This window comes from Nicotiana tabacum, chromosome 12 (assembly GCF_000715075.1).
Source record: "Nicotiana tabacum cultivar K326 chromosome 12, ASM71507v2, whole genome shotgun sequence".
NCBI lineage: Eukaryota > Viridiplantae > Streptophyta > Magnoliopsida > Solanales > Solanaceae > Nicotiana > Nicotiana tabacum.
The window spans coordinates 45,169,475-45,241,563 of NC_134091.1; the positions used below are offsets into that span (position 1 = coordinate 45,169,475).

At 38.1% G+C, this 72,089-nt stretch overlaps 2 protein-coding genes across 2 annotated transcripts; both read left to right on the top strand.

The window, feature by feature from the left end:
* The first annotated feature begins 7,724 nt into the window (after positions 1-7,724).
* Positions 7,725-13,749, top strand: LOC107806890 (G-box-binding factor 4). Its single transcript, XM_016631163.2, has 4 exons — positions 7,725-8,700; positions 8,786-8,857; positions 10,553-10,582; positions 13,315-13,749. The coding sequence occupies exons 1-4, from the start codon at positions 7,993-7,995 to the stop codon at positions 13,393-13,395; spliced, it is 891 nt and encodes a 296-aa protein (XP_016486649.1). The 5' UTR covers positions 7,725-7,992; the 3' UTR covers positions 13,396-13,749.
* Positions 13,750-18,995: 5,246 nt separating this feature from the next.
* Positions 18,996-21,749, top strand: LOC107806889 (uncharacterized). The gene is made up of 4 exons (XM_016631162.2): positions 18,996-19,393; positions 19,496-19,611; positions 19,807-20,193; positions 21,465-21,749. The coding sequence occupies exons 1-4, from the start codon at positions 19,255-19,257 to the stop codon at positions 21,525-21,527; spliced, it is 705 nt and encodes a 234-aa protein (XP_016486648.1). The 5' UTR covers positions 18,996-19,254; the 3' UTR covers positions 21,528-21,749.
* The last annotated feature ends 50,340 nt before the right edge of the window (positions 21,750-72,089 follow it).

The following is a 72,089-nucleotide window of genomic DNA, read 5'->3' on the forward strand; positions in this document are numbered from 1 at the left end:
GTTTTCTCAACCTTAAAATCGGCTCTGGTTGGACATCCCGCAGGGACGAACATCTTTAGAGGGGGTTCTGGTGTCGGTTCTTCAGTGACAGCAGGTGAAACATTCTCAGATGGTCTCGAGGAAGATGGGTTTGCTTTATGAGGAACGGATTTTGAAGTCTTTGCCATTGCTTCTAAATAGAGGAGAAAAGAAGGTACTGATAAAATAGGAGGTGTAATTAGCAGATAACTTATGAAATCTTTCAGAAAACCAGAAGGGAAGAAGTTTTAAACTTAAGTTTTCAGAAAACCAGAAGATGAGAGTGATGAAGTTTTCTTAAGACACAAGAGCAAATGTTTGAATGTAAAAGTTCTAATGAATGGATGAAAGAGGTATTTATAGTTTTCTCAAAATGGCAGTTCGCATCCTGTAGCGGCCGACCACTAACTGACACATATTTAATGCCTTAAAGACTGGACCGACGAGACATTTCAACTATTCTTATCACTTACGTCATGAATTCGCCGTCATGATTTATCGGAGTGAGAATCGGAAGCTCGTATCATTTCTCATTGTTTACTCTCTGAAAAACAAGAGGATTTGACGTCATATTTTTGTCACTTACGTCATGATATATCGAAGTAAGAATTTGAGGCTCATATCGTTTCTCGTCATCTACTCTCCGAAAAATAAGGGGACTATCTGTATACGGGTAAAATCGAGCTCGATATTCGATCGAGCTTCCGAACTCCCTCATTAGGCCAGGGTCCAAATATCCGTGATCGGGTGAAGTTGAGCTCAAAGATCAATCTAATGTCTAACACCATCAGCCAAGATCGGCACATGGTGATTATGATCGAACCCAAAGCATTGCCAAAGTTAGCCATCGAAACCATCAGATTTGCCCTCGAATTTACCGAAGGCGTAACCGGTCCTGTTTCTAACGGTCTCGAAGAAAGCTTTGCTAACTCATCCGACAGGGGTCCGTAATTCTAGCCATTAACCAGTCATTATGGAAAAAATCAAGGAACGAGTCAAAAAGGGACCAACGGTCAGCAAATCATGGACTTTTGCCTTTTATAGAACAATGAGATAATATCTTAAAAGGTAGGTCTCCCCTAATATATAAAGGGGACTTAACAATTCATGAGACACATTGTAACATACACTGATAAGTAATATATTCTCTAAGTTCTTACTCTCTGATATCTTTGTGTCAAGAAAAGTACATTCAACTTAAGGGTAGCTAGCTTTCTTAAGCTAAAATCATCCAATTAGTGTGGTTTGCAGTTAATTTATCGCTATTTATTTCAATTGCAATCTAATTTATTGTTTTTGTATCAAGTTAATCTGCATATCCTTTAAACCACTAACAAATTCAATTGTTATCCGATTTCGAGGGTAAACAGAAACTTAGCTCAAAGTAATAATATAAAACATGAAATGTAGAGAGAAAGAGAGAACTATCTTATTTCATCAAGTGTTTTCCAAGTGTGTACAATGTGATGCCCAAACCCTCTATTTATAGGATGACATTGAGGTAATATAAATAGATGTCATGAATATAGTATTAACTATTGAGAACATGGGGGAAGATCATGAAGAGGTTATGGAGGTGTGAGAGTTACAACTATAATTGTGAGAAGTAGTGGGGATTATCTATATAATGGAGAAGTGGAGTTATAGTTGATTATTGGACATCCATATAATATGTATTTCATAACAAATTTGATTTTACTTTGCTATTGTAAACAACTTGAGGCGGACATTTTTTTCATAGAAAACTAAAATAGTCTTTTTGTTCTAAAATATAACTCAAAGTAACAATATGGAACAAGGAAAAACAAGCTAAGAGATATATAGAGAAAGAGAGAAGAGATTCTTATTTCTTCTTCAATTGTGTATATTTTCCTATCTATTACAAGGCCTTTATATAGGCATGAAAAGTGAAGAAAAAATATGTCATTGAATATATCATTAAACATATATAGAAAATATGTCATTAAGCATTTGAGATGAAGATCATGGAGGAAGAGTAGACATCTACCATAATTTGATATTTCTTATAACACTCCCCCTTGGATGTCCATAGATAATGTGCCTCGTTAAAACCTTATTAGGAAAAAAAATCCTAGTAAAGGAAAAAGAGTATAAATGTTTAGAAATACGCTTGTTGGTTGCCTCATTAAAAACCTTGAAAGCAAAACCCAGTGGGACAAAACCTTGTGAGAGAAAAAGAGTACACCGCGTATTAACTCCCCCTGATGAGAGCATCAATTCACATCCTTGAGCATTCGCATCCTAATCTTGTACACTAGTTTCTTGAAGGTTGAGGTCGGTAGAGATTTGGTGAACAAATCAGCCATATTATCACTTGAACGGATCTGTTGCACAGTGATATCACCGTTCTTTTGAAGATCATGTGTAAAAAATAACTTTGATGAAATATGCTTTGTTCTATCTCCTTTTATGAATCCTCCATTCAATTGCGCTATGCATACTGCATTGTCTTCATATAAAATTGTGGGTAGTTTGTCACACTTCAAATCATATTTGTCTCGAATAAAGTGTATTACAGACCTTAACCATACACATTCTCGACTTGCTTCATGAATAGCAATTATTTCAGTATGATTAGATGAAGTAGCCACGATTGATTGCTTAGTCGATCGCCAAAATATTACAGTGCATCCACATGTAAACACATAACCTGTTTGAGATCGAACCTTGTGTGGGTTAGATAAATACCCAACATCGGCATAACCAACAAGATCGGGACTGCAATTATTGCCATAAAATAAGCCCATATCAGTAGTCCCTTTTAGATGCCACAATATGTGTTTGATTCCATTTCAATGTCTTCTTGTAGGACTAGAGCTATATCTTGCTAAGATATTAACTGAAAAAGTTATGTCAGGCATTGTAGTATTAGCAAGATATATTAGTGTACCAATTGTACTAAGATATAGTACTTCAGGACCAAGAAGCTCTTCATTCTTTTTCTGAGGTCGGAAAGGGTCCTTATTCACATCAAGTGATAGAACAATCATCGGAGTACTTAATGGATGTGCTCCATCCATGTAAAACCATTTTAATACCTTTTCTATGTAGGCAGATTGATGAACAAAAATCCCGTTTGCCAAATGTTCAATTTGCAAACCAAGACATAATTTTGTCTTTTCGGGATCTTTCATCTCGAATTCCTTCTTTAAATAATCAATTGCCTTTTGGAGTTCTGTAGGAGTTCCAATAAGGTTTATGTCATCAACATATACAACAAGTACAACAAACTCCGATGTTATTTTCTTTATAAAAATATATGGACAAATGGGATCATTTATATAACCTTCCTTTAATAAATATTCACTAAGGCGGTTATACCACATTCTTCCTGATTGCTTTAGACCATACAAAGATCTTTGCAATTTGATTCCAAACATTTCCCTGGATTTTGAATTATGTGTGTCAGGCATTTTAAATCCCTCGGAAATTTTCATGTATATCTCATTATCAAGTGAGCCGTAAAGATAGGCTGTAACCACATCCATTAAATGCATGTCAAGCTTTTCATGAATAGCAAGACTAATGAGATAACGGAACGTTATAGCATCCATAACAGGAGAATACGTCTCTTCATAATCGACACCAGGCCTTTGTGAAAATCCTTGTGCAACAAGGCATGCCTTATATCTTTGTACCTCATTTTTATTATTTCTTTTACGTACAAAGACCCATTTATAGCCAATAGGTTTAACACCATTAGGTGTTTGGACTACATACCCAAAAACTTCACGTTTCGCAAGTGAATCCAACTCAGATTGGATTGCTTCTTGCCATTTTGGCCAATCAAGTCTTTGTCGATATTCTCCAACAGATTGAGGTTCAATATCCTCATTATCTTGCATAATTCTAGATGCAATATTGTATGCAAAGAGAAAGTCCACCACTATATTCAATCGATTCAAATTTGTCTTAATATCGATTGAATTTATTGATAGTTCCTTATTTTTTTGAGTCTCAGGCTCATCGATATCCTCATGAATCTCAGGATTGGTTAAATCATGGGGTTCTTTATGAGACTCTTCCGTAATGTCATCTTGATCATTTATTTTCCTTTTTTTAGGATTTCGTTCCTTAGAACCCAATGGTCCGCCACGCTTTAGGCGTGCTTTTAACTCATTAGCTATGACACTAGAAGATTGTCCAACAGGGGCATCAATACGAATTGGAACATTCTCTGCAGGGATATGTGATTTCGTTCAGATCCGTAAATGCATCTGGTATTTGATTTGCTATTTTTTGCAAATGGATAATCTTTTGCGCCTCTTTTTCACAAATAGAGGCACGTGGATCTAGATGAGACAATGATGGATTTTTTCACGAAATTTTCCGTTTGATTTCACCAATTTGTCCCCCTAATTTTGGGAGAAATGCCTCATCGAATCGACAATCTGCAAATCGAGCAGTGAACAAATCTCCCGTTAATGTTTCGAGGTAGCGAATAATGGAGGGCGATTCAAACCCAACATATATTCTTAACGTTCTTTGGGGACCCATCTTGGTACGATATGGCGGTGCTACAGGCATATATACAGCACATCCAAAAATTCTTAGATGGGATATATTAGGTTCATGACTCAAAACTAATTGTAACGGGGAATATTTATGATAATTTGTCAGTCTGAGACGAATTAACATTGCTGCATGCAAAATGGCATGACCCCAAACTGAAGTGGGTAACTTGGTTTTCATGAGTAATGGTCTTGCTATCAATTGCAGACGTTTAATCAAAGATTCTGCAAGGCCATTTTGAGTGTGAACATGAGTTACAGAATGTTTCACTTTTATCTCAATTGATAAGCAATAATCATTAAATGCTTGGGATGAAAACTCAGTGGCATTATCAAGTCTAATAGACTTAATTGGATTATCGGGAAATTATGCCCGTAATCGGATTATTTATGCCATTAATTTTGCAAATACCAGGTTGCGAGATGACAATAGGCACACATGAGACCATCTAGAAGATGCATCTATTAAGACCATAAAATATCTAAACGACCCACTAGGTGGGTAAATAGGTCCATAAATATCCCCTTGCATACGTTCCAAGAACGCATGGGACTCAATCCCAACCTTTGTTGGTGATGGTCTAATAATTAACTTGCCTTGATAACAAGAAGTGCAAGAAAATTCATTATTTAAAAGAATCTTTAAATTCTTTAATGGATGCCTATTTGCGTTTTCTATAATTCGTCTCATCATAATTGATGCATGATGTCCCAATCGATCATGCCAAAGTACAAAAGTATTGAAATCAGTAACCTTTTGGTTTACGATAAAATGTGCCTCAATTGCACTAATTCTTGTCCAATACAGGCCACAAGATAAAGATGGGAACTTCTCAATAACCTTTTTCTGGCCAGAGACATTCTTGGTAATGATGAAATATTCGAGATTATTCTCATCTATTGTCTCAATATGAAATTCATTTCGACGGATATCTTTAAAACTCAACAAGTTCCTCTTGGACTTGGAGGAGAACATTGCATTCTCTATGATAAGTATTGCTCCCTTAGGCAGAGTTATATTAGCTCTTCCAGAGCCTTCGATTAGATTACTACTATCAAAAATTGTAGTAATATCTGCCTTACACATACTTAAATGAGAGAAATATTTCTTCTCTTTGAATATTGTATGTGTCACACATGAATCAATTAAGCAAATATTTTTACAATTGAACTTTGATCCAAGTTTGCTTTGAGAGATATCCATATTTTCTTCCCATGGTTTGACATACAAAAAGAAGTATATGAATAAATATTAGTATTTTCAAAGAAAAAGAAAAAAAATAAAGTTAAACCAATGATTCAATAGTGACTTTTAATACAATTTCGAGCAAACTCTGATTATGATACGAATAATTCCATAGCTATAAATATTACAATTATTTTTAGGTTGTCATATGATTTTAAAAGACGAAAAACGTAAGTCATATTAATGCACATGAAACAATGAGTGTGCAAATAAAGGCAACTAAACACAAACGTAGACAATAAACTGTATAAACGTTAAAAACATGACCAACGTTCATAAGGTATATAATAAACAAAATGACAAAATATTGTAGTCATATTAACGAGTTACCATAAATAATATATTATACAATAGTTAAGTAACAAAAAGATTTCCTAAAATATGCTAAATAAAAAATGGTCAAAGTTATACATATAACCTCTTAATTGACATCCTTCTTGAAGAAAAGGTTAATGATGCTTTATTAGAACTCAGATTACTAGGTTTACAAACCAACTGCTTGAACAACGTGCGGCATTGATATTGTTGCTACTTTAAATAATTAAGTCATATTGACATAAAAAAAAATAACGTTTGTTTGGTACTAATTTTCTATGTTAAGTGGAATAATATAATATAAACACATAATAAAAGAAGAATATTGCTTGGCCACGGCCACAAATAGCATAATGGGAATACACCCCATTCATGTCGGGTAATGGTGTAGACCCAATGGGTCGATTATCGTGATTTCTCATGGGCAAGTCATTGTTTCGTTCAGCTACAAGGAGAAGAGAAATCAACTCAGAGTACTTCTTGAAACATTTCTCTCGATATTGTTGTTGCAGGACCATATTGGAGGCATGAAACGTTGTGAACATTTTTTCAAGCATATCATAGTCTGTGATACTATCTCCACAAAGTTTTAATTTAGAAGTAATTCTGAACATCGCAGAATTATATTCTGAAACAGACTTAAAGTCTTGGAGCCTTAGATGAGCCCAATCGTATCATGCTTGTGGAAGAGTGACCAACTTTAAGTTGTCATATCTTTCCTTTAAGCCATTTCACAAAACATGTGGATCTTTGACTGTGAGATATTTATTTTCAACCCTTCATCAAGGTGATGGCGCAAGAAAATCAAGGCCTTGGCACAGTCTTGGGTAGATACTTTATTTCTATCTTTAATGACGTCTCCAAGACCCATTGCATTTAAATGGATTTCAGCATCCAACACCCATGTTATATAGTTCTTGCCCGAAATTTAAAGGGCAACAAACTTTCTTTTCATAATATCAGTCATAATTAAAAGAGGAGAAAAATTATACCTTAGTCTTCTCAAAGAGCTTCTTGAGACGGTAGAGTCACGTGCTGATAACGTGTTATAAAATATAACTCAAAGTAACAATATGGAACAAGAAAAAACAAGCTAAGAGATATATAGAGAAAGAGAGAAGAGATTCTTATTTCTTCTTCAATTGTGTGTATTTTCCTATCTATTACAAGGCCTTTATATAAGCATGGAAAGTGAAGAAAATATGTCATTAAATATATATAGAAAATGTCATTAAATATTTGAGATGAAGATCATAGAAAATGTCATTTATAATATTTGAGTTAACAATCATTAGAGCTGGACCATTAAATTTGTAAAAGGACAATTTTTATAATTAGACATGCTTTACTTACACCCATCATATATCAGATTTTAATCTTGAAAAGCCCATGCTGTGTTAGTTATTTATACCTACCAAAAACTAAATGTTGTATTAACTGGACAAAGATTAAAGTAAATACTACTAAGTTTCATATGCAGATGAAAAAGTACTATATTAGCTATGTTTTTTATATTAAAATTACTTTACTTATTGCGCCAATAAAACGACACCAATATACCCTCAAACGACGTTTGAGATTGAAGAAGTAGCTTGCCTCGAGTCTTTCTAATTTGGGCAACGACCCAAGAACCCTCCTCTTCTCGACTCTCTCTCTCTCTCCTTCCAATTCTGGAATTGTATCTCCTACTCACGCGCTTCCATCCGTTGAATATTCCAAAGGAAACCCTTTTTACACTTCGAAACCCTAGGCATTTCTCTTCTCCCATCACAAATTGCAATTCACACTACACAATCATCACATACACAACGCAAACCTATATATACACATTTGAAGTTTGATCGAAGCGAAAGAATTTTACGGTTTTACCCTAGCCTGAAAATGGCGTCAATGAAGCTGATGGCTTCATCGGCGTCGCGCAATTCTGATCGAAGGAAATCGTCCGCGTCGTCATCGTCTTCGTCGTCGACGATGCCGCACGATTTGCAGTATTCAAACAACGGGAGTAATAATAGTAGTAGTAATTTGGAAGCGACTTCGGTGACGCCTGATTTAATTTTCCGGAATGTGTACGGAGAGAGTCATAGTAATACTTTACTGAACACGGAGATTACGTTACTCGATGCTGCCGGAGCAATAACGCCGATTAGTGATTCCGAGACGCCGCCGGCCACGGCGGTGACGGCTAGTGAGGTGCCACCGGTTAGGAGGACGGTGGATGATGTGTGGAGGGAAATTGTGGAAGGGAAGAGGGAAAAGCAAAGGGCGGCAGTAGTTGCGGGCTGTAAAGAGGAGATGATGACGCTGGAGGATTTTCTGGTGAAAGCGGGAGCAGTTGAGGAGGAGGCCGTGGCGCCTGTGCAGGGGCCTGAGGTGAAGGTTGAACTAGGGACTGAAAGGTTGAGTGGTGGAATTTTTGCATTTGATCATAGTACTCCATACATGGCCACGCCGCAGCAGAGCGTGCCAGGATTTGGAAGAGGGAAGAGGAAGGCGGTTTTGGAACCCTTAGATAAGGCGGCGATGCAGAGGCAACGGAGGATGATTAAGAACAGAGAGTCAGCTGCCCGGTCTAGAGAGCGGAAACAGGTAAATGTAGTACTATGTGTTGCTTGCTTGTAGTAACCACCATTAGTCTTTTAGCTGAATTGGGATTTTTGGTTATGGGTTACAGGCTTATCAAGTGGAACTTGAGTCAATGGCAGTTAAATTAGAAGAGGAAAACGAACTTCTGTTGAAAGAGAAGGTAATGTACTTTTAAATTGTCTGGCAGCTAGACCTATGTTGTTGTTTCAATTTAAGATGGCACTTGGATTATTTGCATTAAAGTTGTATGGGAAAATACCTGTTTGCATTTGTTTATACTGGGACTTTGAATTGATTGAGAAAATGAAGGTTCAATGCTAATTCAATTGGTTAGGTATATGATATATCAGCTTCTTAGCATAGCAAAGAAGAGATTGTCTTGTGTCTACCCCCACATCTGTCGCTATTTCAAAGACAACACTTCAATAGTCTAATTCCATAGCTGCAGCCTGCAAGTTTCCATCTTTTTTTCTTTCTAAAAAAAAAAAGTTCCTAGCTTTTCTATAAACTTTCAGTGAATTTGTGTTTTGGCTCCATAAGCTCACTGGATACCTTTCTTTTTTAATCTACTAAATGCGCATTAACAATGAAATTGGGGAACAGGGAGAATAGCTGAAGAGGGGAAAGTCTTCCTTATGTGAACTTGATGAAAATCAATCTTCATGACTTTTGGTAATTAAGGATGACCACTTTATTGTAAACACTTTTCTGAGTGAAAAGAAATAATTACGGGTAAGAGTCTCCAGTATTGCTGCAGGCGCAGGATGCTACTTCTAAGAGGTAGATTATACTAATATTAGTTTCACTTAGTCCAAAGATTTTAGGTCAAACTATTGATTTTCTGATGGAATACATTCTAACATCTAGATTATCATGCTTACCAGCAACAACAACAGAAAAAAAAAAAAAAAAATGTAATACCACATAGTAGGGTCTGGGGAGGGTTTACGCAGAACTTACCCCTACCTTGTGAAGATTGAGAGGCTGTTTCTGATAGATCCCCGGCTCAAAGAAAAAATAAAAAGAAGCTTGTTAATCATTTACAAGTGCTTATTGTTGGCAAATTGTTGGTTCCAGTTTTCCAAGGGAATTGTGTATTATTAAGTAATGCAAAGTCTTATGTTTCAAATGAAACATTATATGAATAATGTGGAACTTTATAGTGGAATTATTTTTTCTTTTGCAGCCCACTAAACGACCCCTTACGTGATTAAGAGTGCTTCCAAAGATACAGGAAGGACCAGTGTTTGCAAATGGAATATTAGTTTGACTATAGAAATACTTTGGGGAATATTGATGTATTGGTGATCTTGAAGTGGAAGTTCAATACTACTCTTCTATTCTACTTAGTTCTTTGACTGCCTAAAAAGCTACGTTTATCTATTAACTTTTTAGGGAAACATCCACTAGGCATCTCGTTCTCTGTGGTTAGTTGGATAGTAGCTGAAAGCATACAATCTAGTACTGTTTTGTTTCATATTATGGCCTGTCTGATATGAAATTAAAAGTGTGTTCTTTGGATTTTCTTTTTGGGTTGTTTGAGTATAGTCTAGAGAAGTAATGAGCAATTTCCTTACAAAGGCTAATTGTTTACTGATGCATTAAGTAACCATTGCTTCTTCATGGTCCTGGACTCGGCATTTTGATTAGTAGTAAACAGGGTATGTGTTTGAGGCGAGAACTTATCTTTAGCTAGAGAAAGTTGCCTGTTTGATAATCAATTTTTTGCAGTGCTGTACCATTCTGTAAGCACTTAATAGGTCCAATATATGTTCCTCTGCTTTTCTGTATGTAATTGTTTTGTTGATTTGATTCTCTGAGTAACACAAGTACTTCTCTTAATGATAATTTTCAGGAAGAGCTAACCAGAGCACACTATAAGCAGGTAATTTCTGTTGCTATTCTATTCCCTATTTGTTGTGGTTAAATGGTTCATAGTGTTTCGTCATATCAAGTACTTTGATTAGAGAGTTGTCGCTAAGGTGCATCCACCTTCTCTGTCATTGCTCAGATCAACTACCCCTTTCTTACTGTTGGAGACATTCTTTGCTTCTAACCACATGCTTAGTTACTACTGCCAGCTTAAATGTGTAGAAGAAACCTGGAAATTTCTTGGTTCCTTTATTGCAAAATGATGAGTATAATCAAGGCCATCATTAGATTTCTTAGCTATTATAGACACTGTGCAGCAAAGTATAAGTCAGAAATATGGACTTCTAGCTCTAATGAATTCCATTTAGTTGATGGGATAAGTCTTGGATAGTGTGAGGAAAGTTAACGCTCTGTGTTTTCATGTATTTAATAGGCAGAAAAGTTGCTGGATCCACTCTTTGAGGCTTTTGTTGTTTTTCTGTTTCTCTTGCTCATCAAATCCTATAAAAATTGCAGGAATTTAGGAGCCTTCTCCTTCAATCATTTCCCATTTAACTTTCTTTTTTCTCCCGATCAACAAGTTCATGCAAGAAAATTGCTTTCCTTGTCCTTGAAATCCCTTTTCTTGAGAGACCTACCTTTTGAATTCTATGACAGTTAAATTCTCCAACCCTAGCAGGATATAAGATCATCTAAAGAGAGTCACTGGTTTAAGAGGTAGGTCTGGAAGAAAGGGAAGGGCATCTGGCAAAACTAATAGCACAGTTTGTGGACAAGAGTTTTGTTTCAGTTCCCTGTAGTTGAGGATCACTTATCAAGAAAACAAAGTGGATTCTGGATAGACAAGTCTTTTTCAGCCTTTTTGAGAAAAATTACTCATGAAATTCTCACTTCATTTTAGAAACATTCGTGGGCTGTCACTCTTCTTGTAGTAAGAAAACTCTTTTTCACCCGTTGTAGTTTCTGCTATCAATGTAGGGTCTAAACGTTGGATCAAAATTTGGCATTTGAACTGCTACGGATTTTATGAGCCTATGTGTGTATCTAATCGGAACTAAGTCCTAATACCTCAGAAAATGGATGGTTCGACTTGTTTGAAATTAATTTAGGAGCCCATGTGAAAAAGCTGAGGATGGCCCTTTAGTTTCACTGGCCAAGCTATTGTGAATGTCAACTTCAAAAGATTCATTCAACACAAAAAACTATCAGATGATTTCTTCCTATCCGTCTAAGCCTTGGTGATGGAGTTTCGCCGTACCTATAGGGATGCCAATGGGGCGGTGCGGGTTTAGCAATATGAAAAAAGTTGCGGGGCGGGTGGACGCGGGTTAAAATTTTGTGGGTTAAGATAAAACCCGCCCCGCACCGTTTGCCATCCCTACGTACCGATGCTGGTGAGAGGTAGCATATACCCAGTGGAATAGCTGGGGTCCACACAAGTTGGCCTAGACACCATCGTCTTAAAAAGTAGTATAATCTATTAAGAAAAAAGAGAATGACCTGATGTATTGTTTTCTAATATTGTTAGATGAATCTTTTGAAAATGAAAGATAGCTTTATATATAAAAGGTACCACATCCATTTCCCTGCTACGAGTGAAACTCCTACATTTTACATATCTGTATGGTTGGGTTGTTAGGTTTTTGAAGTAGTGTAAAGGAAGTATCGGATAGATCAATGCTGAATGACTCCAAGCTATTCGGGAAGCCTTTCAATAATGAAACATGAGTAAAGATATTTAGATTTCTTGATACTAACAAAAATAGGAAACCTTTAAGATTTTTTTGAATAAATCCACTAAAAATCATAACACAAAAACAAAGTTCCAGACTTCTTATAAATTGTTTTCCAAATAATCCTATATATTACTTTTTTGTGAAATTCACAAGCTCTTTTTGGATTCTTTTACATTTCCCGAAATGTGTAATTATTTTCCTAAAGAGGAAAAAGATAATCTCTTTATGAGAAAATGTTTAGTGACATGTGATAATAGAGTCTTTCCACTTTTTATGTGTGTAATATTCTGGCCTTGCTTTCTCATAGTATTCAAAGCCCTGTAGTAGAAAAAAGTTGTAATGTATGTCTTTGAGTTATTCATAGGTTCCGTGAGTTTGAGCTCCCTTGTGAACACATTATTCCATCTTCCATTCGGCTTGAGGGATAATAATATGAGCCATAATTTCTTTCCTTTTCATTTTCTGGCTTTAAAAGTATATTTCGACGTTTGCTAATTATTTCAAATACAACAAATAGTTGAACTAGCAGAACTAGAGACTGGATAGAGAATGGCCATGCAAGATGATAGTTCCATCTTGGAATGGATCTTTTTGGTTTTCACATCCGAAGGTGGTACTATGTGCTTTTGGACCTCATCCATCTTTCCCCTAGTTATATATTGGGTTGCGATGTGGTGGGGAACAGTGCATGAAATGATAGAGCAATTGTTACCTCTATTATGGTGGTTTTCTTTCTTTAGCAATGGATTCATTGTGTAGTCGTTCACTTGTAACTAAAGGTAAAGTTCAGTTTATATTGTGTGTGTTACTGCTTCCCTGTTTGAATGCATGAGAATTATGGCTTGTTTGAGCAGCTAACTATGCCATTGTCATTAAGCATATTGATGCCTGGAAGAATAACATTAGCAACATGGCTAACAGAAAGGCAATTTCCTTGTGCTCTTGACCTACTAGCAGCGTAAAGGTAGCACATTTAATATTCTTGACTTCTCTGTTGTTTTTCCTGCAGTTAATAGAGAAAGTGATTCCAGTTGTGGATAAGCGAAAACCACCTCGTGTCCTGCGAAGAGTTTGTTCCATGCAGTGGTAATGTAACATAGTGCATCAGGCATGAGTTCAAAATGAATGCCTTCTGATATAAGTTCAGAATAAAGGAGCCTAATCGTGCTGGGGTAAGTGATATAACATCAAGTCGGTTAATTTAGCAGATGGTTATTCTTTCCGAGTGGTAACACTTCCTTTGTGAAGGGCAGTATTGTATAGTATCATGTCCTGGAAAATCTATAACGGGATCTTCTATTTATTTAGCGGAGGGAGTTCACTTAAGTTAGCACAAGTATTTTTGTTGGGTTTGTAGTTATAGGGGTTTTAGAATGCAAATGCCTGATTTGTTAGATTTGATACCAGTAAAGCATGGGAATGAAATCCGGACTAACATTTTGTACTTGTTTGTCAATGGCTCGTTATAGCTTGCACTCGCAAGACTGATCAGTGATGTCGTCTCATGCTTTCCTTTGCTCAACATACAGGATGATTACACAAGCATTCTTAACAAGGGCGGCTCAACCCCTAGGCCAATAAAGGGTTAATGCATGGAAAAAAATAGTATAAGAAAAATTACGGAAACGTGATTGGTTCGGTGTTTGCACTAATCTTTTTAAAACTAGTACTGGTTATAATAATCCCACTTCCAACAAATACAAGGGGGTTATGACCCCCACAAAGTTTTACTATTATTCTAGAATAATAATCGAACGAGTTCAAGGATTGAAATATGTATTGTCCCAATATAAACTTCATATTATTGACATAGGAATGCCTTGTGGTGGGATGTAAGTGACACTCAACTCTTACTACCCGTTGAGCGAACCATACACTAGCTAGTTGGAGGTTTAAACTACTCTTAATAATTAAAATTATATCAACAAAGTCTTTATTAAATTTTGGCAGGCAAACTAAATAAGGAGTTTGGTTTCGAAGTGTCTATAAACTAACCTATTGTCAAGTCATGAGCCTCTATATGAAATCTGAGTATATAAAACTTTGGGGCATTGCTCGTGAATAAACAAAAATGTCTACAAATAAATAAAGCACGGGAAAAGATTTGCTATCACTAGGAAAAATATTAGTGTTAGACTAAGTTTTCTTTAGGTTCAGTTAATATACCACTTTTCTTGCCGCACTACTTTGACGCATAACATTTCACATACTTTCTAGTTTAGTAGCTTGAATCAGTGATGTAATTTCTAAAATGAAATTAAATGTAAAGATAGCAACAAGCTTTGGCTTATGCCATACATGGTAAATACAATTTTGACTGTCACACCTATGCTATAATTTATAGCCCAACATTTTACCCAACTCTTCTTTTCTTAAAAGCCACATTCCTTATGTGATTTTTATTTGTCACGTTCCTAGAATATGAAAATAAAGGCTAAAAGGCTGCGAGAGATCAAATTATCCATGAGGTCAAAATTGGAGTCACTTTACTTGGATGTGAACTTCACTCGGAAAGAATTAAAGTTTATGAATGTTGAAAATTTGTGGGGGGAAAAAAACTAATATTTCACCTGAAATGCACCTTTTAGTTGAAATCAAAATATTTGCAAATACTCGCGGTCAAACTAATAATTGCAACTACTGAGATAGTGATTCACGGACCGGCGACCATTTTTGATGCAAAAATTTACTCATATAGGATATTTATATCAAATCTATCAATGCAAGGCACATGTTTTTCATACACAAAATTAAATGATGTGTATTCTCACTTTAATTTCTAGTTGCTAATATTAAATTGATTGATTTTGTGTAAATATGTATTTACCCATTTTTGCCAGCTTTTATAAGTAAAAGTCAAAACCAAGTGCAACAATACATTATACACCAAGCAATAGAGGACAACCCATGTGTGCTATCTTAAATTGCATGCGTAGTATCTTGTACTTCCCCATTCATGTCTTCCTTTCTTTGTTCCCTAAAAACAGTAACTAAAGAGTTGGCAAAACATAGACTCAATTAGAGATGAGTTTCCAAAAAGAAGCACATATATATATATATATATATATATATATATATATATATATATATATATATATACTCCATCTCCATCAACCAGACAAAGCACTTCTGCTTCTGTTCCTGGCAAAAGAATTGGACATTTCAAAGGTCCTCGGAGCAGTACTTGTTTTTTGTCTTCTAGTTCGTTGTCTTGGTATATACTTATTGACTTTTTATTCTTTTAATGTTTTAGGCCACCAAAATTATAACCTTTGTTTCTTAATTAAATCCAAAAGTTCATCTCGTTAAACTAATTAGTTTTAAAAGAAATGATTCATTAATTAATGAGCATAACTAGAAACTGGTGTTGGTCAGCCATTTGGTAGATGTTATAGCTAGTGAAGAAGCATAGTGTCTCATGCTTGCGGCAGATAGAGGGTTGGATTTCTTTTCTTGGCTCTTCTAAGTTCTAATCCAGTCATGTTATTTATTCTACATTTCTTACTTTTTCACTGTGCTCTAGATTTAAGTTGACCTATTGTTTGACCTATTATTACTTTCGGATAACCGAGTTTTTCTTTTTCTTCCTTTTCCATTTATTTTATACTTGAAGGTAGTGTTCGTTAATTTCTCTCTTTTTTCTTTTTCTTTCTTTCTTTAAGCAATTGAATTTGAAAACATATGCATGGACATTATTTTGGATAAAGTAGAGGTTTAAACTTGTACGTTTGTGAAAAATATAGGTATATATCCAAATGCTTTCAATAGTAAAGTATGAGGTTACATTAATTACGTAGAGTCTCATTAAACTTATATAAGTCTAATTATAGGGAAATCTTTAAACTAATAGTTCAAACCAAAAAAATCACTCAACTTTCACACTAGATATTCTTGAATATCAATTTGGGCAAAAACCGGTCAAGGTTAGCCGGAACTTGTGCAAACACAAAATAAAATCATTTTTCCATTAAGAAATCATTTTAAACCTAAAAATGCTCTCTGAATTTAGAGTAAAGCAGATAATTATAACTTAAAAGGGCAGATTTATAACTTAAAAAATGGCAGATTATGGGTGTGTTTGGGTATGGGAAAAATATTAATTTTCTGTAAAATATTTTTCAATTTTCTCATGTTTGGTTGACTTAAATATTTTGGAAAATATTTTTCTCATGAACTCATTTTTCTCCAATTAGACAAAAATAACTCTCTTATCAAAAGGAGTGAAAATATTTTTCAAAACCTTTTCTCAACTTTTCCACCATATTCCCCACTCCCACCGCTATCCCGCTATCCCCCCCCCTCTTACCGCCAACCCGATCCCTAGACCTCGACCTACCGTCCTCCCCCGCCTTTATCTATTTCGCCTCATATACTATTTGCCTAAATTATAAATTTTCTAAAAGTATTTTCTGTTACCTAACCAAACATCAGAAAATAAGTAAAAAAAATCCACTTATTTTCCAAAAAAATATATATATTCCAAGACCAAACACACCCTATCTATACTATATTAAAAGCACGAAGCTCCTGAGCGAAATGTCGTTCGTCTTTTTTATCCTCTATAGGTGTATTTTATATTGGATAAAATTATAAATACAAATAAAGTATTTATTTTTTTGAAAAAAAGGTTGCCAGTAAAATAAAAAGGAAACTCTTTCTTAATTAATAACATAAAAAACAGTCCTTCCATCCCATAGCTTGCGGGAAAAGTAAAACTTATCAAGGTAAAAAGTTAAAAAGAATAAGACATAAGAAGAAACTCATTATTTAATATTCCTACTAATATGGTCGAAATTTTCGTATGTTATAAAGGAAAAAAGAATTAGACATTAAGTGGAAACTCATTGTTTAATATACATATTAAAGAGGTAAATTTTCATAGGTTAAAATGGACAAGAAAAGATAGTAAGTAGGAAACGCATTCTTTAATATTCCTTTCAAAGTGTGTAAAAAGAAGTCGATTAATACCCAATTTTTATTCTCCATAAACACTCTCTTTTAGTTTTCGGGTTGGACAATGCTTTCATCAACCTATATTGCTTAGAATTTTGAAACCAAAGTCATTTAGATAAAGGAGGAGTTGGACACTTCTGTAAAAGAAGCCAATATTTCATATTCCTTTTCAAAAATTCTTGATAGCGTCGAGGTTTGCGAAGGTAAATTTGCTTTTATTTTGAGTTTAATTTTCTGACTTTTAGTTTATTCTTGAAGTTTAATAATAGACATTCTTCAGTTTTGTAGTAACAAAAGTTCTTATAATTTTCTTCATAGCTATCAATTCAAGTATGTAATTTAAAAGTTAAAATATTTATTTTTCGTGAACATATAATTTGCTATTTTATGAGAAAATTATATAAAAAAAGTAACTACATAAAATTAGAAACCACTGAGCCTTAAATATTTAAGCATAGAACAATCAAACTTCATACAGAAAGATATAACAAATTAGCATGTTTGTTTTCGGTGGACATGTAATTTGCTATTTTATAAAAAATAGAAAGCAATTACATGAAATAGAAATAATGAGCCTTAAACATTTAAAAATAGAACAATTAAACTTCTTAGAGAAAGATATACTAAATTTAGTACATATAGTGTGCGTGGCTGAAGAATACGAAAGAGATATAATTAGCCTCATTACTGAATGCTAGGAATATGAATACCACAATTTATTTACAATCGTGGAATATAAATTCAGTAATAATTGATACGAATCTAAAATATATCTGCACCTTAATGAAGTCGTTGAGCTATTTATATTTTTGAGTTATTTTACAATTCATATAGTATTTCAATCAATTAAAGAAATAGCCGAATTTATATTTTTTCCTTGGGCAAGAAAAAGATTTTTGTTAGTTAGCTACCCATGCGTGATTGTGTTTATAGAATAAACTTAAGAATATATACCTTTGGAAAAAAATTTAAAAAACTCTTAAATCTACAAAAGTTTATGTGTTCTTACTAATTTTTTTAAAGCTTGAAGATTTGTAAAATAATAATAACTTATAAAGATGGAATAAGTTTATAGTTAAATATATATACCAAGATGATTGAGGAGCATTTCTTTCTTTATTAAGTTAGCTAATAGAATCAACAATAATCATTTTTAGGAACTTACTGATATTAGTAGGATAATAGTTCACTCATGACATGGACACAGTAATTTCTGATCGACACCTTTGGACCTCAATATTGTGAATGCTTCTGCCTAAAAAACGATAGTAGTAGTACCAATTAGCAACTTTTTCTAAGCATTAACATGTGACAACCCACAACCTAGTAAAAAGTAATATAAACCTAGAAAATCCACAAGCAACGGCTCAAGTAATTTTAAAAAATGGTACTCAAAAGTTTTAAACAAATAAAATTTGGGTTCCCCAAGACCCCTAAGAAAAGGGAAATAATAATAATAGAGTAATAAATTCATAATCACAAAACTAATCATTTTGAAATAATAATCCCCATCATCACTCATAACTCATAACTCATCACCATCTACCCAAAATCATCATAATTCCATGTTCCACTTTTCCTAAAAAGAAAGCATCTTTTTGTTTGTTAAATATTTATTTTGCGCAGACAAAATCATTCCAACTTTTACTGTAAAAACTTAAAAATAAAAAAAAATAATTACTCCTCTATAATAGTACTAGTACTAGTACTAGTGCTAATATACACATTCCCCAAAATTTCAATATCTGTACACCATTCAAAACTCTCTTCCCGTGAAAAGCCCAATACATCTGACAACTCTCTTTAACACCTCTGTTGCTCTCCATTTTTCTCTTTCTCTGTGTATTTATACTTTTCTGTATCACTCTCTTTTTCCTCCATTAAATTGGATTCTCAACCTCAAAAAGATAGTATTAAAGCTTACACTAACTGTTACTCTCTTTAATACCCTTTCTTTCTTTCCTCACTTAGGACTAAGAATTTAGCACCAATTTTCATGGGACTTGTCTCAATGTTTTGGGTGTTTTTCTTCATTCTTGAAAGTGTAATTTTTCAGCTTTCTCATAGTGCAACTGTAGTAGTTGATGGAGTTTCAGAATGGAAAAACCCAACAGTCCAAATTGGAGATTCCATTAGTAAGTTGTACTAGCAGTCATTCAATTATGAGCCATTTTGCTGTTATTGGTAGTTTTTGAGTTGACCAAAATTTTTTACTCTAAGTTTTTTTTTCTCTTCAGTATTCAAGAACAAGTATCAGTACAATCTCTACATTTTCCAGAACCAAAATGCCTTCAATGTCTGCAATTTCACTCAAGCTACACTTCTTACTAAATCTGATTCCAAGTCTTACACTGTAAGTTCCTCTTTCAGTTCCTGTTCATGTGTGTGTGTGTGTGTGTTAAGTCTCAACTTTCTTGTATATACCTTCAATTTCTTCAGAAATTTTTAAGATTCACGGCTAGAATTCAAAAGGGTGTTAAAAATCAGCTAAAGGATTTGATCCTTTTTATTGTTTATGATGAATTTAATTCTGTTAAAATGAATGCAGTGGCACCCATCAAGACCAGGTTACTTTTACTTCTCATTCAACAATGGATCCAATGCAGCATGTTTACAAGGCCAAAAGCTAGCAATTAAGGTCTCTCTTTCAACTCCGGCGCCGGAGCAGCCACCGGCGGGATCTCCACCGGTGGTATCTGGTGGCGTTGTGTCATCTTCTCCGGCATACCCATGGCCGTTTCAGCCGCGAGAAACCACATCCCCTAGCCCTGCACCTAGTGCATTATTTCCTGCTAATGGACCAATGTTGCCGGAAAAAGGTGGTGATATTCCGTTTATTAATAGCAATCCGGCGGTTCCTTTGCCCACTGGTGAAGTAGACTCTGCTACTATTCGTCCTTTGCCTACTTCTGGTTCTGCTCACCATGTAATGCAGGTAAATTACTGTTACACAATATAGTTTGACTTGCATGCTAAATTAATAAGTTTAACTTTGGCGTAAAATTTATGTAAATAATTAAGAGAAATAGTTACCACTAACCTGGTATTACGGGTTAAAATTAGCTACTAATAGTTTTAAACAAAATTACACTGTCGATTTTATATAAATTAAAAAAAGAAAATGGTAAGGTAATAGTTGAAACACAAAATATTAATAAAAATCAACAGTTAAAAGATCTCAAGAATATATTGGAAGTCTTAAAAACTTGTAAAAGTTGTGTACTATAGGCTGTGTACATAACGTGCCCTCTAACTTCGCAAGGCAGGGCAAGGTAAGGGTAAAACTGTGTACATCACATCCTCCCATGTGAAATTACACACTGGATTTTTAGTTATTGTTGTTGTCTCAAATGAGATACTGTTGTCTAAATTGGAATAGAGAGAGTAATTCAGTTATGTTTCAGAAGAAAATGGAGCAAATTAGTTGAGTTCATTTGGATAGTGAATAAGATTGGTTTAGAACTTGCTGCTTAGAAAATAGATTTTGGTAAAGGCGTATGCTAAATAGTTGGTCATAAATTTGGAAGTAATGACATTAATTCTTGTTAAGGGGTAGTGTATTTCAAAGTAGTGAGCCATGTCAAAAAAAGTAAAAGGTAAAAGAAAGCAAAAGGAAGAGGTTGTAAAGTTGGTTAAGATTAGGGAAGAAAGTGCTTGCTTTATTTAATTTTGCAATCCAGAAATTATTTTTATTGCTTTTAAAGGCGGAAATTTTGGACTTTCTTCAGTCTGACTGCCTCGCTTTTTTATTTTCTTCCTTACCTATTTTTATTAGAAACCTTGTTTAGCAAAAAAAAAAAACCTATAAACCATAGTAATCAATGATTAATTTTGTGATCTAAAATCCTAAATCTACTTAAGAATATTAGTTGAATTTGGTCTTGTTTTTTCCTAGTCCCAAAAAATTGTGATTAAAATGTATATTATAAAATATCTCTACGGGGTCGAAAATTTATTAACCATTTCGGGAAAACAATGGAAAAAAACATTTTAGGAGAAATATTCAGTTTAAAAAACAGAAGTAGAGATTGATAGTACTAGATTACAAGAAAAGTGAGAACTGTTACTTTTATTCGTGGCTAAGTACAATAAAGAGGCTGATGATGATGGTGTTGATTGGATTCATTATTTCTCATCTATTGTTAATTATTTTTGTACATTCATTTAATTGTTTTTTGTTTTGGGGTTTGGAATTTGGAAATGCAGGTGGTGGGGTTTTCAGCAATTCAAAGAGCTTTGTGCTGTGCAATATTCTTAATGCTGCTTTAGACAGTGCAAAAGAAGAAAGAAAGAAATCTTTGCAATTCAGTATTATTATGTACAATGAGAGAGTCCACTTTGGGGATGTAGGTTTGAATCTAAAGTTGCGTTAAAGGGGGTGATGATCATCGTGATTAGGTCCATGTAGTATTAGTATTTAGCAGAGTAATATTTCTATCCTTTGACCATACTTTGGAATCATTTATTAGCTTTTTCTTCTTCTCTTTTTAATTTTGGCACGTAATCATTTTACTCCTTTCTGTTTTTTTTTCACTCCCTCTTATCCACTTTAATTAATTTTTTGACTTTTGTTTTGTCAATAATATTTGATTTTTCAGATATCAAAAAAGAATTAACTTTTTTTTATAAAGTTTCTCTTGAAGTAAAGAGCCTTATTGTTATACTTTCAATGAACAAATTAAGGTTAATATAATCATTTTTATTGTTAGCTAATGCTAATAGGTAAATTTTTTAATATGTGTGAAAATAATCCAAAATTAATTAAAGTGGACTGGAGGGAGTATCAATTAAGTAGTGAGAAATTCAAAAATAGCTAATGCTAATAGGTAAATTTTTTAATATGTGTGAAAATAATCCAAAATTAATTAAAGTGGACTGGAGGGAGTATCAATTAAGTAGTGAGAAATTCAAAAATAGCCAGATTTACAAGAGGTAATTGAAAAATAGCCACAGTTTCAAAAATAATTAAAATTTAGCCACTTTTCATGTAAAGATAAATCTGAACGAAAACACTGTTCAAAATTCATAAAATATTTCAGCATAATATACTAGATTTTTAGTATAATATACCGGTTAAGCATAATATGCTAGTAGTTCATACACAAGTGCTCCAATATGCTGAAAGTTAATATACATGTGCACCAATCTCCAGTATATTATGCTGGACCGGTCCGTGTTGCAGTAAAATAGTGGCTATTTTTTAATAACTTTGCAAACGTTGACTATTTTTGAATTATCAGTCCAAAAACTGGCTATGTTAAAAATGAAGTACTTGGGCCTGAGAATGAGTTACGCACGGGTCAGAATGTGAAACATCCCAATAAGAGGTTATTGGACTACAATTGGGATCCAGGTTGAGGTACATGTGTCAAGAAATTACTGGACAAGAGGAATTATAGTTACTATAACTATCAGCTCATGGAAGTGTAGGGGTATACGAATAGAAGTCTTTTCTTTATTTTGGCTTAGCTCTTGTTGGAGCACTCTGGAACCTCTCTCCATTCTTCTTTTTCATTTTCCTCTTTTAAGTTTTCATTTGGTTGTTGCTACTTTGAGAGTTTGGTTTAGATTTGTAATTCTATTTTCTGGTCAATACAATATGGATCCACTATATGCTAGCCCGTGCTATTTTTACAATAAGGTACTATTCAAGCCCTCCTTACTCCTTAATATGGACTTCAAGTAACCAAGCCCAATTTAGAAGTTACTGGAGGCCAAGAACGTAATATGTGTAAAATCTATAACTCATATGTTCGAGGCATAAAAGAACTTCCTAGCAGAAATATAAAGAGAAAGTTGTGTACAATACACACTTATTCTTTTATATTGATCTTTTACTTTTAGTTTTCTTGTTGTATTGTACTATTTAGCTTCTTCCATCATCATCGCCAGGTAGTAATAAGGCCTTAATTTCCCTAGCATCCTTTAGGAAGTTGCTTTGTGGACAGAAAAAGGTGGCTTTCCAAACAGGTCCTAAAGGATATACCATTATGTATTTGATTACAAGGAATAAAATCGATGATTTTTTTATCACATAATAAACTAATAATTAATTAATGGAAAAACTACATTTTTTAGATGCTCTAAAAAATAATAGCAGGCAAAATATATATATATTTTATATATTAATATATAATATACATATATTTAACTAGCAGATATACTTATTTTTTGTCGACCGGCCAAACTTAGCTTGCCCTTAATTTGCCGTGTCCGATCCTTCTGTTTCAGGCAATAAAAGCACAAAATTTTAACTGTTTAGCGTTTGCATAAAGCACAAACCATCAAGTAGTGGATGATTCTTCTTCTATTAAGTCCATTGTGGTGAGCTGCTGATAAAGATCTTTGCGATTTAAAGAGGATTGCGACTTGTAAGGCAGGCTCAAAATTTTAAGGTTTTAATTGGAGAAATTTTCAGAAATCACTATGTTTTAGTGATTATTAGTTTGCTATAGCTACCATTTACTAAATTACTTCCTATAGCTATCTTTTCAGTTGTTATAGACTGTATTCGATGTATTTTTGCTACTGTATTCATGAATACAGTAGCAAAACTCGGCAGAAAACATGGGAGTCCAGCTAAGCAGAGAATGTATTCGACTGTATCCGTGAGCTGTATTCGTGAATACAGTTACGAAATTTGCAAAAAAAAAAAGGTCTTCAACTGTTTAAAAATGGTAAGTGAATCAATTAACGCGATAGACTCCTAATATAACTCAACAAACTCAATTATAACACACAAAATTTGTAATTCCAGTTATAGAAAAGATTCTCAATCGAAAAATGCCCCAAAAACAGAGCAATCTTCAGAGATTCAATCCATCATTTCTTTTTTTAGTGGTATCTTTACTAAAATATATTTTTAGTGGTATCTTTACAAATAGATTTATATATTGAAATTATATAATTACATTAAATACAGTTAAATACATAAAAATACATTGAATACATGAAGTATAGCAGGTCATCTATAGTGCAAAAACATATGAATACATACTGCAGATACATTTGAATACATATATACATCTGAATACATAAATTATATTAATTAAAAAAAACATATGAATACATTCATGGAATACAGCGAGACAGTGAATACAATGAAATACATAAAATATAACGAGATACATTGAAATACAATTGAAAAAAAGATAGTGAATACAAGGAATACAGTGAGATACATTGGAATACAATGAAAAAAAGGTAACAGACTCTCCAAGTTCCTCAGTCCCAAACTCCGTCCCCAATCAACCGATATCCAGGCCGCCGCCGGTACCGGCACCCTCTGAGTCATCCAGGTAGTGAATCTCTCATTTATGCTTTGAAAATTTTGAGATATGCACTTTTGGGACTTTTATCATCCTTGGAAGGATCAATAGCTTCCCTTATAGCAAATCCTGCATTTGGACTTCCTGAGGGAATAAATGGCTTCGGTGGTATAAATTATGCCAATGCTGCATCGCCAGTGGAGCTTGATCTCGACAATGGCATTTCCACAAGCTTGGCTAAAAAATTGAGAGAGATAATGGAGATGAATTAATGAAGAATTGTTGATAGAGAGAATGGGGAAGAGAATGGTGCTGTGACACAGAGAGAAATTGGAGAGAGAGATCTTGGAGAGAGAAGTTTACTTCCTATAAGGTAATTTTGTGAGAGAAAAAAAAAGAAAAGAGAGAGAAAAATAATACACAACATATTTAATGGCTTAAAGGTAGGAAGTGACCATAAATAAATATTTTGCTATAAAAATTAAAAGATAGTTATAGGAGATAATTTTTTAAAAGGGTATTTATTTATAATAAATAAGGTATCAACCTTTGCTATACGAGGTAAAATTTCTTTTTAATTAAGCTTAAAAAGGGACACACCTGAAGAATAATTGCTCATAATAATGAAGACTTTTCTAGGATCAATTACAAACTCATAACAACACAACAAATTGAACCTTGATCATCGGACTCTCTTTTTACACTCAAATGAGAGAAGTAAAAAGAAAAATGAAAAGTTTTAGAAAATAACAACACTCGTGCTATATTTGATGAAAGGCACACCTAAATATTTATTTCAAAAATATTTCTGAAATTAGGAATTATTATGCAATTACAGTACTAATAAAGTTTTGACTATTTTCTTAGATCATGCTTCTAGTAATATTAGTGTTATAGGAATTTTAAAAATGAGATTGGCTCCATCTTTTTTCTGATATTATTATATTAGATGTGCACGCCATATTTATAACCTAGTTATAAAGGATGACCTAGAATTGTTTACCTATGTTCTTGATAAAATTCAACTTGCTATCTATTATCTATCTATGTTATTATAAAAGTACGAATACAATGTTGATAGACCAAAATAACCTTAAAATAATTTTCACTAAAAGGCATAAGAAGAGGACACAACTGGAAGTAATACACGTTAAAATAAAGAGTTATAATTATAATAGAAAGTGTACTTAGTATTTAAGATTTTGCCTGAAATATGCCTAATTTGTAATGGGTTCTAATAATTTTTTCCTTTTTTTACAAAAACGGTATTAACTATTTCAATAGTTTTAGTTTGATTAGGAGTAAAGGGGTTCTTCGTCAGATTTTGTTATTCTCTTACTTCAATTTTAAAGCAGGACTCATTGCCTTAATACTGGATAAAATATCCCTTTTTACATTATTCTTCACATAACTTTGTAGGTCATATTTTGGTCAAAACAATATAAATAAAATTCTATTAAAATACTACTTCCGGATAAAATAGACTTTCTATATTGGAAATTGATGTTGCCCGTGGGTTGGGTCTTTTGGGAGTTTTTTCTTTAGTTTATTTTAAGTTTTTTTTTAACTTTTTTTTTTTTTAAAACTTTTAGACAAGGGAAAGAATAATCTGCTAACTGAAAGTCTGAAACAATAAGTTAATCAAAGAAAATACAGAGTAAAATAACTTATTATTCCTATCAAGTCAAAATCGTAACGAATTAATTTTAAATTCTTCAAAAGCTAACTATTTTTTTTTAAAATAATTTTGCGTTGGATAAAATTATAAGATATAAAAATTTAAAGTTAAGTAATAATAGTGTTCTTAAAATTTATAATGAAATTTCATAATAAATATTTATTTCATTAAAGATTCAATTCCATGTCGAATAATATTTCAGAACTCATAATAATTTTTGAAAATAATATCAACTAGAAATTGTTATTTTTCTACAATTGTAACATTCAGAATAAAAATACTTACTTTTCCTAGATTAACATGACAACAACAATAACATGGCAACTCCAAAACGTTCAAATTGTTGTGTTAGATTTAAAAGGCTAATTTTCTTTTTTTACTTTTTTCTTTAAATACATAATTGGGGTGGGGTGTGGGGTGTGGGGATTAAAGGTAAACTTTTTTCTCTCTTATTCTTTACAAATATAAATTCTTGAATTCCTGCATTAATTGTTACATGCTATTTGAATTATGTGTCTTAATTGTTATTTGACATTTAGCATATTAAATATTAAACTGCCTATTTGCTCCCTGATTTCCATAATAATTTACTATTTGTCATTATTTGCTTCATAATTAAACCATAATTATTGTATGCTTGTTGTCTTGAAATTCTATATTAATTGTTACATTTATTGGAAAAATTTCTTCTATAAGAATTGGTAAATGAAAATATTGGAGGAGCGGGTTGCACGTCGCAACATGATTGATTATAATGAATATATTGGAGGATCGGGTTGCACGCTGCAACAGACTTATTAAAAGTCAATATTGGAGGATCGAGTTGCACGCCGCAACAGACTTATTAAAAGTCAATATTGAAGGATCGGACTGCACGCCGCAATAAATTTATTAAAAGTCAATATTGGAGGATTGGGTTGCACGCCGCAACGGACTTATTAAAAGTCAATATTGGAGGATCGGGTTGCACGCCGCAACAGACTTATTAAAAGTCAATATTGGAGGATCGGGTTGCACGCCACAACAGTCTTGATTAATGTGAATATATTGTGAGAGCGGGTTGCACGTTGCAACAGAATTGAGTGTGAATATATGGTAAGAGCGGGTTGCACGCTGCAACTGAATTGATGGAAATGATAATTGGTTATGACTGCTGAGTTGGCTTCAATTACTATAAATGAGTTACTTGATTTATTTCTATTATTGTTGTTGTATCTAATATTGCGTACAGGTAATGTAAGTGACCCGCCTTAGCCTCGTCACTACTTCGTCGAGGTTAGGCTCAGCACTTATCAGTACATGGGGTCGGTTGTACTGATACTACACTCTGCACTTCTTGTGTAGATTTTGGAGTTGGTCCCAGCGGCGTGCCATAGTTTTGCTCGGATTTCACCTACTCGGAGGAGACTTGAGGTATAACTGCATGGCGTCCGCAGTTTTGAAGTCCCCATCTATTTCACTTTAGCTGTGTGTTTATTTTCAGACAGCCTTACTTTATTCATACCTTTATTTATATTTATTCTAGAAGCTCGTGCACTTGTGACACCAATTCTAGGATGGTATTTAGACACCGTTGTTTGATGGATTATTTCACTATATTTTAAACTTTGCTTCCGCATTTGTTTCCTTGTTATTAATACATTTAAAAATTATTTTAAAATAATTAATATTATTCTAACATTGGCTTGCCTAGCAAGTGAAATGTTAGGCGCCATCACGGTCCGAAGGTGTGAATTTTGGGTCGTGATAATTAAAGAATGTCATCATATCAGAACGGATAAATAATATACTGGAATAAGAAGCCAAGCCGACATAATTTATTTTCAATTGAGATAGTTACAACATACAACTCCTTTTATTTTTAATCTCGAGAAGGAACTCATTTTATGAATTATAAATAAAAAAATTTAACCAGATTTAACATACAAAGATGTTGAAGTAAATTACTCACTCTGCCAAAGCTCAAATGCTACTATAGGCAACTGTGCACTTGCTTCTTCTGCGTGTTTGATGCTTCGTTTATGTCTAAACCTGTTGAGTTAGATACATGAAACTAATATTCGAACAAAATTAATAAATTACCTCTAGAAGATTGATATTCCATAATAATAAGTACAACCTAATTTGTTTGAGGTAGACATAAATAAATTATACAAAGTGTCCTTCTCCAAGTCGATAAGTGTTTAAAAGTGCTTGTGTCTATGTCGAGATGGTACGGAACTTCCACATTAAGTAGAACACATATGGTAAATATATGAAAAGTTGGAACTTGATTAGTGTTAGAAGTTTGTTCAAATTCATAATTATCTCCAACGTTATCACTTTTTAATTGAATTAGAAGTTCTCGATATTGGTAGAGTGGAATTTATATGCACGGTAAGTGGAGTTTAAATCGGAAAGAATTTCATCCTAGGGTAATATTTTAAATATTATAATTTTATCCACCTTTAATAACTCTAGTATTTAAGGGCATAAAAGTCTATCAAAGTTTCAAGGATGTTTTAGTCGTTCAACATTTAGCATAATATTATTTATGCTGTTATAATAATATAGATAGATAGATAGATATAAATATAGATATAGATATAGATTAACTTTTGGTGGTTTTAAACGTTCTAAGTAGTTGGTACATGTGTTTTGTTCAATTTAAGGGTTCAATTCCCTCAAGTCAAGGTTAACTCCGACACTTACCTCGCTTTGCAAATTTCAATCAATTATTCAACCACAATTTTTTCTTTTAAATTTGCCTCCGAAAGCTTCAAATCTATTTACAAATAATTCAATATATTCAATACTAATCATAGGAATTAATTCCATATGAATTTATAATTTTTTCGGATAAAAATTCAAAATTCATTAAAATATTCGGCAGTGGGACCCACATTTCAAATCTCGAAAAAACTTACGAAATTCGAACACCCGTTCCGATACGAGTTCAACCATACCAAATTTGTCCAATTCCGATATCAAATGGATCTTCAAATCTTAATTTTTCGTTTTTGGAAAGTTTTACAAAAATTCCAATTTCTTCTATCTAAATCCGAAATAAATGATGAATATAGACATGGATTTGTGAAATATAATCACTTTATAATAAAGAACACTTACCCAGTTCAAAATCGTGAAAATTCCCCTTGAAATCGCCCAAATCCGAGACTTAAAACTCAAAAATGAGTAAAAATGGTTAAGACCCGATTTTATGTATTCTGCCCAGCATTTTCGCATTTGCGGGCTATAATTTCGCACCTTCGGCCTCGCATTTGCGAGACAAAACTTGCATTTGCGAAGTGGGCTGCCAGGCGAGGTTCCGCATCTGCGGACAAAAATATCGCACTTGCGACGTCCGCTTATGCGCAAAAGTGCCGCACCTGCGAAGACCGCATCTGCGATGGAAGTCTCGCTTCTACGAGCTCGCACCTGCGGTCAAAATTTTGCAGGTGCGATTACACCAGAACTCAAAATTTCAGATTTTGCTAAAGTCTAATTCTTGTTCCGATTTCGATCTGTTTCACTCTCGGGGTACTCGGGACCCCGCTAGAATATACCAACAAGTTCCGTAACATAATACGAACTGACTCGGGGTCTAAACTCACGTCAAACAACACTGAAATTACAATTCACACCCCGATTCGAACTTTGAGTTTTAAACTTTCAATTTGCAAATCTCGTGCCAAAACATATTAAATGAATCCGGAATGACTTCAAATTTGGCACACAAGTCATAAATGACATAACGGAGCTGTTCAAATTTCCAGAATTGGATTCCGGCTCCGATATCAAAAAGTCAACCCCGTGGTCAAACTTGGAATATTTAGCCTTTAAATTGCTAATTTCGTTAAATGGTCATAACTTGAGCTAGGGACCTCCAAATTAAATTCCGGGCATACGCCCAGGTCCCAAATCACGATACGGACCTACCGAAATTTCAAAATACTGATCCGAATCCGTTTGCTCAAAATGTTGATCAAAGTCAACTTAGTTGAGTTTTAAAGCTCTATTTCCCATTTTAATCCATTTTCACATGAAAACTTTTCGGAATATTTTACGGACTGCGCATGCAAGTCGAGGAATGATAAATGGTACTTTTCGAGGTCTTAGAACACAGAATTACTTATTAAATTTAAAGATGACATTTTGGGTCATCATATTCTCCACCTCTAAAACAAACGTTCGTCCTCGAGCGGAGTTAGAAAAAGTACCTGAGCTGGAGAAAAGGTGTGAATATTTACTCCGCATATCCAACTCGGACTCCCAGGTAGATGCCTCTACCGGCTCACCTTTCCATTGCACCTGAACTGAAGGATAACTCTTTGACCTCAACTGTCGGACCTGCCGGGCTAGAATAGCCACCGACTCCTCCTCGTAAGTCAAATCTTTGTCCAATTGGACTGAGTTGAAATCTAACACATGGGACGGATCACCAGATATTTCCGGAGCATAGACACATGGAACACCGGATAAACCGCTGATAAACTAGGTGGTAATGCAATACTGTAGGCTATTTTACCCACCCTTTCAAGAATTTCAAAGGGTCCGATATACCTAGGGCTCAACTTGCCCTTCTTTTCGAACCTCATTACACCTTTCATAGGTGAAATCTGGAGCAATATTTGTTCTCCAATCATGAATGCAATATCACGAACTTTACGGTTGGCATAACTCGTTTGCCTAGAATGAGCTGTGCAAAGTTAATCCTGAATAATCTTGACCTTATCCAAGGCATCCTGTACCAAATCGATACCCAACAACCGAGCCTCTCCCGGCTCAAATCAACCAACTGGCAATCGGCATCGCCTTCCGTATAATGCCTCATATGGAGCCATATGAATGCTCGACTGGTAGCTATTATTATAAGCAAACTCCGCAAGTGGTAAGAAATGATCCCAAGAACCTCCAAAGTCTATAACACAAGCGCGAAGCATATCTTCCAATATCTGAATAGTGCGCTCTGATTGTCCGTCTGTCTGTGGATGAAATACTATACTCAACTCCACCCGCGTGCCTAACTCACGTTGTACAGCCCTCCAGAAATGTGAGGTAAACTGCGTACCTCGATCTGAAATAATAGACACGGGCACACCGTGAAGGCGGACAATCTCACAAATGTAAATTTTAGCTAACCTCTCTGAAAAATAGGTAACTGCCACTGGAATGAAATGGGCTGACTTGGTCAACCTGTCCACAATGACCCAAACTGCATCACATTTTCTCTGAGTCCGTGGGAGCCCAACAACAAAATCCATTGTGATACGTTCCCACTTCCACTCAGGAATTTCTAACTTCTGAAACAAACCACCAGGTCTCTGATGCTCGTACTTAACTTGCTGACAATTCAGACACCGAGCTACATGTGCAACTATATCCTTTTTCATTCTCCTCCACCAATAATGTTGTCGCAAATCTTGATACATTTTTGCGGTACCTGGATAAATAGAATACCTGGAACTGTGTGCCTCTTCAGGAATTAATTCACAAAGCCCATCCACATTAGGCACACAAATATGGCCCTGCATTCGCAGAACTCCATTTCCCCCCACAACAACCTGTTTGGCATCACCGTGCCACACCGTGTCCTTAAGGACAAGTAAATGAGGATCATCATACTGCCTCTCTCTGATGCACTCATATAAAGAAGACCGGGCGACTGTGTAAGCTAGAACTCGACTGGGTTCTGAAATATCTAACCTCACGAACTGGTTAGCCAAAGTCTGAACATCTGCAGCTAATGTCCTCTCACCAACCAGAATATACGCAAGACTGCCCATACTCACAGCCTTTCTACTCAAAGCATCGGCCACCACATTAGCCTTTCCGGGGTGATACAAAATAGTGATATCATAGTCTTTGAAAAACTCCAACCATCTTCTCTGCCTCAAATTAAGATCTTTTTGTTTGAACAAATACTGAAGGCTATGATGATCAGTAAATACCTCACACGAGACACCGTAGAGGTAATGCCTCCAAATCTTCAGCGCATGAATAATGGCTGCCAATTCTAAGTCATGAACAGGATAATTCTTCTCGTGAACTTTCAACTGCCGCGACGCATATGCAATTACCTTGCCATCTTGCATTAATACTGCACCAAGCCTAATGTGAGATGCGTCACAATATATCGTCTATGATCCTGAGCCTGTGGGTAATACCAATATTGGCGCCGTAGTCAAAGCGGTCTTGAGCTTCTAAAAGCTTAACTCACACTCGTCTGACCATCTGAATGGAACACCCTTCTGGGTTAGTCTGGTCAAGGTGCTTGCTATAGATAAAAACCCTTCCACGAACCGACGATAGTAACCTGCCAAACCCAGGAAACTCCGGATATCTGTAACCGAAGTAGGTCTAGGCCAATTCTGAATAGCCTTAATATTCTTAGGATCCACCTTTATGCCTTCTGCCGATACAACATGTCCCAAAAAGGCAACTGAGTCTAACCAAAACTTGCATTTTGAAAATTTGGCATATAATTGATTATTCTTCAAGGTGTGAAGCACACTTCGAAGATGCTGCTCATGCTTCTCCCGACTGCTGGAGTAAATTAAGATATCATCAATGAATACAACCACAAAAGAATCCAAATAAGGCTTGAACACCCGATTCATCAAATCCATAAATGTTGCTGGAGCATTTGTCAAACCAAATGACATCACTAGGAACTCGTAATGCCCATACCGAGTTCGAAAAGCTGTCTTAGGGACATCAGACGCCCTAATCTTCAACTGATGGTAACCAGATCTCAAATCAATCTTCGAAAATACCTTGGCACCCTGAAGCTGATCAAATAAGTCATCAATTCTTGGCAGCGGATATTTGTTTTTGATAGTGGCCTTATTCAACTGCCGATAATCTATACACATCCGCATCGAGCCATCTTTCTTCTTTACAAATAATACTGGTGCACCCCAGGGCGAGACACTAGGTCTAATGGATCCCTGATCAAGCAAGGCTTGTAACTACTCTTTCAATTCTTTCAAATCTGGCGGGGCCATACGGTATGGTGGATTAGAAATGGGATGAGTGCCCGGAGCCAAATCAATACAGAAGTCAATATCTCTATCGGGTGGCATCCATGGCAGATCTGCAGTAAATACTTCTGAAAATTCACGAACAACTGGTACTGAGTCCATAGAAGGGACATCTGCATTGGGAACGCGAATATAAGCCAAATAGGCTAGAAACCCTTTCTCTACCATACGCCGAGCTTTCATATAAGAAATAACCCTGCTGGCAGAATAGCCAGGAGTTCCTTTCCACTCTAATCGAGGTAACCCCGGCATAGCTAGGGTCACTTTCTTGGCATGACAGTCTAATATAGCATGATAAGGAGACAACCAATCCATACCCAAGATGACATCGAAATCTACCATATCAAGAAGTAGAAGATCCATACTAGTTTCAAGATTACCAATAGTAACTACACACGAACGGTAGACATGATCTACTACAATAGAGTCTCCCACCCATGTAGATACACACACAGAAGCACTCAGAGAATCACAAGGCACAACCAAATATGAAGCAAAATAGGAGGACACATAGGAATAAGTAGATCCTGGATCAAATAGAACTGAAGCATCTCTATGGCAAACTGGAATAATACCTGTGATCACAGCATCAGATGACTCGGCCTCAGGCCTAGTTGGAAAAGCATAAAATCGGGGCTGGGCCCCACCACTCTGAACTGCATCTCTGGGACGGCCTCTAACTGGCTGGCCTCCACCTCTAACGGTCTGACCTCCACCTCTAGTGGCCTGACCTCCACCTCTAATGGCCTGACCTCCACCTCTAACTGCATGACCCCTACCTCTAGCTGGCTGTGCAGGCGGTGAAGCAACCGGTGCCAGTATGATGGCAGGAGAATCTTGCCGAGATCTGTTACTCGCCAATCTAGGGCAATACCTCCTAATGTGACCAATGTTCCCACACTCATAACACTCATCCTGATGCCGTGGCTGCTGAAGCTGACCCAGATGGGCCGGATAACCACTGTAGTAACTTTGGAGTGGTGGTGCACTGATAGGAGCTGAATGTGCACTGAATACTGGCTGCCCAGAGTAAGGCATAATAGGACCGTGACTCCCTAAAGCACCGGGAGATACATGAAGTGCTGAATGAAACAGTCTGGGAGGATGACCCCTACCAAAATTATCCCTGCCTCCAGACGAGGCACCACTGTAACCACCAAATTGACGAGGCCTCTTATCGGACCTCTGCCCTCTTTCCTGTGCAAGAACCATCTCGATCCTCCTTGCGACATTAGCAGCCGCCTGAAAAGAAATCTCACCTCCGGTCTCCTTGGCCATCTGAAGTCTGATAGGGTGAGTGAGTCCCTCAATGAACCTCCTCACTCTCTCTCCCTCCGTAGGTAGTAAAAGGAGAGCATGACGGGCCAAATCCACAAAACGGGACTCATACTGAGTAACAGTCATACTGCCCTGCTGTAGACGCTCAAATTGCTTGCAGAATTCCTCTTTCAGTGTGATAGGGAGGAACTTCTCCAGAAATAGCTGAGAGAACTGCTCCCAGGTAAGTGCAGGTGATCCAACTGGTCAGGTCAATGTGTAATCTCTCCACCACCTCTTGGCGGAACCCGTCATCTAGAATACAGCAAAATCAACCCCATTGGTCTCAACTATACCCATGTTCCGCAGCACCTCATGGCAGTGTTCAAGATAATCCTGTGGGTCCTCAGAAGGTGTACCACTGAAGTGAACTGGAAAGAGCTTAGTGAACTTATCCAGTCTCAATAAGGCCTCAAAAGACATGGCGGGCCTATCACCGGTCTGTGCCGCAACAACTGGCTGAACTACCCCAACTGGCGGGGCTGTTGGAGCCTGATTCTGGGGAGACATCTGCTCTGGAGAGGGAGTAGTGGGAGTTTGTGCTCTTCCCCCAGCCTGTGAGACGGCTGGTGCCACTGGAAATGTACCATTCTGGTCCACACCCTCCATAAGACTCACCAATCAGACTAGAGCATCCTGAAGCACTAGAGTGGCTATGAATCCTTTCGGGACCTGAACTGGTCAAACTGGTACATTCTGAACTGGGACCACCTCTTGAAGGTCTACCTGAGGTTCTACAACAGGTGCAGCTACTCGAGCTCTGGACTGAGCTCTACCTCGGCCTCAGCCTCTAGCACGACCTCGGCCTCGACCTCTACCCCTGGCCATAGTTTCCAACGCGGGGTCTAGTCCCTGTCCATCAGTAGAAGTATTACGCGTTCTCACCATCTGCGAGAGAATAAAGGTAGAATGGTTCAATCATCGATGATAGAATAAAATCACACGACATAATAAGAAAGAAGTGATATTGTTCCTAAACTTCATAGCCTCTGAGAGATAAGTACAGACGTCTCCGTACCGATCCTTCAGACCCTACTAAGCTTGCTCGTGACTCGTGAGACCTATGTAACCTAGTGCTCTGATACCAACTGTCACGACCCGAAATTCCCACCTTCTGACCGTGATGGCGCCTAACATTTCACTTGCTAGGCAAGCCAACGTTAGAATAATATTAACCATTTTAAAATAATTTTTAAATGTATTGATAACAAGGAAACAAATGCGGAAGCAAAGTTTGAAATATAGTAAAATAATCCATCAAACAACGGTGTCTAAATACCATCCCAGAATTGGTGTCACAAGTGCACGAGCTAAAGTGAAATAGACGGGGACTTCAGAACTGCGGACGCCATGCAGTTATATCTCAAGTCTCCTTCGAGTAGCTGAAATCCGAGCAAAACTATGGCACACCGCTGGGACCAACTCCAAAATCTACACAAGAAGTGCAGAGTGTAGTATTAGTACAACCGACCCCATGTACTGGTAAGTGCTGAGCCTAACCTCGACGAAGTAGTGACGGGGCTAAGGCGGGTCACTTACATTACCTGTATGCAATATTAGATACAACAACAATAATAGAAATAAATCAAGTAACTCATTTATAATAATTGAAGCCAACTAAGCAGTCATAACCAATTATCAATTCCATCAATTCAGTTGCAGCGTGCAACCCGCTCTTACCATATATTCACACTCAATTCTGTTGCAGCGTGCAACCCGCTCTCATAATATATTCACATTAATCAAGTCTGTTGCGGCGTGCAACCCGATCCTCCAATATTGACTTTTAATAAGTCTGTTGCGACGTGCAACCCCATCCTCCAATAGTGACTTTTAATAAGTCTGTTGCGGCATGCAACCTGATCCTCCAATATTGACTTTTAATAAGTCTGTTGTGGCGTATAACCCGATCCTTCAATATTGACTTTTAATAAGTCTGTTGTGGCGTGCAACCCGATTCTCCAATATATTCATTATAATCAATCCTGTTGCGGCGTGCAACCCGCTCCTCCAACATTTTCATTTACCAATTCTTACAGAAGAAATTTTTCCAATAAATGTAACAATTAATATAGAATTTCAAGACAACAAGCATACAATAATTATGGTTTAATTATGAAGCAAACAATGACAAATAGCAAATTATTATGGAAATCAGGGAGCAAATAGGCAGTTTAATATTTAATATGCTAAATGTCAAATAATAATTAAGGCACATAATTCAAATAGCATGTAACAATTAATGCAGGAATTCAAGAATTTATATTTGTAAAGAATAAGAGAGAAATAATTATTATATTAATTAATTTATGATTAAAAATAATTTATGATTTTTCAAGTAAGCAGGCAAACAATTAATTTGACGACGTATAGACACTCGTCACCTCACCTATACGTCGTTTACATGCAATTCACATAACAAACAATTTAAGGGTTCTCTTCCCTCAAGTCAAGGTTAACCCCGAGACTTACCTCGCTTTGAAAATTCCAATCAATTATTTAACCACAGCTTTTCCTTTTAAATTTGCCTCCGAAAGTTTCAAATCTATTCACAAACAATTCAATATATTCAATACTAATCATAGGAATTAATTCCATATTAATTTATAATTTTTCCTAATAAAAATCTAAAATTTATTAAAATATTTGGCAGTGGGACCCACGTCTCAAATTCCGAAAAAACTCACAAAATTCGAACACCCGTTCCGATACGAGTTCAACCATACCAAATTTGTCCAACTTCGATATCAAATGGACCTTCAAATCTTAATTTTTCGTTTTTGAAAAGTTTTACAAAAATTCCAATTTCTTCCATCTAAATCCGAAATAAATGATGAATATAGGCATGGATTTGTGAAATATAATCACTTTATGATAAAGAATACTTACTCAGTTCAAAGTCGTGAAAATCCTCCTTGAAATCGCCCAAATCCGAGACTTAAAACTCAAAAATGAGTAAAAATGGCTAAGACCCGATTTTATGTATTCTGCCCAGTATTTTCGCATTTGCGGGCTATAATTTCGCACCTGCGGTCTCGCATTTGCGAGACAAAGCTCGCATTTGCGAAGTGGGCTGCCAGGCGAGGTTCCGCATCTACGGACAAAAATGCCGCACCTGCGACGTCCGCTTCTGCGCAAAAGGCACCTGCGAAGACCGCATCTGCGATGGAAGTCTCACTTCTGCGAGCTCGCACCTGCGGTCAAAATTCTGCAGGTGCGATTACACCAGAACTCAAAATTTCAGATTTTGCTAAAGTCCAATTCTTGTACCGATTTCGATCCGTTTCACTCTCGGGGTACTCAGGACCCGCTCGAATATACCAACAAGTCCCGTAACATAATATGAACTGACTCGGGGTCACTGAACTTACAATTCACACCCCGATTCAAACTTTGAGTTTTAAACTTTTAATTTGTAAATCTCGTGCCAAAACATATTAAATAAATCCGGAATGACTTCAAATTTGGCACACAAGTCATAAATGACATAACATAGCTGTTCAAATTTTCAGAATCGGATTTCGGCTCCGATATTAAAAAGTCAACCCCGTGGTCAAACTTGGAATATTTAGCCTTTAAATTGCTAATTTCATTAAATGGTCATAACTTGAGTTAGGGACCTCCAGATTAAATTTTGGGCATACGCCCCAAGTCCCAAATCACTATACGGACCTACCGGAATTTTTAAAATACTGATCCGGATCCGTTTGCTCAAAATGTTGACCAAAGTCAACTTAATTGAGTTTTAAAGCTCTATTTCCCATTTTAATCCATTTTTCTCATGAAAACTTTCCGAAAAATTTTACGGACTGCGCTCGCAAGTCGAGGAATGATAAATGGTGCTTTTCGAGTTTTTAGAATACAAAATTACTTATTAAATTTAAAGATGACATTTTGGGTCATCACATTAATAATGTGTTTCATCATCTGTTGTTGCACTCAAAGAACATATGCCTTTCTAGAGGTAATTTAATGAATTTTCTCTTTAAGATTAACTTAATATATTTAATGCAGAATTCATGAAGTATATCAACATGCAGTACATTGCTATTGTTGTTCTTTCTTTAAAGGTAATTTAAAAAAAATTAATATCTTCTTTGTTTTGGTTGATCTTACGCTTCACTTTAACAGACCCAATGGGAATATCAATATAAATTTTTAGCACAATTCTGCAAATTGGGACTTAGGAGGGTATCGGTTATCCAGTTCTCTTTTCTGTTACAAAAATAATATTATCACATTTTATGTCTTTCTTAAAATAATTGTATAATAAAATCATCTATAATCAAGGATTTTACTCTTCTAAAGAATTTATTTTTAAATATAAAAGCCTAAAGCAAGTTGTCCAAAGATCTCATAAACTCTATTCTAATACATATCTATATTGTACTCGCCAATCGATACACAACTTGTATTTTAAATAATATTAAATAGAGATAATTTCATAGACCTCCCTTCAGGTTTGACTTCATAACACTAACTTCCTTTGTGATTCACGATATTACATTTACCTCCCTTCGTTCATATTTGGTGTAACAAAATTATTAATTGACTAAAAATAGACAAGTTGTCCCCTAACGAGTTAATTTTATTTTTCTTCTATTTTGTATGACAAAGCTTCGTTTACTTCTTTTAGTTATCACTTCTACAAACAAATAATACATTCATGCTACTCAATTTTTTTAAAACGATATCCATGAATATTAAGTATTGCATATGTATTTAAAGGCCCTGCAATTAAAAAGTGAATTTTTTTAGCGATCAAACATCAACATGCTATTGTTATCGTGCAACGCACGTTCATAGAAATTAGTATTTTAAAATCCCTATTAGAAAGATGAAGATAGTTTAAGAAAAGGTATCATAAGTGTGGCTTGCCTTATAGAGAAATTCCACGAGAAATAAAAACTAGATGGAATTCTTTATATGAACAATTAGTAGTTGCTTATGAATACAGAAGACCTATACAATTAGTATTTAATGCCCGTAATGGTGATCCTAGAGATCATATTGTAGATGGAGATTGAAATACCGTTTTTTGAACTTATTATATTTTTTTAAAAAAATTTATAGTGCTATAAAATTATTTTTAGTGTGTATTATCCTACTAATTTATCTATGAAATTTCATACCGCTCTATTCTATATGTTATTAGCTAAAATCAAGCTACACCGCAATTGTTAATGTCATGATTGAAAATTACAAAAAGTATTTTTTTCCTATTCTACCTATTTACTGTGTTACTGCTATTTTAAATCCTACCATAAAGGCAAATTGTAAAATTAAATATATGCATAAGCGATGATTATCAAATACTACTACATAAATTGCTACATCTTCTTCTTCTTATTCAATTCAACCTCTAAAAAATTGGCTATGCTTGAAAGTCATGCTAGTACTTAGTCCCTTCGATAAAAGATGAACAATGGGTCGTGCTCTTCACAAATTAATGAACTTGATGTTTATATGCTACATGATATAGTAACAAACAACATTTATGTTGAAGATTAACGTGAAGACTTACTGAAATAAGAGGTAGCATAAAAAACACTTACTGTTCTAGCAAGGACGGCTCGAGATGTGTTGAATATTCAATCATTATTTTTAGTTTCAGAGAGCTCTTTTAGTGCTGGAACTTGGAAGGTATCAAATCGGAGACAACATATACTCGTTGGCGGGAGACTCTTTAGAGAATATAGTCCTATTCATAGATTGGATTAGAACGAAGAGAATACACTTTGTCCACATAGCTCCTATCAAGGGAAAGCGGCATGGAGGAAGCCGAACAATTTGGCCAAGATATTCCAATTTTAACGGAAGAACCAAAGAAAATCCCACACAAATTAAAACAATCATGTAAAGTTATGTTATTTTATTCTTTTAAAAAAATTATACTAAAAGTATAAAGTTTATATTCCACTCAAAATTATAGGTTCTTAGCCCTAGAATTAATTTTCATACTCTTGTCTTATTTAAATATTTAAGTTTTATTTTAAACTTTAAAAAGAAAAACTACCTAGGGCCCGATCCCATCCTGTCTCATCCCACTATAATCCGGGCCACTTAGTAACGGCATGTTCCCTCTAATCCGAGCCTGCCCGCCCTGGTCACCGGTCCCCCGATTTCCTCATTTCATCCAGAGTACGTCTCCCTTTCCTGGTCCAATGTCGTTTATCGACTACCGTAACACCTTTAGGAGTCGTTTGGTTTGAATACAACTTATGCCGGGATAAGTTATACTGAGATTAGTTATTCTAGGATTAATTATCCTGGTATTATTTTTTATTCACTGTTTAAGTTATCCCGATACTAATTTTAATCCCGAAATAATTTATACCAGATTTGCTAACCAAACAAAATATTAAGATGGTATTAAGTTTTTATACCACCCTTATACCTTTTTATACCTCATACCAAACAACCCCTTAGTTGGACCAATATGCATCACTGAAGAAAAAGTTTCGGTAATGAGAAGCTAGATTTACTTCTATACCTATGTAATTTTCAGTTTTCCATGATTTTACTTGGAGGATAGTAAGATATACTCGAATACGAAGTATCTGAATTAACAATAAAAATTTATTTTAGCATTAATATAATAACAATAAAAAATTAGCACTCTTTTCAACTCAAGGGAAAAATTTATTTTAGCATTAATATAATAACAATAAAAAATTAGCACTCTGATTAAAGCTGTATGTCACGGAACCGTTTTTCTGAGGATTCTGTGAGGACAGCGAAGTTAGCTTGAGTGCTACTTAGCTTCAGTCCTAAACAATAAACAGCACAATCGTGCTGAAGCGATGGCAATCACATGAAACAAGTAAGAAAACTATGAAAGAAAGAGACCAAGATTTGGGAGGCAAGTGCTATTTTCTGTTGTATTATCAAATATCTGCTGATTACAAAGAATGAGTCTAAAGCCTATTTATAGAAATCAAAATGGCTATACAAAGAGGGTAGTTGGCAGGGCTGGCAAGGCTGTCTAGCAGCCTGGTGCATTCCAGCCTGGCAAAGCTGGCAAGCTGCCTGGTGCATTCCAGCATGGCAAAGCTGGAACGACAGCTTAGAGGGATCCTGCTGTCAACCATGGCCCAGAATGTCAAAGATGCTCTCCCACTTTCGGCTGCTTGTCCTTTGGTCTGCTGACTTTCTGCCAAAGGTGCCTTTTTGATGGCATCTCATGACTTCTGTGAAGCCCTAAGTGTTTTCCCACTGATGGTTGTCCGAGATTTGGGCTCGGACAAGCCACCTCGCCGCTAGAATTGCAAAAAATTAATAGGTGTGATGGCGGGGCGGTACATGTAGCTGATATAAAATAGAAGCAACATAAGGAACAGAAAGCAGATGTGAAGTTATGTTCATCAGTGAGGAGTCACTAGACCTCATAAACCTTGGCAGAAATATTATATATGTATATGAATATATTTTAATAATAAATATATAAATAAATTAACACCCTAAACAATTAAAGTTGTATACGGTTAAAACCGGGCCTACCCGATTTTAATATTTGACCGAGACCGGAAGATTGTATCGAATGACGGCCTCGTAATGGAACAGACTAAATCACGAAGACTAGGTACCAAGTTCAGAACAGAGGTACATGTCGAGATCGAGGCTAGTAGCGATCAAAGCCAAACGAGACAGACATCGAGCAAGATCGAAGATAGCACAATAACAGAAAGGCGAAATATTCGTGACTGGTCGAGGATCACAGCGTAAACCTCAGTGACTGGTCGAGGATCATGGCGTAAATCTCGGAACAGATCAAATCAGAAATGATTAATTAGCTAATCATGGGATTTTCTTCTGTAATTAGAGTTATACCATAAGTAGAACTCCTCTATTATATAAATGGGAGTATTAACTATTTTTAAGATGCATTGTTCTCGCATAAAAAAAACCAATATAACTCTCTCTCTTTAGCTTATACTCTCTTGTCAATCAGCTTGCTTTATTCTTAACTGTTTTGGTATCAATCAATTCGAGGGCATCCTAGCTCGAGGGTCGAATTCCGTTTCAACATTGGTTCGCTTTACTTTATAGTTCATTTCTGTCATTAATCTTCATATTTATCTATTGGTATTAAGTGAAATCACATATCCTTAGAACCTCATTATAAGTTTAATTGTTATCTAATTTTAAGCGACTTCTACGTTAGTCGAACTTTAGGTGAGGCCGAGACTCGGTACCCACATTTAGAAAAATTAGCACTTGCCCTAATAAGCGCCTCTAGAAAATTAAAACCATATTTTCAGTGTCACCCGATCTGCGTGGTGACTACTTATCCTCTTTGCAATATTTTGCATAAGCCCGAACTTTCGGGCCTATTGGCCAAATGTGCTGTTGAGATCAGTGGGTACGATATCGAGTATCGACCCCGAACGACCATCAAGTCTCAAATCTTAGTGGACTTCGTGGCCGACTTTATGCCAGCCCTAGTACCCGAGGTCGAAAAGGAACTATTAATAAAGTCGGGTACATCATCAGGGGTATGGACCCTCTTCACAGGCGGTGCTTCGAACGTGAAGGGGTCCGAGTTAGACATCGTTTTGAAGCCACCCACGGGTAATACAATTAGACAGGCTATTAAAACTGCCAAGTTAACTAACAATGAGGCCGAGTATGAGGCCATGATTGCAGGTCTCGAGCTAGTTAAAGGTTTGGGAGCAGAAGTCATCGACGCCAAATGTGACTCCTTGCTTGTGGTAAACTAGGTCAACAGAACCTTCGAGGTTCGAGAAGATTGAATACAAAGATACTTGGACAAACTACAGGTGACTCTACATCGGTTTAAAGAATGGACCCTACAGCATATGTCTCGAGAACAAAACAGCGAGGCCGATGCCTTCGCAAATTTGGGGTCATCAGTCGAAGACGACGAGATTAGCTCAGGGACTGTCGTACAACTTTCAAGGTCAGTAATCGAAGAAAGCCACGCCGAAATCAACTCCACAAGTCTGACCTGGGATTGGAGGAACAAATATATCGAATACCTAAAGAACGGAAAGCTTCCATCAGATCCTAGGGAATCGAGGACTCTACGTACGAAGGTCGCACGATTCACATTGGCCGAAGATGGAACACTGTATAGAAGGATGTTCGATGGACCACTGGAAATATGTTTGGGACCAGGAGATACCGATTACGTCCTACGATAAATCCACGAGGGAACCTGTGGAAATCATTTTGGTGCCGAATCATTGGTTCACAAAGTCATCAGAGCAGGATACTATTGTGCCGATATGGAAAAAGATACAAAAGAGTTTGTTTGAAAGTGCGACAAATGTCAAAGGTATGCGCCGATGATTCACCAACCCAAAGAGTAACTCCACTTAGTCTTATCCCCATGGCCATTCATGAAATGTGGAATGGATATCGTCGGCTCTCTACCATCGGCCCCAGGTAAAGCTAAATTTATTTTATTTATGACTGACTATTTCTCTAAGTGGGTTGAAGCACAGGCTCTCGAGAAAATTATAGAGAAAGAAGTCATAGATTTCATCTGGGACCACATTATATGCCGATTCGGGATGCCTGCCGAGATCGTATGCTACAATGGAAAGCAATTCGTCGGCAGCAAAGTGACAAAGTTTCTCGAAGATCACAAAATAAAAAGGATCATGTTGACGCCATATCATCCTAGTGGGAACGGACAGGCCGAATAGACAAACAAGACCATCATTCAAATTAAAACCATATTTTCAGTATCACCCGATCTGCGTGGTGTCTACTTATCCTCTTTGCAATATTTTGCATAAGTCCGAACTTTCGGTTTGATTGGCCAAATATGTCGTCAGGATCAGTGGGTACGATATCAAGTATCGACCCCGAACGACCATCAAGTCTCAAATCTTAGTGGACTTCGTGGCCGACTTTACGCCAGCCCTCGTACCCGAGGTCGAAAAGGAACTATTAATAAAGTCGGGTAAATCATCGGGGGTGTGGACCCTCTTCACAGACGGTGCTTCGAATGTGAAGGGGTCCGGGCTAGGCATCGTTTTGAAGACACCCATGGGTAATACAATTAGATAAGCTATCAAAACTGCCAAGTTAACTAACAATGAGGCCGAGTATGAGGCCATGATTGCAGGTCTCAAGCTAGCTAAAGGTTTGGGAGCAGAAGTCATTGAGGCCAAATGTGACTCCTTTCTTGTGGTAAACCAAGTCAACAGAACCTTCGAGGTTCTAGAAGATCGAATGCAGAGATGTCAAAGATGTTCTCCCACTTTCGGCTGCTTGTCCCTTGATCTGCTGACTTTCTGCCAAAGGTGCCTTTTGATGGCATCTCATGACTTCTGTAAGGCCCCAAGTGTTTTCCCACTGATGACTGTCCAAGATTTGGGCTCGTTCAAGCCACGTTGTCGCTAGAATTGCGGAAAATTAATAGGTGTGACGGCGGGTCGGTACATGTAGCTGATATAAAATAAAAGCAGCATAAGGAACAGAAAGCAGATGTGAAGTTATGTTCATCAGTGAGGAGTCATTAGACCTCATAAACCTTGGCAGAAGTATTATATATGTATATGAATATATTTTAATAATAAATATATAAATAACTTAACACCCTAAACAATTAAAGTTGTATACGGTTAAAATCGGGCCCACCCGATTTTACTATTTGACCGAGACCGGGAGATTGCATCGAAGGACGACCCCATAACGGAACAGACTAAATCATGAGGACTAGGTACCAAGTTCATAACAGAGGTACCTGTCGAGATCGAGGCTAGTAGCGATCAAAGCCAAACGAGACAGACATCGACCAAGATCGAAGATAGCACAATAACAGAAAGGCGAGATATCCGTGACTGGTCGAGGATCACGACGTAAACCTTGGTGACTGGTCGAGGATTATGGCATAAATTTCGGAACGGATCAAATCAGAAACGGTTAATTAGCTAATGATGGGATTTCCTTCTGTAATTTGATTTATACCATAAGTAGAACTCCTCTATTATATAAAGGGGAGTATTAACCATTTTTAAGACGCATTGTTCTCGCATAAAAAATCCAATATAACTCTCTCTCTTTAGCTTATACTCTCTTGTCCATCAGCTTGCTTTATTCTTAACTGTTTTGGTATCAATCAATTCGAGGGCATCCTAGCTCGAGGGTCGAATTCCGTTTCAACACTGGTTCGCTTTACTTTATAGTTCATTTCTGTCATTAATCTTCATATTTATCTATTGGTATTAAGTGATATCACATATTCTTAGAACCTCATTATAAGTTTAATTGTTATCCAATTTTAAGTGACTTCTACTTTAGTCGAACTTTAGGTGAGGCCGAGACTCGTACCCACATTTAGAAAAATTAGCGCTTGCCCTAATAAGCGCCTCTAGGAAATTAAAACCATATTTTCAGTGTCACCCGATCTGCGTGGTGACTACTTATCCTCTTTGCAATATTTTTCATAAGCCCGAACTTTTGGGCCGATTGGTCAAATATGTCGTCGAGATCAGTGGGTACGATATTGAGTATCGACCCCGAACGACCATCAAGTCTCAAATCTTAGTGGACTTCGTGACTGACGTTACGCCAGCCCTCGTACCCGAGGTCGAAAAGGAACTATTAATAAAGTCGGGTACATCATCGGGGGTGTGGACCCTCTTCACAGACGGTGCTTCGAAGGTGAAGGGGTCCGGGTTAGGCATCGTTTTGAAGCCACCCACGGGTAATACAATTAGACAAGCTATTAAAACTGCCAAGTTAACTAACAATAAGGCCGAGTATAAGGCCATGATTGCAGGTCTCGAGCTAGCTAAAGGTTTGGGAGCAGAAGTCATCGAGGCCAAATGTGACTCCTTGCTTGTGGTAAACCAAGTCAACAGAACCTTCGAGGTTCGAGAAGATCGAATACAGAGATACTTGGACAAACTACAGGTGACTCTATATCGGTTTAAAGAATGGACCCTACAACATGTGTCTCGAGAACAAAACAGCGAGGCCGATGCCTTCACAAATTTGGGGTCATCAGTCGAAGACGACGAGATTAGCTCGGGGACTGTCGTACAACTTTCAAGGTCAGTAATCGAAAAAAGCCATGCCGAAATCAACTCCACAAGTCTGACTTGGGATTGGAGGAAAAAATATATCGAATACCTAAAGAACGGGAAGCTTCCATCAGATCCTAGGGAATCGAGGACTCTACGTATGAAGGTAGCATGATTCACATTGGCCGAAAACGGAACACTGTATAGAAGGATGTTCGATGGACCATTGGCAATATGTTTGGGACCAAGAGATACCGACTACGTCCTACGAGAAATCCATGAGGGCACCTGTGGAAATCATTCTGGTGCCGAATCATTGGTTCACAAAGTCATCTGAGCAGATACTATTGGGCCGATATGGAATAGGATACAAAAGAGTTTGTTCGAAAGTGCGACAAATGTCAAAGGTATGCGCCGATGATTCACCAACCCAGAGAGCAACTCCACTCAGTCTTATCCCCATGGCCATTCATGAAATGGGGAATGGATATCGTCGGCCCTCTACCATCGGCCCCAAGTAAAGCTAAATTTATTTTGTTTATGACTGACTATTTCTCTAAGTGGGTTGAAGCACAGGCTCTCGAGAAAATTATAGAGAAAGAAGTCATAGATTTCATCTGGGACCACATTATATGCCGATTCGGGATGCCTACCGAGATCGTATGCTACAATGGAAAGCAATTCGTCGGCAGCAAAGTGACATAGCTTCTCGAAGATCATAAAATAAAAAGGATCATGTCGACGCCATATCATCCTAGTGGGAACGGACAAGCCGAATCGACAAACAAGACCATCATTCAAAATCTAAATAAAAAATTGAACGACGCTAAGGGAAAATGGAGAGAAATATTGCCCGAAGTCCTTTGAGCGTATCGAGCAATGTCAAAATCCAGTACGGGGGCAACACCATTCTCTTTAGTATATGGCGTCGAAGCTCTGATCCCAATTGAAGTCGGGGAACCTAGCGTCAGGTTTCGATATGCAACAGAAGAGTCAAATCATGAGGCTATGAATACAAGCCTCAAATTGCTAGATGAAAAACGGGAAGCCGCCTTTGTTTGGATGGCCGCACAGAAACAACGAATCGAAAGGTACTACAATCGAAGAGCCAATCTTCGACATTTAAAATCGAGGACCAACTGAGGAAGGTCACCCTCAGTACTCGAGACCCAAACAAAGGAAAACTTGGCTCGAACTGGGAGGGACCGTATCAGGTCCTCGATATCATCGGAAAGGGATCCTACAAACTTGGCATGCTGAACGGCGAACAGTTACCAAACAATTGGAATAGATCACTCCTCAAACGATATTACGGCTAAGGTACGACCTTCTCCATTTTCATGTTTATTTCATACTAACCATTTGCAGGTGTTTAATCGAATACATTGAAGGATTCTTCAAACACAAAATCCTTAGGTTTGAAAGCACACATTGTACTCTTTTTTCCTTAGACCGGTTTTTGTCCCAAATAGTTTTTTCCGACGAGGTTTTTAACGAGGCAACCATTGTTCGTGCTAACTTAGAGCAATTCAACAGTATTCGAGGCTCCTTTACAATCAACCTCGAATACTGGGGGAGTCACCCTCGGATAGGAAAATACTTCGTGCCAACAGGATCTTGATAGGCAATTTTTGTAAGGGTCAAATGGTTGAACGAACCATGCCCATGTAGATTACTCGAGCCCTAATGGAAAACATGTACGCATGTTAATCTATTGAAAAAAGTATTTTTCCTTGCCAGATATTTCATGCCTAAGAGAAATTTTTACTTTACAATGTCGTGCTTATGATCTATTGTGGAAACTGGCTTAAGGGTCGGTCACAACAAAAGTTCGAACAATTGACCCCACACTCGAGGACCACCATCAAAAAAATTGACATGATTGAATTACTAAAACCTCGAGATCGTAAGACCTTAAAAAGGCAACCCTCGATTTTATAGGCCACGACCACCCCACTCGGGGACTGATACTTTGAACAAGTTCGAAGTATAACAGGGGGACAAGCTAAAAGCTACGGCCAAATTAACACGGTTCGGAGTCGTCTGATTTTCGTTATAAAATAGGCCTTCGAATATTTTTATAAACCGGTTAAAAAGGCTACCTTCGGCTGAATTACTAAGGGTCTCGATAATATCGACCCTCGAAAACCCTAATGGGTACAAAGTCGTTCGAACTCTCGAACAAATTCTTTATTTCATGCTAAGTCACAACAGATTTTATATGATTAAACAATAAACTTTTCAAGCTGAAAAGGGGGAGAAAGCCATTCTTTTTACTATGGCCGTATCGGCCTAATTCAAGAGTCTAAAGGGCCATTTTATTTTTGAGTTTGAAAAATCATCCTCACTCAATTAAAACCTAAGGGTCACCCTACTCCGAGTTCGAGCAAGTACTCACTCGATTATAAAAACTATAGTAGTGCGGCTTCGATCAAATTGCCTAAGTCTCGAACTTATGAACAAAATTTTCATAAGGCATGAATGAAACAAAATTTTCACAAGGCAAAAAATGAAATAAAGACAAGTCGGAAAGAGATCTTTATATATATGAGAATATTTACAAGGTCCGATCAGGATCCTACACAAAAAATCAAAAGTAAAAAATCCTAAGGTTCCTAATTTTCTCTGGGGGCAGCTTCTTCTCCATCGAGGTCCCCCCCCGCTCTCGGACCCGCTCTTGCTCTCGACATCATCATCATCATCGGAGGAGGCCAGCACTCCAGCATTGGCTTCATGCTCTCTAGACTTTATTATCTCGTCGGTAAGATCGAAACTTCGAGCTTGGATCTCCTAGAAGGTTTCCCTCCGAGATTGGCATTTGGCAAGTTCAACAATCCAATATGCTCGAGTTTGAGAGATCTCGGTTGGCTCTCTCGCTTGGACTTGAGCGGATTCAGCATCGGCCCGGTAGACGACCACAATCCCAACTGCCTTGGCTTTAGCCTTTTCGGGTTCAGATTTGGCCTTTGCAAGTTCGGAAGCCAACAGAGCTTCGAGCTCCCCTATTTTCTTTTCCCGAGCCGAGCTCTTATCCTTTATGCCTCGAAGCTGACTTTTGGCCGATGACAATTGCGATAAAGCAGTCTCTTTTTCTGTAGCAAAGCGGTCCATACCTTCTTTCCACCCCAAGGTCTCCGCCTTCATCATATTGACCTCCTCGCGGAGTTGCTCGATCCTCTCGACCTTCTGCTGCAGCTTTGAGATTGAAATGTTAGCCACTGTTCCCGAATCGAGCCCATAAACTTTTAAGATTTTTATTACCTGCTCGATCAAGTCAGTTTGATCTTGGTGAGCCTTGGCCAACTCGGCTCGGAGGTCCTAGGTCTCCTCTTCTTTTTGCCCACAGAGAAGTCTAAGGGCATTTCTCTCCTCTGTGAACCCTCGAAGATCGGCCTCATACTGACTTAGCTCAGCTCGAGATTGAGAAAATGCTTCCCGATGAAGCACTGAGGCCTACGCATAAAGAAGAAAAGAAGTTAGACAGGAACAGAAAAATGAACACAAGGGTAATACCAACAAGGGGAGTTAAGGCTTACCCGATTCAGAGCTTGTTGTGCTTCGTTGAAAAGGATCGATGCCTCACCCGAGTCCTTCCTCGAGACCTCCAAGTCACTCATGCCGGTAGCATCTTCGACCACAGTAAAGTAATCACGGAAGGGATCTTCCCTTCCATTGGCTCCTTCGATGGAGAGGGTCTTCAAGGCCCGAGCCTTTTGAATCATCTCCTGGGAAAATGAGGGAAGCAACGGGGAGCCTCTAATTTCTATTGCCCCAAGTGGATCACTTGGGACGTTCTCTCCATCTCGAGGGGCCTCGAGATTAGACCCTACAGCCGTACCCACCGTTGGCTTATTATGGTGGGAGGAATCTTCAATCCTCAATGACTCGGGGACTTCGCCCAAGTCTCTTCCCGAGACCCCCTCATCTCGAGACGGAGTCTCTGTAGTCTTCACCGATTCAGTGGATTTTGGGGCCTCGGTGCTCATTCCCACTTGGGCCACCAGCCCGGAGTTGTCTTCTTCGTCTCCATCCCTTAGACGCCGAACAGAGTCTTCAGTCAGGAGGATGATGTTCTTCCTCGGCTTACGAGCCTTCTTCTTCTTAGGTTCTGGATCCTCAGAGGTTGAGATCTTTTTCCTCTTTTTGTCCTTCACCATTTTTGGTGTCGGGATCGAAGTCTCCTCCTCACTAGATAAGGGCCTCATGACAGTATCTTTGCCCAGGCTTGTATGAAAAGAAATTAAGAAATGCTTTAAAAAAATCATCAAAGACGTGGTAAAGGGGCTTACCATGAGTTTGGGCCTCCCATTGGCCCTTTGATAAATCGCGCCATGAGCGCTCGGCATACGTAGAGGTTGAGGCCAGGTCCCGAACCCAGCTCTTAAGGTTAGGGATTGCACCGGGCTCCAAGCGACCGCTATATCACGGAAAAGGATATCGATGAGAAGAAGCAAAGGAGCAAAAAAATAAATAGGAGCTAACAGTGGGATTGTACTTACGCTTCATATTCCATTTCTATGGAAATGACATCTTCTCGACCAGGATTAGGTCGGAAGTCCTCACTCGAATGAACCAACCCATCCAACCTCGGTCCTTGTCCCCGTCTATGCTCGAGAACAGCACTTTGGTTGCCCGGCGTTGGAGTTTTAGCAACCCGCCTCGATAGAGGCGGGGGCTATACAACCTGATGAGGTGGTCGAGGGTGAAAGGCAACCCCTCGACTTTTCTCATGAAGAATCGGAGCAGAATAACACTTCGCCAAAAGAAAGAATGGACTTGGCCTAGGGTTATTTGGTATTGACGGCAAAAATCAACGACGACGGGGTCGAGGGGGGCCAACGTGAAAGGGTAAGTGTACACACTTAGAAACCCTTCCACATGGGTGGTGATGTCCTCTTCGGGGGTCGGGATCACCACCTTTTTGCCCTCCTAGTTGCAGTCTTTCTTTTCCTGCTTAAGATATCCCTCGGTTATCGAGCATATATACCTCGACACTGGCTCGCATTGACCAGGAATCGATGAGGCTTTATCAGTTTTAAAGTCAGAAGTAAGAACGCACCCCCCGAGAACACACTCCTCAGGGCGCGGCTCCACCGGTGTTTTGTCGCCGGCCGGCCGCGATGAAGAAGCGTTTTCCTTTTGAGGAACAGTTTTTGACGTTTTCGCCATTTGGATTTGAAGTTAAAAATAGATGGAGATGATAAGATTTGGTGTTCTAAGAAGAGGTTAGCAGTAAAAATCGTAGATTTGTAGATGAAGAACTTAGAAGATGTAAACAGCTTCGGAGATTGGAAATTTGAAAGTAAAAGTTTGAAATGGTGAAAAAATGAGCTATTTATAGATTTCACAACGACGGTTCAAAATTGGCGGTGGCCGACCATCGACTGACGCGCATTTAATGCCTTGGTAACTGTACGGACGAAACGTTTCGGTCACTTCCGTCACTTACGTAACGAGGATGACGTCATGACAGGTCGAGATAGAAAAATTGAAGGCTCAATTCATTTCTTGTCATTACACTCCAAAAACCCAAGGGGACTATCTGTATACGGTTACAATCGGCCCCACCCAATTTTACTATTTGACCGAGACCGCGAGATTGCATCGAAGGACGGTCTCGTAACGGAACAGACTAAATCACGAGGACTAGGTACCAAGTTCAGAACCGAGGTATCTGTCGAGATCGAGGCTAGTAGCGATCGAAGCCAAACGAGACATACATCGAGCAAGATCGAAGATAGCACAATAACAGTAAGGCGAGATATCCGTGACTGGTCGAGGATCATGGTGTAAACCTCGATGACTGGTCGAGGATCATGGCGTAAATCTCAGAATGGATCAAATCAGAAACAGTTAATTAGTTAATCATGAGATTTCCTTCTGTAATTATAGTTATACCATAAGTAGAACTCCTCTACTATATAAAGGGGAGTATTAACCATTTGTAAGACACATTGTTCTCGCATAAAAAAGTCAATATAACTCTCCCTCTTTAGCTTATACTCTTTTGTCCATCAGCTTGCTTTATTCTTAACTGTTTTAGTATCAATCAATTCGAGGGAATCCTAGCTCCATGGTCGAATTCCGTTTCAACACTGGTTCGCTTTACTTTATAGTCCATTTCTGTCATTAATCTTCATATTTATCTATTGCTATTAAGTGAAATCACATATCCTTAGAACCTCATTATAAGTTTAATTGTTATCCAATTTTAAGGGTAAACAAAAGTATTTACGGTGCATTGGATGGGCAGTTTGCTCAGATTTCCTTGCCTTAAGAGTATTCATCGATCGACTTACTGTAATTTTGAAAGCTTTCTGTTTCATTTTCAGTTTTAAAAATATTATACCAATACCCTACTGAAATATATGATTCGATAATTTGTGTGGTTCAGTAACATGGATATTACTCTTTAAAGTTATATTCTACTAAACAGAGTTATAATCATGATTCATAAAACTGAGTTTTAGAGTCAAGCAAAAAAGAACAAATTAAAAGAAAACAAATTAACCAAAATATTAATGATATTTCATTCCAAAATAAGACTCATTTTTTTCTTAAAAAAATAAAATAAAAAAAATACCATACACAATATATTTTAGTAATTATGGATAATTTTATTAATTACCAATGAAAGAAATACAAAACTCAGCTAGAGTTTCTCAGTCTCGCTGATCTATATAAACATGATTCTAGCCGACCCCTGAAATATAATCATTATATACGGTAGAAACCGGGTTCGCCTCTTGTGTGACCAATCGAGACTGAAACATGACAGGTTAGAGCTCGATCTCGAGTAATATCAAACTGAGGTGCAAAGTTACATCGTTGAGCTCGTGACCTCGGGACCTCGGGACCTAACAGGATCGAGGGAAATTTGCCGAGCCAAATAACAGAAGGCCAAAATATCCATGATCGGTTGGAGATCACGGCGGAAATTCCGACACGTATCAAGGAGATGCCGATTAATTAGCAAATTATGAGATTTTTTACCTTGTATGGAATTGCATCAAGAGTAGGACTCCTCTACTATATAAAGGGGGTCTGATCATTTGTAACACACATTGCAAGACGTAACATAAAGCAATATATTGTAATTTCTAATTCTTATCATCTTGTTATTCTGTTCATACTTCAGTTGAAGCATTTCTTGGTTCGATGGTGATCGAACACGAAGGCCAAGGCTGTTCAATTCGTGTGGTTTGCATTTATTCTTTTATCTTCAATTTCAATATCAATCTATTTTCTTAATTTGTATCAAGTTGTATCATGTATCCTTAAAATCGAGTATAAATTCAATTGTTATCCGATTTTAATGGTAATCAGTTTGGCGCCCACCGTGGGGTTAAGGATAATAGTGATTATCTGTACAAACTTTCATAAGATACACTATTTTACACTTGTTCTTTGGAGTATCTTTGATTCCAGGACCAAAATGTCAAACTCTCAGTCAGCATCCCTACACGTGGATAATGATTTCGGTCATCACAGCGAAAATGATAACATAGCGCCAGGGAACGACGTACCTCTGGTTGGCCCCGATGGAGTTCCGACTGTAGATCCAATTGACATTAGCTCGCATGTAGCCATCAACGAAAATTTGGACGTCGATCCCGAGGGAAACATCCGTAGGGATGTTCGATCAGCCGCTCAAAGCACACATGGCGGCGAAGAGGGCGGGATCAGCCTGCGGGTGATCTTCGAAATGTCGCAGGCTCAACAAGCAGCAATATCCCTGCTCCAAAACCAGAATCACCTACCAAGCAGGACCGAGCCCGAACCGTCCCAGGAAGTTGTCCACATGGTCGAATCGGCTTCAAGGAAATCAAGCGAGAAAGAATCGGGAGCCGATCCTGCAATCATGAAGATGCTCGAAGAACTGACAAAACGAATTGAGTCGAGGAAAAAATAGATCGAGGCAAACAACAAAAAGGTGGAAACTTACAATTCCAAGGTCGAGCAAATCCCGGGGGCACCGCCAATATTGAAGGGGTTGGATTCCAAAAAGTTCGTGCAAGAACCTTTTCCCCCAAGCGCGACTCCCAAACCGATTCCTAAGAAGTTCCGCATGCTCGAGATTCCTAAATACAATGGAACGACCGACCCGAACGAACATGTCACCTCTTATACATGTGCTATCAAAGGGAACGATCTAGAGGATGACAAGATCGAATCTTTCTTGGTAAAGAAATTCGGAGAAACCCTGTCGAAGGGAGCTATGATATGGTACCACAATTTGCCACATAATTCTATTGACTCATTTGCTATGCTTGCAAATTCTTTTGTAAAGGCACACGCTGGGGCCATCAAGGTTGAAACTAGGAAGTCGGACCTTTTCAAGGTAAGGCAGAAGGACAACGAAATGCTCAGAGAATTTGTGTCTCGATTCCAAATAGAATGAATGGACCTGCCACCGGTCGCCGATGATTGGGCCGTTCAAGCTTTCACCCAAGGACTCGATGTTCGAAGCTCAGTGGCTTCACAGCAGTTGAAGCAAAATTTGATAGAATACCAGTTGTTACTTGGGCCGATGTGCATAATCGATATCAATCAAAGATCATGGTTGAAGATGACCAACTTGGAGCTCATTTCGGGTCCGTTTATCCTATCAGACCCGTTGATAGAATCAAGAGGGACATTGATCGAGAATCGAGGTTGAACGGAGATCGGTACCAGCCATACAATGGAGATCGTAAGAACAGCGGATCTGGGCGAAATCATGTATGAAGTGAAAGGAGAAGTGATCGAGGCCAGAGCTCTCGAGGGCTCATGAGAAAGAACGGCTTTGACAGGCTTATCGAATATAAAGAAGCACCACGATTATCAGAATACATCTTTAATGTTAATGCAGCCGCCATTGTATCGGCTATCGGATGCATCAAAGATACCAAATGGCCTCGACCTTTACAAACTGATCCATCCCAAAGAGATCCCAACCAAATGTGCAAATATCATGGCACCCATGGCCACAGAACGGAAGATTGTCGACAATTGAGAGAAGAAGTATCCCGATTATTCAACAACGGGCACCTTCGGGAGTTTCTAAGTGACCGAGCCAAGAATCATTTCAGAAACAGGGATTCCAATAAACAAAACGAGCAAGAAGAACCTCAACATGTCATTTATATGATCATCGGAGGGGTCGATGTTCCCCAAGGTCCGATGTTAAAGCGCACCAAAGTATCAATCACGAGGGAGAAACGGACTCGAGATTACATACCAGAAGGAAGATCTTTCAACAACGAGGATGCAGAAGGAATCATGCAGCCCCATAATGATGCACTGGTAATATCTGTACTCATGAATAAAACTCGAGTTAAATGTGTATTAATTGATCCAGGTAGTTCAGCCAACATCATTCGATCGAGGGTAGTAGAACAACTCGGCCTACAAGACCAAATCGTGCCCGCGGCCCGAGTACTAAATGAATTCAACATGGCTTGTGAAACTACTAAGGGAGAAATAACGTTACCGGTGAACGTATCCGGAACCATCCAGGAGACCAAGTTTTATGTGATCGAAGGGGACATGAGATATAACGCCCTGTTCGGGAGACCATGGATCCACAACATGAGGGTTGTACCCTCGACCCTTCACCAGGTATTAAAATATCCGACACCAGAGGGGATTAAAACTATCTATGGGGAGCAGCCTGTCGCAAAGGTGTCACGACCCAAAATCCCACCACAGACGTCGTGATGGCACCTAGTCTCTAAGACTAGGTAAGACAATTTTCATTTCATTTTTGAAGCCATTTTTTTTGAATTAAATAAGTAACCAAAACTAACAGCTTAAATAATTACAATATACAACCTCTCAAGACTGGTAGTACTGAGTCACAAACTCTAACTGAATACATAGAATGATCACGAGGACCGAATATACAATAATGTTTGATTACAAGTTAACAGTACAATAAAATGAAAGGACTCCAAGGAACTGCGACGACCAAGCAGCTCTACCTTGAATTCTTACGATCCCGCTTTAACTCTGCTCAAGTCCGTTATCTTCAATACCTGGCTCTGCAAAAAAATGTGCAGAAGTGTAGAGTGAGCACACCACAGCGGTGCCCAATAAGTATCAAGACTAACCTCAATAGAGTAGAGACGAGGTACAGTCAAGACACTCACTAGTCTAATAACCTGTGCAATATAATATACAAAATAATTGGAAACAAATAACAATAGGACAACATGGAACAACCAGTGATATGCACAACAGACAATAAGAATACCATTAATATTACTCAACAATTAATAAACACAATTACACCCAATTAAATCAAACCCTTCAAATAATGTCCTTCGCATATAATTCTACCAAAATACTCTCTTTCAAATATAATTTTCCTCAAATAAATATCTTTCAAATATAATTCTTTCATAATAAAAATCCTTCTAAATAAATATTTTGAATATAATTCTTCAATTAAAAAGTTACCACGTGACACCTCATTTCATAATCATAAAAATACGGGTCTCAGCCCATTATTAAATCATTATATTTCCCCGGCACATCGTGCCCTCATTTCATATCTCAACTGCACGGACAACTCGCGTGCCAAATATCATTATTATTTAATCACAGCACCTCGTGCCCACATTTCATATCACAACTACACGGACAATTCACATGCCAATATCCTCAATGTATATAAGAACCACATGATCAATTTATTTCCACTAAAGTGAGTTTAAAAGTTTTTAAATCAAGTAAGAAATCAACAAAGAATTGAATTTATTTTTAGAAATCATTTGGGTGAAGAAAATAACTTTGCACTTATATCAAAGCATCAGATAAACTACTGGTTTAGTTGTAAAACTATTTAATTTAAAACATAATAATAATTTCTTTTATTTAAATCAACTCAATCATCGAAAATCAGTAAGAAAAAAAAACCAGAAATATACTTCTTTAGAGTCTCGTGCTAAAAAGTCAAAGCCAACATAATACAACTAGGAGTACAAAACACATAATAATAAAGTCAACTAGTACATCACGGAAGAAGACAAGAATTTACATATTAAATGAAACAAAATCACCCAAGGCAAGAACATGAATAAAGAAATATCAACAGGGCACTCCCGAGGTATCGCCTCGTAGTCCCAAATCATAAATAAATTCACAATATCTCATTTACTTATATCACCGCGGGAGCCTTCACATTAAATTTTAAAGAAATTATTTTCCCGAAATAGTATCCCGCGTTTTAGCCACCCTTATCACACTGCATGGCTTCTAGTAGTTCCCCTACTAGCCACACATTTCAAGCCACCCTTATCTCACTGCATGCGTATCAATATCACAATATTTCACAAATCGCACCTCAAGTGCCTAGATATCACAGCATAATACAACTTGCACCTCAAGTGCCCAAATATTATAATATTTCACAAATTGCACATCAAGTGCCCAAATATTACAATATTTTACAAATTGCACATCAAGTGCTCAAATCTTACAACATATCACATATTGCACATCAAGTGCTCAATTCTTACAACATATCATAAATTGCACATCAAGTGCTCAAATCTTACAACATATCACAAATTGCACATCAAGAGTTCAAATCTTACAACATATCACAAATTGCACATCAAGTGCTCAAATATTACAACTTGCCACAGAAATCAACAATACATTATTTTTCACAATAAGGAGCCCATGGCTCGACCATAATATGCACAAAATCTTAACAAAAATATCCGGGAGTGAACAACTCAACAAAATAATATTTCACATAAATTCAAGGTGGCAATCACACCAAATCATCATATAAAACCAATTTCAACAAACAAGGATATAGGTATGACAAATAGAGGATTTATAAGTGCCAATAATTTCCAACTTAATACATAAGGGCGTATAATTATTTTAATCAATAAAATTTGCACATATAAACCAAGTACGTACTCGTCACCTCGCGTACATAGTTTTCAATTACACAATTTGCACATAATACTCAATGCCTGAGGGGTAATTCCCCCACTCGAGGTTAAGCAAGATACTTACCTTTTTGAAGTTAGGCCGATATTCCAAAATAGCCTTCTTGCTTGAATTGACCTCCGGACAGCTCAAATCTATCCAAATTAATTGTATAACTTCATTAAAATTTATCGAAAATAATTTCGGATAATAATACGTCGACTTAAAATTTTATTCCAAAAAGTTAACAAAAGTCAACGCGGGACCCGCCCCTCGGAACCAAGCAAAATTTTCATGAAATTCGAACACCCATTCCGATACGAGTTCAACCATACCAATTTTATCGAATTCCAATAACAACTCATCTTCTAAATCTTAAATTTTCGTTTTTGGAAGATTTTACAAAAATCTTGATTTTTCCTCCATTAAATCCGAATGAAATGATGGATTCAAAGACATAATCATGGAAATTAATCAAAACTGGATAAGAATCACCTACCCCAAACACCCACGCAAGAATCTCTCCAAAAATCGCCTTCTACCGAGCTTCCCATTTAGATTTTGAGTTATGAACTCAAACCCCCGTTTTGGGACTTTTAATTCTGCCCATAAGTGCCTTCATCGTGTTCGCGACCATAGCTTCGCGTTTGCGAAGCACAACAAATGTGCTGCCCAGTTTCCTTTTCGCATTCGCGATATCCTCATCGCATTCGCGATGTCTTCCAACCGCTGCCCTTTGCGTTCGCGAGACACGAGTCGCGTCCGTGAAGGCTTAACGCGAGGCAGGCTCCCAACTCCCTTTCCTCTTCGCGTTCCCGTCTTCCCACTCGCGTTCGCGTATGCTTTCCTCATCTCTTTATTCGCTTTCGCGGATTCTTCATCGCGTTCACGATGGGCAAATCCAAGCCGTCCAAAATCCTTCTTCGCGAATGCGTGAGACCCTTCGCGTTCGCGAAGAACAATACCAGATATCAGTTCCAGCAGGTTCAAAACAAGGAGAAATGATCCGAAACCATCCCGGAACTCACCCGAGCCCCCCGGGACCTCAACCAAACATACCATCAAGTCCCAAAACATCACACAGACCTGCTCTAAGCCTCAAATCACATCAAAGAACATCGAAATCATGAATCGCACCCTAATTCAAACTTAATGAACTTTGAAACTTCAACTTCTACCATCGATGCCGAAACCTATCAAATCACGTCCAATTGACCTCAAATTTTGCACACAAGTCACATTCGACATTACGGACCTACTTCCACTTCCGGAATCGGATTCCGACCCCGATATCAAAAATTCAACCCCCCGGTCAAACTTCCCAAAAATTCAACTTTCAGCATTTCAAGCTTTATTCCACTACGAACCTCCAAATAATTTTTCGGACACGCTCCTAAGTCCAAAATCACCATACGGAGCTATTGACATCATCAAAATTCCATTCCGGAGTCGTTTGCTCAGAATTCAACTCTCCGGTCAACTCTTTCCATTTAAGCTTCAACTTTAGGATTGTTCTTTTAATTTAATTTCGAATCTTTAGTAAATCAAACTCGACCACACACGCAGGTCATAATATATATTGCGAGGCTGCTCGAGATCTTAAGCCACTGAATGGTACGTAAATTCTTAAAACGACAAGTCGGGTCGTTACAAAAGGAAATATTTATCGTGGATGAAGTAATTCCAATATCAACACTCTCATCGATAGAGAAGTCAGTTTCGAAAGCAAAATAGGAAGCCAAATAGAAATCACCGATGCCGGCCTCGACCCAACTGGACAAGCAGGGGACTAACGAAGATGGTGATTATGGGGTTCCTCGATCCTTCATAGTCACCGATGATTCTGACGCTACCAAATCAACGGTCGAAGAGCTAGAGCAGGTCATACTGATCGAACATCTGCCCGATCGAAAGGTATACCTAGGCACGGGGTTAACTCCCGAGCTCAGGAAAAAACTTATTCAATTTCTTATAGCTAACATGGATTGTTTTTCTTGGTCCCATCTCGACATGACAGGGATCCCACCGAAGATCACCACTCATAAACTGAGCCTAGACCCGAAATTCCATCCGGTGAAGCAGAAGAGGAGACCCGTCCAATATCAAGCATGCCTTCATCAAGGACGAGGTAACTAAACTCCTTCAAATAGAGTCCATTCGGGAAGTCAAATACCCGGAATGGCTAGCAAATGTAGTAGTAGTCCCTAAAAAAGGGAACAAATTGAGAATGTGTGTGGATTACAAGGACTTAAATAAGGCGTGTCCCAAGGACTCTTTCCCTTTGCCTAACATCGATCGCATAATCGATGCCACGGCCGACCACGAGATGCTCAGTTTTCTCGATGCCTACTCCTGGTACAATCAAATATGAATGAACCCGGATGATCAGGAAAAGACCTCCTTCATCACTAAGTATGGCACATACTGTTATAATGTAATGCTATTTGGATTAAAAAATGCTGGTGCCACTTACCAACGCCTAGTAAACCGAATGTTCGAAGAACAAATAGGGAAATCTATGGAAGTTTACATTGACGATATGCTAGTTAACTCCCTGCGAGTAGAGGACCATTTAAAGCATTTGTAGGAAACCTTCAGTATATTGAAGAAGTACAATATGAAGCTAAATCCGGAAAAATGCGCGTTCGAAGTTGGATCAGGTAAATTTCTCGGATTCATGGTATCCAACCGAGGAATCGAGATCAACCCCGACAAGATCAAAGCTATCAAGGATATCACAGTAGTGGACAATGTGAAAGCCGTGCAAAGGCTAACCGGGCACATAGCCGCCCTGGGGCGATTCATTTCGAGGTCCTCCGATAAGAGTCATCGATTTTTCTCATTTCTCAAGAAGAAAAATAACTTCACATGGACCCCGGAATGCCAACGGGCCTTGGAAGAACTTAAGCGATATTTATCGAGCCCGCCACTGCTTCACACACCGAGGGAAAACGAACAACTATACTTATATTTAGCAGTATCGGAGATAGTGGTAAGTGGAGTCCTAGTTCGAGAAGAACAAGGTACGGAATTTCCGATTTATTATGTTAGCCGGGCCTTGGATAAGGCCGAAACTAGATATCCCCACCTAGAAAAATTGGCGCTCGCTTTACTAAGCGCCTCTAGGAAACTGAAACCGTACTTTCACTGTCACCCTATATGTTTTGTGACAACTTACCCACTGCGAAATATAATATATAAACCCGAACTCTCGGGATGATTGGCCAAATGGGTCGTAGAAATTAGCGGGTACGATATTGAATATCGACCCCGGACAACCATTAAATCTCAAATTTTGGCAGATTTCATGGCTGACTTCATGCCGGCACAAATACCCGAGGTCGAAAGAGAGTTGTTGGTGAACTCGGGGACGTCTTCGAGAATCTGGACCCTCTTTATGGACGGTGCATCGAACGCAAAGGTGTCCGGACTTGGCATCGTACTAAAGCCACCCCCAGGAAACATAGTTAGATAATCCATTAGAATTGTGAAATTGACTAACAACGAGGCCGAATATGAGGTCATGATTGCAGGTCTCGAACTGGACAAAAACTTAGGGGCGGAGGTTATCGAAGCTAAGTGTGACTCCCTCCTTGTGGTAAATCAAGTTAACGGAATGTTCGAAGTCAGAGAAGAACGAATGCAAATGTACCTAGATAAGTTACAGGTAACATTACATTGGTTTAAATAATGGACTTTGCAGCACGTACCTCGAGATCAAAATAGTGAGGCCGATGCCCTTGCAAATTTAGGGTCGTCGATCGAGGACGACGAACTCAACTCAGGGGCAGTGATACAACTCATGAGGTCAGTAGTAAAAGAAGGCCATGCCGAGTTAAACTTCACAAGCTTAACCTGGGATTAGAGAAATAAATACGTAGAGTATTTGAAGACCAGGAAACTTCCCTCAGATCCAAAAGAATCGAGGGCCCTGCGCATAAAGGCAGCCCGATTCAGCTTGTCTGAGGACGGAACCTTGTTCAGAAGAATGTTCGATGGCCCACTAGCAATATGTCTGGGACCAGGAGATACCAAGTACGTACTGAGGGAAGTTCACAAGGGCACTTGCGGAAATCATTCAGGCGCCGAATCATTGGTTCAAAAGGTGATAAGATCCGGCTATTATTGGATCGACATAGAAAAAGATGCGAAAGAGTTCGTTCGAAAATATGACAAATGCCAAAGATATGCTCCAATGATTCACCAACCCGGAGAACTGCTATACTCGGTCTTGTTACCATGTCCATTCATGAAGTAGGGAATGGACATCGTCGGCCCTCTTCCATGGGCGCCAGGTAAGGATCAATTTATCTTATTTATGACTGACTATTTTTCTAAGCGGGTTGAAGTGCAAGCATACGAGAAAGTTAGGGAGAAGAAAGTCATCGATTTCATTTGGGACCACATCATATGTTGGTTTGGGATGCCATCCGAAATTGTGTGTGACAACGGGAAATAGTTTATCGGCAGCAAAGTGACCAAGATTCTCGAAGATCATAAGATCAAAAGAATCTTATCGACACCTTATCACCCTAGCGGGAAAGGGCAAGCCGAATCGACCAACAAAACCATAATCCAAAACCTTAAGAAAAGGTTAACCGACGCCAAAGGGAAATGGAAGGAGATACTGACCAAAGTCCTTTGGGCATACCGCACGACTGCGAAGTCCAGTACCAGGGCTACTCCGTTCTCATTGGTTTATGGCACTGAAGCCCTATTGCCGGTCGAAGTCGGGGAGCTAAGTATTAGATTATGATATGCAACAAAGGAGTCAAATGATGAGGACATGAATACGAGCTTGGAGCTATTGGATGAAAGGCATGAAGCCGCCCTTGTTTGATTGGCAGCCCAAAAACAACGGATCGAGAGGTATTACAATCGAAGAACCAACCTTCGATACTTCAATGTCAGTGACCTAGTACTAAGTAAGGTCACGCTAAATACCCGAAATCCAAATGATGGGAAGTTGGGTCCGAATTGGGAAGGACCGTACCAGATTCTCGAGGTCACCGGGAAAGGATCATATAAGCTCGGAATGATGAACGGAGAACAAATACCGAGCAATTGGAATGTAACTTACCTAAAATGATATTACTGCTAAGGTACGACCCCATTCATTTTCTTTTATTTCGGACTAACACTTGCAGGTAATCGACAAGAAGCAGCACGAAGTTTTAGGTCTGAAAGCACGCGTTGCACTCTTTTTTCCTTAGACCGGTTTTGTCCCAAATGAATTTTTCGGAAAGGTTTTTAACGAGGAAACAATGGATCGTGCTAACGTAGAATCAAAGACCGATTATGAATTGGGGTCGAAGATCGCATTAACAGTATCCGAGGTTCCTCTACAATTAACCTCGAATACTGGGGGGGTATTACCCTCGGATATGCATTACCTTTGGATATCAACTTTAGCGAGGAAATTACTTCATAAAGGAAGGGTCTCGATAGGTAGGATTTATTGTAAGGGCCAGACGGTCAAACGAACCGTACCCACATAGATTGCTCAAGCCCTGGCATAAAACATGTACGCTTGTAAATCTGTTTTGCACAAGAATAAAAAGAAGTACTTTCCTTGCAATCATCTTATGTTTTAAAAATTTCCTCTTTGCATCCCTTAAAGAATTTCGTATTTTCGATCTCCTAAAGGTAACGAGCTCAAGGGCCGCTTATGACCGGAGTACGAATGATCACTCCCTTACTCGGGGACTGCCGTCCGAAAACAAAACGACCCAAGTCACTGGGCCTCGGGGGCATAAGACCTATTAAGCAACCTCCCGGCTTTTAAAGGCCACGGCCAGCCCACTCGTGGACTGTTATCTTGGGCAAACCCTGATAGCTCGGGAAAGCAAGTCCAATGGGCATCTCCCGAACTAAAAGGCTACACCCATATTAACACGGCTTGGAGACATCCGAAACTCGTAAAAACAACCAGGCCTTTGAAAAAGAAAACGTTTCATAACCGGTTCTAAAGGCTACCCTCGGCAAACTATAATCTCGGCTACCTACTTTGGGAAAAAGTTTTTGGTAACACCGAAGCCCCAAAATGCCTTAAAACAGAGCAATGTAAAGGCAAGGTTTGTTTGAACTTTCGAACATAACCTAAGTTATTTTATGCTAAGGCATTCCGGCCTTTGTGAATAGAAGTAATAGAGCAAAGGGAAATTTGAAAGCCGTTGGGGAAAGAAATATATATATATATATATATATATATATATATATATATATATATATATATATAATCTTTTTACAAAGGCCAGAATGGCCCAATACAGAGATTTACAATGGCCAAAACGGCCTCAAAAAGATGCAAGAACCAAAAAATAAAAACATCTAAAGGCCTAAGTTGCATGGTCCTCATCGGGGGCAGCGTCTTCATCCTCGGGATCTTTCCCGCCTTCAGATTCGGTTAAGCTCTCGGAATCTTCCTCGGAAAAAGTCAGCTTCCGGGCTCTGGCTTCTTCTACTTTGGCGTTCTCGATTTCCGCATGTATATCTGTCACGACCCCAAATTCCCTCCGTAGGATGTCGTGATAGCACCTAGTCTCTAAGACTAGGTAAGCCTATCAGTGCAGAATAATAATAGAAATATGAAATAAATAAATCTACAATTCACTTAATTACAACTCCAAAAATCCGGTAGAAATAAGTCATAAGATTCTAAGAATTTATCCCCAATGTCTCTATATATCAAGGTTTAAAGAAAATAAGAAGCAACATGATAATGATAGAAGGGTACTCCGGAGTCTGCGGACGCTGGCAGATATACCTCGAAGTCTCCATACACAGGTAACTCACTGATGTCTGGGATGGTAAGATGTACCTGGATCTGCACAAAAAGATGTGCAGAAGCGTAGTATGAGTACACCACAGCGGTACCCAGTAAGTGTCAAGCCTAACCTCGGTAGAGTAGTGACGAGGTCAGGTCAGGCCCTACTGAAGAATAAATAATGGCATGGTAAAATGTTTAAACAATATTATAAGTTAAAATGACAATGAAAATGAATCAAGTAGTATGTCACCATTTAATTACACCAAATAATGGCAATTAATACCTCGTGGAAACAAAATAGAATTCTTTTCAACTTTAAAAAAAAATCACAACAATAATCAAAGGCAACTGCGGCCATAAATCAATATCAACAAGGGCACTCCCGAGGTATCGTCTCGTAGTCCCAAATCATAAATAAATTCACATTATATCATTTCCTTATATCACCGGGGGAGCCTTCACAATTTATTTAAAGAAAAATATTTTTCCCGAAATAGCATCCCGCATTTTAGCCACCCTTATCACACCGCATGACTTCTAGTAAATTCTCCTACTAGCCACGCGTATCATGCCACCCTCATCTCACCGCATGCGTTTCAATACCCAGACCTTATACCACCGCATGCGTATCAATATCACAATATATCACAATTTGTACCTCAAGTGCCCAAATATTTAAATTTGCCAAAATAAATTAACAACAATATTATTTCATAATAAAGAGCTCACGGCTCCATCACAATGAGTACGAAAATCTCACAAAATATTCGGGAATAAATAACTCAACAAATAATATTTCAAAATTTTAATATGTTACTTCAATACCAAATTTAAAATGTCAAATAATTCATATTAATAATATTTAACTTTAAAGAAAATCAATCTTCAAATAATGCACAGAATAAAAGAAACCAAGTTTCAACTAAACAGGTAAAACAATTAGCAGAAAAAGGTCAAGCAAATTTAAAATATAAAAATTAAATCAATGATGAACAATATAACAAGATAAAATTATTTAATTAATATGCAACAACGATCTACACAAATTTAAAGACATAATCTTTTACATTTAGCCCATGTACACACTCAGAACCTCGTGTACACGACTTTCAACACATTATAATTTATCACTTCAATACCAATCCTAGGAAAGATTTCTCCCACACAAGGTTAGACAAGTCACTTACCTCGACTTGCTCTAATTTAATCCTCTAGTAGGTCTTTTCCTCGATTATCCAACTCTGAATGGCTCGAATCTAGCCAAAATAATTCGATACAGTCAACAAAAATTGTAGGAATCAATTTCATAAGAAAATACTATATTTTTCAATAAAATCCGAAATTAGCTAAAAAATCGCTCGTGGGGCCCACATCTCGGAATCCGGCGAAACTCACAAAATCCGATAACCCATTCAATTACGAGTCCAACCATATCAGTTTCACTCAAATCCGACTCCGAATCGACACCGAAATCTCAAAAAAAATTTCTATGAGATTTCTAAAAATTTTCCAAATTTCAATCTCAAAACACTAATTAAATGGTGAAAACAATAATATATTTGTGTATATTAACCAAATCCGAGTTAGAATCACTTACCCCAATATGTTTCCTTGAAAATCTATCAAAATCGCCTCTGCTCAAGCTCTAATGTGTCAAAAATGACTAATGGGACGAAGTCCCCTCCTTTATAATTATACCCAGGCAGCCCTCGATCATGGCCTCGATGCTGGGCCTCGATCGTGGCTTCGATCATGGCCCTCGAGCCTAGGCCTTCGATCATGGCCCTCGAGCCTTGCCTTCGATCATGGCCCTCGAGCTTGCATTCGATCATGGCCCTCGAGCCTTGCCTTCGATCATGGCCCTAGAGCCTGCCTTCGATCATCGGCTCGATTTTTGGGCAGAAGAAAATTTGTAGCAGCTGTTTAAGTCCCACCAAATACACCGACAAGTCCTAAAATATCATACGAACTTATTTGAGTCTTCAAATCACATCCAACAACACTAAAAACACGAATCACACATAGATTCAAGCCTAATGAAACTTAAGAATTTCCAACTTCTACATTCGATGTCGAAACCTATCAAATCAAGGATTGACCTCAAATTTTGTACGCAGGTCATAAACGACATAACGGAGCTATGAAAAGTTTCGGAACTGGATTCCTACCCCGATATCAAAAAGTCAACTCCCCGGTCAAACTTCCAAACTTAAATCCCTATTTTAACCATTTCAAGCCTAATTTAACTACGGGCCTCCAAATACTTTTTCGGACGCGCTCCTAAGTCCAAAATTACCATGCGAAGCTATTGGAATCATCAAAATTTTACTCTTGGGTCGTTTACACATAGGTCACTATCCAGCCTACCTTTTTAACTTAAGTTTTAAACTTTAGAACTAAGTATTTCAATTTATTCTAAAAATCTCATCGGACCCGAACCAATTGCCTCAGCAAGTCATATAACAGTTATAAGGTACAAAATGAGCATTAAATAGGGAAACGGGGCTACATCTTTTAAAATGACTGGCCGGGTCGTTACAATATCGAAGTTCTAAGCATGGACTCCCTCGAGGGCTTCCCTTCGAGCTTGCCACCTTGCATGCTCCACCATGCTTTTGGCATGCGCCTGAATCGCCTTGACATCAACCTTGAATTGGGCCACTTTAGCATCAGCCTTGGTCTCGGCAATAGCTACCTCTGATTTGGTCGCCTCAAATTCCTTAGCCAAACTCTCTTGACCAGAAACAGCCGAGTTTAGCTCAGATTAGAGCTCCTCGATCTTCTTGGCCTGCACCAAGGTTTTCTCTTTTGTATCCCGAAGCTGGGCCACGGCCGACGCCAGTTGTGCTTGGACAACTTCCTTTTCCGAGGTTATGAGATCCATATTTTTCTTAAACTCCTCAGCCTCAGCTTGTATCGTGTCTACCTACGCCTGGAGTTGCCCGATTTGTTCAAGCCTTTGTCGAACTTGTAGGATCAGATCGTTAGCCACTGAGTCCAGTTCGTCGTCACTATCTTCAAGTACTTGATTTACCTGCTCAGCCCACTCGGTATGCTCCTTCCAAGCCGCTTCTAATTCGGCCTAAAGTCTCTCACTCAGAAGCTTATAAGTGTCCCTCTGCTCAATAAGCTCCCGAATTTCGGCCTCGTGTTGGGTTAACTCCTCCCGGTATCGGAGTAAAGCCTCATGGTGCAGTACCGAGGCCTGCAAGTGTAAAGAAAGGCGTTAGTATTATTTAACTTAAAATACATAATAAAGGGATACTCGAAGTTACCTGATTCAAAGCCTGTTGAGCTTCATTGAATAGGCAAGGTGCTTCCACCGCGTCTATCATAGCCCGGTCCTCTTTGATCACCTAGCACCGAAGGTAGCTAGCAATCCCCACGGGGGCAGAGAAACCCGAGGCATCCTCCGGGACAGATAAAACTATTGACCGCCTTCGGTCAGGGTTAACACTCGGGGCCAAGAACCGATCCACCAACTTTGGGCTCGAAGAAGACCCACTGGCCCCCGATGATGGTACCCTCTTTGGCACCAGCAAGTCACCAAGCCCAGTGACGTCCTCTGAGGCAGTGGACTCTAACCCATCCAAGAAGTTGTGGATATCTGTCGGCCCCCGAGGCCCATCGTAAGAACGACCTTCTAGTATACCGGCCTCACGGATCATGGCATCAGATAACTGAGGAGACCCGGTAAGGTCAATCATCCCAAGCACATCTTTCGGGGCACCTTCTTCTTCTCGAGGAGTGTCGGCCCCGGTCTCCCTCTCGACTCCCCTGGCTTGGGGCAAAGTAGATGCACCCCATTTCGGTTTGGAGATCTCGGCCAATGCCTTCTCAGCAACTTCCCCGGCTCGAGGCAAAGCAGTTCGCACCCGAGCCACTAGCTCAAAATTTTCTTCTCGTTCTTCTTTAGAATCATCCCGCAGTCGGTGGATTGAGTCCAATGAGAGGACACCGGTACTTTCCTTAGGTTTGCGCGCCTGCCTTTTCTTCGGTTTCTGCTTCTCTGAGTTCAGGGATCTCGGGGCCCTTTTTCTTTTCTTCTCATCACCCTGCCTCGGAGCAGGGGACCGAAGAGGCACATCCTCATTACCGGATGGAGGCCTCATGGCAACATCCCTGGGGAGACCTACAAAAGAACACAAGACCGATAAGAGTCCGACAGCGCAAGGAGAAAGTCAAACATTATTGAATTAGAAAAGAAAACTTACCATGATTATGGGCCTCCCACCTACCCTTCGACAGTTCCATCCATGCACTCTCGGAATATGGTCTTTGTGACATAAGGTCCTCGACCCACTCCTTGAGTTGAGGAACGACATCCGGCATCTGAGCCACAGCTGCACCACAAAAACACCGATAAGAAGGGAGGGAAGGGGAGAAGCAATCACTAAAATCTTTAAGGCAAAGTTGCACTTACGCTTCATGTTCCATTTCTCATGAAATGGCATGTCCTCGGCAGGGATCAAGTTCAAAGTCCTTATTTAAATAAGATGATCAAGGATGAAGGGATACCCCTCAATTTTGTTTACAAAGAAACGAAGAAGAATCACTATCCTCCAGAAGGAGGGGTGAATTTAAATAAGGGTCACCTCGTACCTTTTGCAGAAGGCGATAATGACCGGGTCTAAGGGACCCAACGTGAAGGGGTAAGTATAAACACTTAAAAAACCCTCCACGTGGGTAGTAATTGATTCCTCAGGCGAAGGCACCACCACATGCTTATTGGCCCAGTTGCAATCCTCTTTGACCTTGGAGAGGAGATCATCGGTGATCGTACATATATATCTCGAGACCGGCTCGCATCGACCCGATACCGAGGAAGTGTTTTCGACCTTGAAATCAGCAACGGTCGGGCACCCTGCAGGAACGAACTCTTCAGGGTGCGGTTCCGCCACAGCCTCGTCGCCGGCAGGTCATGACGAAGAGGCAGCCTCCTTTTGTGGGACGGTCTTAGAAGTTTTTGCCATTTTAGAACAGAGATGAAGAAGAGGAAATTAAGAAGGTACGCTTAGTGGTTTGCAAAAGGTTCAAGAAATCTGGGTACAAAAGTTGGAGAGTGAAGGGATTTTTGAAGAACAAGAATAGGAGGAGCTTTGAATGTAAAGGTTGAATGAATGAAAGTTGGGATATTTATAGTCTGCTAATAATGGTTCAGAACCCATAATGGCCGACCAACAACTAACAGACATTTAATGCCTTGGTAACTGGACCGACGGGTCGCTTACGTCATGATCCATTGAAGCGGGATTCGGAAGTTCATATCGTTTCTCGTCATCTTCTTTCCAAAAAATGAGAGGACTATCTGTATACGGTCAAAACCGAGTTCGCCTCTTGTGTGACCAATCGAGACTGAAACATGACAGGTTAGAGCTCGATCTCGAGTTATATCGAACCGAGGTGTGAAGTTACATCGCTGAGCTCATGACCTCGGTACCGAACAAGATCGAGACCTAACAGGATCGATGGAAATTTGTCGAGCCAAATAACAGAAGGCCAAAATATCCGTGATTGGTTGGAAATCACGGCAAAAATCTCGGCACGTATCAAGGAGAGGCCGATTAATTAGCAAATCATGAGATTTTTTATCTTGTATAGAATTGCATCAAGAGTAGGACTCCCCTACTATATAAAGGGGGTCTGATCATTTGTAACACACATTGCAAGGCGTAACACAAAGCAATATACTGTCACTTTTAATTCTTATTATCTTGTTATTCTGTTCATACTTCAGTTGAAGCATTTCTTGGTTCGAGGGTGATCGAACTCGAAGGCCAAGGTTGTTCAATTCGTGTGGTTTGCATTTATTCTTTTATCGTCAATTTCAATATCAATTTATTTTCTTAATTTGTATCAAGTTGTATACGTATTCTTAAAACAATGTATAAATTCAATTGTTATCCGATTTTAAGGGTAAACAATCATCTGCTTAATTTGCTAGGGAGATGTGGCATCTCCTATGGAGGGTTTTCATTTCTCCATGTAGCTACAATCCCTCATTACCCCAAGGCCCAAACAGAAAGCACGAAAATCAGAAAATTCAATATTTCAGCATGTTGTTGAATGCGGGCTTGGCTATCACATTGCAAACACATGCTATTTCTTTGGATATGACATCTCAGGTCACCAAACATAATATTACTAGAAGGCAGTTGTTAAGAACTTTGAAATTTAAGACAAATATATTTATATTCATTCAAGCGATTAAATTTAGGGTAATAAATTTTTTAACATGTCTAATACAAATAAGCAATACAATAATTAAATAGTCTGAGCAAATTCTTTTGCTAGGACAAAAGATACCCATGAATAAAAATCTCACCTTCAAAACTTATTAATTCGTCTGAGAGAGAGTGTGTGTTTCCTTGGGGGTGGAGCGGTTGATATTGAAAATCCTAGACAAAGTTGGTTCAAGCCTAAGGCTATAAAAAGTAATTACTTTAAAACTCAAAAACTAAATATTCTAAGTGGACGAAGAAATTTTTTGACTTCAGATTATACTAGTATTAGCACCCGCGCGGATGCGCGAACATTAACCATGTCAAGTATTTGAGTTATTTGGATTATATGTAAATAATCTTAAAATTTAAACCTTCTCGATAAATATAGATAATCATTACATATTAATTAAGAAACACTACATGAAAAGGATTAACCATTTCTCAAATCTCCAAGTTATAATTCTATTTTCTTTTTTGGTACCATTCTCGTCGGTGTCATTGGATCATAAAAATAGTTAGGAAGCAAAATAATAACTCATATTTATGACAAAACAATCAAATGTTGAGACTATGAAGGACTCTTTGGATACGACTTGACTCTTTTACTTCTACTTGAACTCTTATTT

Bases quoted from the DNA above. Each gene is read 5' to 3' on its own strand.
- LOC107806890 (XM_016631163.2), top strand. From the start codon at position 7,993: ATGGCGTCAATGAAGCTGATGGCTTCATCGGCGTCGCGCAATTCTGAT. The intron at 8,858-10,552 runs GTAATGTACTTT...GATAATTTTCAG, and splicing joins AACTTCTGTTGAAAGAGAAG to GAAGAGCTAACCAGAGCACA. The intron at 10,583-13,314 runs GTAATTTCTGTT...TTTTTCCTGCAG, and splicing joins CCAGAGCACACTATAAGCAG to TTAATAGAGAAAGTGATTCC.
- LOC107806889 (XM_016631162.2), top strand. From the start codon at position 19,255: ATGGGACTTGTCTCAATGTTTTGGGTGTTTTTCTTCATTCTTGAAAGT. The intron at 19,394-19,495 runs GTAAGTTGTACT...TTTTCTCTTCAG, and splicing joins CCAAATTGGAGATTCCATTA to TATTCAAGAACAAGTATCAG. The intron at 20,194-21,464 runs GTAAATTACTGT...TTGGAAATGCAG, and splicing joins CTGCTCACCATGTAATGCAG to GTGGTGGGGTTTTCAGCAAT.